Here is a 71928-nt window from a genome sequence, read left to right as displayed (position 1 = left end):
TCTCTTATATGAATTGTAGAAGGAATTTTTCTTGGTTAGTTTAGTGCTAGGATTAGACCATGTTTCCTCATTATACCTATCTTATACAGGAGCAAGAAAAGGGTTGGACTTCACACACACACTCGCTTGAAACTTGATTGTTAGGTAGAATAAAGATTTCAAGAAATACTTGAGTTTGTGATTAGTGTACATTTTGGGATTAAAGCCCTTGAGGAGACATGTGCTTTAATTAACTGTCATTTGATTTAACTATTGATGCTACTATGTTTATGCCTTTTGCTTGAGGACAAGCAAAGATTCAAGTATGGGGGAGTTTGATGAGTCATTTATATGTTATTTTAATATGCTTTTTAGTTTAGATTTTATATAATTTTATATTAGTATTATTTCCTTTTTAGGATAGTTTACTTTAAAATGCAATTTATTATATTTCAGGGAAGAATATTGGATGGAGAGTGTCTTGGAGCAAAAGAAAGGGATTTGGAGCAGATTGGACACAAAAACATGAAGATTGGGAAACAAAATATATCTCCCACAAGTCAGAAGCTTGGCACGGCCCGTGCTAGCCTTGGCACGGCCGTGCCACCCTCCAGATGCCTTTTGCTGCTTTTTCTTTGACTCCAAGCAATTCTATTTTGGCGCACAATCTACCGAGGAATATTCTAGGAATATACTTGCTTAGATTTTAAGTCAATTGTGTACTATAAATAGAATAGCTAGCCATCACTAATATTCATCTCTTCTTGGAATACAATATGTGACAATTGTCTTTCTAATAAAAGTTCATTTTACTTTCTTTGTTATTTACTTTTATGTTTTCTCTCTTCTTCTCCTTGTCTACAATGAACGTCAGTGAGTAGACTTCTCTTGTCTTGGGATTGTTGGATAAGTCTAATGACATAATCCTAATCAAACCAAGCTTTAAACCTTAATCTTATGTAACCCTAATTCCTTATCTAAATTCACCGCTTTAACATGGATCAACCATTATCAAACTGTGGAAACGAAAGTGGAGGGTTTGATAATTGTTTATCCATCATCTCAAATATCAATTCATAAAACGAAAGTGGAGCTTTGATATTCGAACAAGTGAATTTAGACAAGGATTGCAAAGTCAGCGAAATAGGCTTTGCAATCTTTGAGACACATAGTTTCAATCTTCAAGGGAACTAATAACAATCAAGTCAGTGAAATAGGCTTGGTTGTTAGAGGAACCAAAATCTAATAGTAATCAAGTCAGCGAAATAGGCTTGGTTGCTAGAGGAACAAAAGAGAAACTGTCTTGAGAAATTAGGTCTAACATAAGGTTATAAGTTTAATAGTTTGGTTTGTGAAGGACTTGTCATTAGGATGAACCAATAATTCCAAGGCTTTTATCTTTTCTTTTGTTATTTTATTTTAATTAAGAATACAAACCTTTCTACCTTCTAAATCTTCAGTCTAATCATTATCTAAAGTTTATTGAATTCATAACTCCCTGTCGGAACGATACTCATCTTTTTACTACTTCGGTAAGACCGTGCACTTGCGGTTTTATCCCATCACCATCCACTGATCAAGATAGTGAATAGGAGGTACAGGAACTGTTCTGCAAAGAATCAGTGCATGAATCTCATCACTAAGCCTGATTAGCTGTTCATCTATATACTCAGATTCAAGGATGGTATCAGGTATGGGTGAAGGTTCAGAATGAGTTGTTTGAGATGTGGAGGGTTGGTCAGAGGCTGTTTGTTGTTGAGAAGAGGTTAGGTCTATTGTTGGTGATTCTGGTTGTTGTTGTTCTGTTGTTGTTTGTTGTTGGTCAGAGACATGGTGTTCATGAACAGATTGTTCAGAAGCACCTTGTTCTTGGTCAGAAGCAACCTGTTCAGGAACAGTTTGCTCAGGGATTGTTGTTTGAGTTTCTGTTTGGGTTTCTGTTGGGGTTTCCAAAACAATCTTTTCAAGGACTGTCTTAGAGGCCTTTTTAGGTGTAGGTTGCATTTCACCACCTAAATGCTTTTCTAGGTTGTGAAGGGTTGAGGATTCTTGTTGTTGGGGGTTTTCTGAAGTAGTTGCTTCTGAAACTACTTCAGAGGCTCTTTGTGGAGTTTGGTTATTTTGTGGGTTTGGTTGGTTAGGTTCTTGGTTGGGTTCCGGGTGTTGTACACTAACAGCTTCTGGAATTTCTGGATAGAAAAAGTGATCAGCAGGCAAATTGAATTTTTCACAGATTTTAATCCTATTCTTAGAAAATTCAATTTGGGTCTGCTCAGAATCAATAGTTCCAGAGGTTGTTAGTTTGGTTGGTTTGAGATTTAGTAGATTTTCTATGTGCTGGCTCAATGGTTTGTCATCTGATTCGGTGGATGATGATGAGGGTGAAGAGGGTGGAATAGGTATCTGAGTATAGATATCAGCTTTGGATGAAATACCTAAAGAGTGAGCTTCTGGATGAGCTGCTTCTGGAGCCTTAGATGCAGGTTCTGAGGTAGCTCTTGATGCATGCTTGTTCTTCAAGGCTTGTGATAGCAATGCTGCACCTTGATGGACAGTTTCTTGCTCTAACTCAGCAGCTAGGGCAACAATTTCAGGAGCAGCCTTATACCCTGCAGCCTTGAGACGCTCATCCCTTTCCTTCTCATACTGCTTCTTCATCTGTTTCTTCTCTGCTATCTTGGATGCAGAATACTCCCTAGCATATTGTAGTTGATTCTCAGAAGCTTCAAAGCTAGGCATGACTATAGGCCTAGTATGAATAGTCCTTTTGGCTTTCTTTGGACTTGACTCTTCTTCCCAATTTTCTAGCAATTGCTCAGTATATTCCTCCTTGCGTCCTTCAGCAGTCTTTAGATTTCTTGATCTCTTCCTTCTGATGGTTTGAAGAGCAGCTTCCCTATCAGTAGTTTTCTTGTTCTTCTGCTTCTGAACATCCACTTCAGAAGCAGGAACTCCTTCAAAAGCAGCAACTTCTTCAGAAGCAGCAACTTCAGCTTTTGATTTCTTTGGCTGTGGAGCTGCAACCTCAACCTTGACTTCTTTCCTTGTCCTCTTTGAAAGTTTCTTTTCAGCCTCTTATACTTCCAAATATTCTTCCTTTGAAAGAGACTTGCTCTTTGATTTCCTGCTCTTGGCAACAGGAAGAGCACCACCATACATCTGTTCAGGAACATCTTTCAGACTGATCTTCTACTTTGTCCTTTCAAAGTGTCCCTTGATGTAGTTCATCTGAACATCTAGAGGATCTTGCTTACAGTTGGGGGGAAAGTTTGGGATAAGTGTTGATTTGGCATCTGATGGCTTCAAATCAGTGGGTAGCTTCTTAAGATCTTTTGCAGCAATCAGACGCATGGACCTTAGAGTCTCACCATTGATAATCTTCCCTCTGACAGTTCCCAACTGTTCATCTGTGAAGATTTGAGCTTCCTTCAGCAAGTCTAGAATGCCTCCCTGATGAAAAATCGCAGAGAGTAGCCTCCCATAGGGTACCCAACACCTTTTATTTTGTTGGCTCTCTCTGAGTTGTTGAACCATATGCCTGAAGATGTATCTGGGAACATTTGCCTTTTCACCCTTTATGACAAAGTGTAAAAGGATTTTATGTTCCAGAGAAGGTTGATCACTACCACCACCTTTTGGTAGTAGGTTGTCGTTCTGAATCTTCAACATGATTTTTGTCTTTGCATCCATATCAGCATAGGCAAAGTTCTTGACCTTGTTGAAGAGAGTTTTGTTAACAATAGCATTCCAGGGGCTGTCCTTAGGCTTTGCAATCACAGCCACATGTTCTCCTTCTGCTGGTCTTCTGAGGACGAAAGCAACTACATCCTCAGTGATCCAAACAGGGATTCCAATTATGCTTGATCTTATCTGAGTTTTAGAGAAGGTTTCCAAGCCCATTTCCTTTCTGGACTTCCCTTTGAGTTCAGGATTGAGAAGAACTTTTTCATCTTCTTCAATCATAGCAGCTTGCCTGTCGTAGATGCTGGCTCTAACCCAGAAATGTCGTACCAGCGTTTGATAGGTTGGTCCATTCAGAAAGTTGAAATAGCTTCCTAAGCATTGCGCTTCATAGAACTTGCCAACATCACAGTTGTGAGCGGCCAAAGAATCAAAGTCCACTGGACTTTCTGATTGAATCTTAAGATCCCATTCCTCCAAGGACATGGTTCTTCCCTTTATCTCATAGGCAGGAGCCTCTTCTTGTTGCATGTTTGATGATGAACCAGGTGCAGAACTTGAAGATGCCATTTGATTGATTGAAGATTGAAAAGGGTTCTAAGGTTTTTGAAGTTTCTTAGCAACGAAGGTTTGAAAAGAAATGAAAGTGTGAGTAGTGAAGTGAGTAGTGTGTGTTTGTTTAAGTGTTTTTATCAAAAACGTTTGCAATTCAAAAGAGACAAACAAACATAGCATTAATGACAAATTGGGGGCGCGTGTTAGTACGTTTAAAAGCAAATAAAACATCATTGCCCTTTTTGTTATACTCCAATACAAATAGACCACGTCAGAGACTTTTCAGAAAACTAACCCTTGGGTAATGGGACAGCTGTTACAAAAAGTAACTGCCAACGTTCCCACTAACCTTGCTATTCAGAAGCAAAGAATACCGCTTCTGAAGTTTTAGTGCTGACGTCATCTTCAGAAGCACATTTTCCTGAGAACCTCAGTTAAGAGCTTCTGATGGACCAGATGCTTCTGAATGGACTTCAGAACCAAACTTCTTATTCAGAGGCAAGCAATTTTTCAATCAGACACAAAGTGCATGTTCAAATTTTTCTTAATAAAATCAAATCTTTCAACAGATAAAGGTTTTGTAAATATATCAGCCCATTGATGTTCAGTATCAATGAATTGTATATCTAAAATTCCTTTTTGAACATAATCTCTGATAAAATGGTGTTTGATCTCAATATGCTTGGCTCTAGAATGTAGAATTGGATTCTTTGACAAACAAATAGCAGCAGTATTATCACAAAAGATGGGAATACTGTTAGCATTAATCTGATAATCTTCCAACTGATGTTTCATCCAAAGTAGTTGTGTACAACAACTTGCAGCTGAAATGTATTCTGCTTCTGCTGTAGACATAGCAATAGTTGCTTGTCTTTTGCTTGCCCAGGATATCAGATTCTCTCCCAAGAATTGACAATTTCCACTGGTTAATTTTCTTTCAATCCTGTCACCAGCATAATCAGCATCACAGAATCCAATCAACTTATAATCTAGGGATTTCCTATACAGGAGTCCAAGATTAGTTGTTCCTTTAAGATACCTGAAGATTCTCTTAACTACAGTTAAATGAGATTCTCTAGGATCTGATTGAAATCTTGCACACAAGCATACACTGAATAAAATATCAGGTCTAGATGCAGTGAGGTATAACAGAGAACCAATCATACCTCTGTATAGCTTCTGGTCTACTACAGTTCCAGTATCTTCTTTGCTTAAGGTGCAGGTTGGATGCATTGGAGTGTTCATCACTTTACAATCTTCTAGCTTGAACTTCTTCAGAAGCTCCTTTGAATATTTTGTTTGATGAACATACACTCATTCTTTACTCTGGTTGATTTGAATTCCAAGAAAGAATTTCAATTCTCCCATCATGCTCATTTCAAATTCATCCTGCATTAACTTAGAAAATTCTTTGCAAAGAGATGCATTAGTAGAACCAAATATTATATCATAAAAATATATTTGCACAATCAAAATGTCTTTCTTAAGAGTCCTTCTGAAGAGTGTTGTGTCAACTTGTCCTCTTTCAAAATCATTTTTAATTAAGAAATTACTTAGTCTATCATACCAAGCTCTGGGAGCTTGTTTCAAGCCATATAGTGATTTCTTAAGTTTATAAACATGGTCAGGATGCTTAAGATCCTCAAACCCAGGAGGTTGTTTAACATACACTTCTTCTTCAATGACACCATTAAGAAAAGCACTTTTGACATCCATTTGATATACTATTATGCCATGATTAATTGCGTAGGATAAAAGTAACCTGATTGCTTCCAATCTTGCAACTGGAGCAAATGTTTCAGTGTAATCAATGCCTTCTTCTTGACTGTAACCTTGAGCAACAAGTCTGGCTTTGTTTCTGGTTACCTCTCCTTCTTCATTCAGCTTCTTTCTGAATACCCATTTTGTTCCAATAATGTTCTTCTGAAAAGGTTTGGGTACCAGATCCCACACATCATTCCTCTAAAACTGATTTAGCTCTTCTTGCATGGCTAATATCCAACCATCATCTGAGAGAGCTTCTTCAACAGTTTTAGGCTCAATTATTGAAATCAATCCTATCAAAGATTCTTCTTGTCTGAAATGTGATCTTGTTCTTCTAGGACTATCTTTGCTTCCAATGATTAGCTCCTCAGGATGTGAAGATTTGTGGTTGAATTTAGGTTGAATAACCTGCTGAGTGTTATCTTGAATATCCTCAGAAGCATTTTCATTCTGTACTACTGGACTAGGTTCTGCTTCTGAAATAGACTTAGCTTCTGGAGTAGTTTCAGCTTCTGGACTAGATTCAACTTCTGAATGCTTTTCAGAATCAGAAGGTTGATCAGATTCTGATGCTTCTTCAGAATCAGTTGTACCTGCATTACTTTCACTTTGCTCTGGGGTTTTACTTCCAGGCTCTCTATCATCAAATTTAACGTGAATAGATTCTTCAACACAATGTGTTTCTGAATTATACACTCTGTACGCCTTTGACCTTTCAGAGTAACCTAAAAGGATTCCTCTTTGAGCCTTGACATCAAATTTCTTCAGATAGTCTTTAGTGTTTAGAATGTAACATGTACATCCAAACTGATGAAAGTAAGAGATATTGGGTCTTCTTCCTTTAAAGAGTTCATATGCAGTTTTCTCCAACATAGGTCTGATATAGATCCTATTTTGAATATAACATGAAGTATTAACTGCTTCTGCCCAGAAATGTTTAGCTAAATTGTTTTCATGAATCATGGTTCTGGCCATTTCTTGTAAGGTTCTGTTCTTTCTCTCTACAACCCCATTTTGTTGTGGAGTTCTAAGAGAAGAGAATTCATGGAGAATCCCATGTTTTTCACAAAAAGATTCAAATGGCTCATTTTCAAATTCTTCACCATGATCACTTCTGACTTTCAAAATTTTCAATTCTTTTTCAGATTGTATTTGAGTGCAGAAGCTGCTAAACACTTCACAAGCATAATCTTTACTTTTAATGAATTTTACCCAAGTCCATCTACTGTAATCATCAACAATGACTAATCCATATTTACTTCCATATAAAGATGCAGTGTTAACTGGTCCAAAAAGATCAATATGGAGTAATTCTAAGGGTCTGGAGGTTGATACAATGTCTTTAGATTTGAAAGAACTTTTCACAATCTTTCCTTTCTGACATGCACCACACAGTGCATCTGAATGATAGTCAATGTTAGGCAATCCTTTGACAAGTTGTAACTTGCTAATTTTAGAAATTAATCTCCAATTAGCATGTCCCAACCTTCTATGTCATACCCATTTTTTATCATTCATTGAAAGAAGACAAACTACCTTCTGATCAGCCAGATCAGAGAAATTTATTTTATAGACATTCTCAACCCTCTTTCCCTTGAATGTAATGGATTTGTCATCCTTGTTGACTAGTGTGCAGTTGGTCTTACTGAACGTTACATCATACCCATTGTCACAAAATTGACTAATGCTCAATAGGTTATGCTTCAGACCATCTACAAGCCACACATTATTGATTGAAATGGAGGAATTACCAATAGTACCTGTACCAATGATTTTTCCAGTTTGGTTGCCACCAAACTTCACTTATCCTCCATCTTTCATGGTAAGGGTAAGGAACAAAGCTTTCTCTCCATTCATGTGCCTTGAACACCCGCTGTCTAGGTACCATGACCTTTGTTTCTCTCTTGCCCTTAGGCACACCTGCAGTTTTAACCAATTCAGATTTACGTACCCATATCTTCATGGGTCCTTTTGGGTTAGTTCTGGAGGTTTTACTTTTCCTCCCTTGTACCTTGGGGTGAATGCTGAGTGACTTCTGATCATTCAATACTTTAGGTTTAACACCTAAGGGTATTGTTTTCTCAGAAGCAGTAACTGCTTTGTTCTTCTGATCCTTTGGCTTTGGGATTTTAGATTCTGGTTTAATCAGACTTTGAGGAACAGATTCTGATCTTTTTAGAATTTTAATCTTTTGACTCTTAGGATCAGATTTAGTCATAACCTTGGACTTGAGGTTTTCTGGCTTTGATGTGATCTTAGCCTTTGAACCAGAAGCTTCAGGTTCTGACTGAACAGCAGTTACAACATTTGTACCTTCAGGCACAAAGGTGGATTTCAATCCATCCTTGATACAATCACAGTAGATCTTGAGACTGTATTCTTTGGATTTCTCCTCAGAATATCCAATCCCTTTGCCATTGTTTTTGTATGTGCTGTAGATCATAGAAGCAACTTTGCTTCTGTCTATTCCAGCCATAATGAAATCATCCAAGGCAATCTCATGTTTATTGCCTGAACCTTTATCACATTTTTCTTGTAGCTTCTGACAAAGAATCTTGAGTCTATCTTCATATATTGTTGATATGAGGTTAAACCCTTTGAGTTCTTCTTCAGAAGCTTTCAGTTCCAATAGAGTTGTCTTTTGTTGTTTCATTAAATCAACATATTTTTCTTTTAAATCTGTCAACTCATTGGTTCTGTGTTCAAATAGTGATAAAAGTTCTTTTAGAGAATCAACAAGTTCTTGTCTAAGAATTTTGGAATATACCTCATTTTCATCTTCTGAATCTGATTCAGCTTCTGATACTGCTTCTGATGATACTGTTGCCACTAACCCCATGGCTGCTTTTGCATCATCATCTGCTTCTTCTTTATCAGAACCGGATTCACTGTCTAAATCTGTAACGCCCTAGTTGTTATTTTATTATTTTTAGAATTGTTTAGAGTCCTTTGGGTGTTTTTAATTAATTTATGTGATTTATGTAGTGTGTAGTATTTATTTATATAATTTATTTAATATAAATAGAATAATATAAATAATGGAATTATTTAGGAGGTTAGGGATTAATTAGAAATTAATAATAATAAGGGAGGTTTTAATGAAAAAGGAGAAGTTATAGTTTTGAGAAGTTAAGGAAAGAAAAGTCAGAAACAGTTTTAACGTGAAAACAAGTGGGAGAGGAAAAAGCTAGGCAAGGGAGAAGACCAAGAGAGAAGAGCTTAGGAATTGATTTGCTGTACTTTATCTTTGCAATTCTAAGGTAAGGGTGGGATTATCTTTCAATAATTATAATATATGATTTCTGAAAATTAATCAATTTAACTGTTCTTAAGGTAAAATTGGGAAATTTAGGGTTAATGATGATTTTGAAGAAAATGTGTAAGAATCAGGTTTATAATGTTGTATTTGATGATTATTATGATTTCCTACTCTATATTGTTGATGTTGATCATAATTGGATGAAAGTAGAATATAATGGATGAAGTTTTGGAAGTTCTGAATGAATGTTTGATTGGAGTTAATTGTTGTTGTTGATGTTGAATTGTTGTTTCTTTTGATGTCTGGTTGTATATAGGACTTGTAAACATTTCAGGAAAATGTTTTGGGTAATCAGGGGATTAAAATTGGGTTTTTGGAGTGAGGAGAAGTCTGAAAATCGTAACTGTACCCTGCCCAAATGAGTGGTCGCTTAAGCGAACACCCCATCGCTTAAGCGAGCGATCACGATCGCTACCCAGATTTTGCTGAAGCCAGGTCGCTTAACCGACCAGTGAGCGAACTGTAAGCGTAGAATTAATTTAGATACGACATTGTGTTCGCTTAAGCGAACTGCGAGCGAACCGTGAGCGAGCGAGGACCTCAACCTTGTGTGAGCTGGTCGCTTAAGCGAGCTACCCGTCGCTTAAGCGAACTAAGTGTTAGTCAGCCTTTTTCTGAATTTTGCTTCGTGCACAAGGTAACTTTGTGAGTACTTCTAGGTGTTTCCTCTAGCTTGTATAACCTTTGTATAAACATAAATTCCTACTTAATTCATGATGATATTTAGTTGGTTAACTTTGTAAATTTTGAAGATGTTGGAATACTTGAATCAAGTGAATGAACATGTTGCATTAAGGAGTGGTGAGTCATATTAGTACATATGCATTAGTTGTTGAGTTGTATGTAGATATACACAAGTGGAGTCAGTTGCATAAGCATAAAAATGATGTTATGATGCGGACTTTGGTCCTGGAACGCTTTGTCGTTCAAAATGATGGAATACTATGTGTTCAAAACGATGTTATGATGAGGACTCATGTCCTGATAAAAGAATGCTTTAACCATTCTATAAAGATGAGAGCTTCGGCTTTGTTATGGTACCACATGCATAGTTGCATTTGTTCAGAAGTCTTAGTAGAGTTGTCATGTCTTGCATGAGTCTTAGAAGTGAAGTCGAGTGGTCGCATGAGTCAGTGTTATTGTTGCCATTATTGTTGGATGATGAAGTTGTTAATGATGCTATATTATGACTGCTGAATGATTATGATGATAGGGTGTTAGATTCATTTATGTTATTATATATTATCATTATTGTTTGAGAATCTCACCCCTTCTGCTTGAAAATGTTGCCCTTCCTATGGGTAACTTGCAGGTGATCTTGAGTAGTAGGTGGTGGCTCACAGTGTCTAGGGCTCTGATACGTGGGATGGGATTTTATTACTTGAATTCTTTCCTATGTATCAATTTTGAATTATTACTGATGTAGCCCTTTGGTGATTGACTTTTATGTTGAAATGGCTTTTATGCCAAGAATAATTATTGTAGACCGAATGATGTTGCAAATAATCTGCTGCGAGTTTAATGACAATTTTATGAACGACGTTTGATTAAATAGATTTTTATATACCCTCTATTTAGTAAAGTTTAAATGAAGAAATTTAGCATGCCTGTTATGATTACTCTGATTATTGATGTATTATTACTATTTAAGTAATTTCGGGAAACGGGGTGTTACAATTGGTATCAGAGCAGGTTGGTCCGTCCGACCGTATAGAAGAGTCGTGTTGAGCCACCTAGGATAGAGTGTTAACTCTAATGTTGTCTTTGCTGTTTTTTGATTTCTATTTCTTATGTTGAACCTCGAAATGGTTGGTCGTAACGATGCTGCTATTGCTGCTGCACTTGAGGATGTTGCTCAAGGTGTAGGACAGCAACAAGCTGCTGCTAATGGTGAAGTGAGGATGCTGGAGACTTTTATGAGAAACCATCCACCAGCATTCAAGGGAAGGTATGACCCCGATGGAGCTCAGACCTGGTTGAAGGAAGTAGAGAGGATCTTCAGAGTCATGCAATGCTCTGAGGTGCAAAAGGTGCGATTCGGGACGCACATGCTGGCTGAAGAAGCAGACGATTGGTGGGTAGGTCTTTTACCTGTGTTGGAACAAGACGGAGCGGTGGTGACATGGACTGTGTTCAGGAGAGAATTCCTGAATAGATACTTTCCGGAAGATGTCCGAGGGAAGAAAGAAATAGAATTTCTAGAGTTGAAACAGGGTGACATGTCGGTCACGGAGTATGCAGCTAAGTTCACGGAACTTGCAAAGTTTTACCCTCACTACACTGCGGAGACAGCTGAGTTCTCCAAATGCATCAAGTTCGAAAATGGTTTGAGGGCTGATATCAAAAGATCCATAGGATATCAGAAGATCAGAATTTTCTCGGAATTGTTGAGCAGCTGTAGAATTTATGAGGAGGATACAAAGGCTCACTATAAGGTGATGAGCGAGAAGAGGAATAAGGGACAGAGTAGCCGCCCGAAGCCCTACAGTGCCCCTGCTAACAAAGGCAAACAAAGATTGAATGATGAGAGGCCACAAAAAGGGAAAAATGCTCATGTTGATGTTGTTTGTTACAAATGTGGTGTGAAGGGCCACAAGAGTAATGCTTGCACCCAAGATGAGAAGAAATGTTTCAGATGCGGTCAGAAGGGTCATGTGTTGGCTGAATGCAAGCGTGGAGACAACGTTTGTTTTAGTTGTGGTGAGGAGGGCCACAATGGTGCGCAGTGCACTCAACCTAAGAAGGTCAGAACCGGAGGAAAGGTATTCGCTTTGACTGGTAATCAGACTACTAATGAGGATCGACTTATCAGAGGTACTTGTTTCTTTAATAGTACTCCTTTAATTGCTATTATAGACACTGGTGCTACACATTGTTTCATTGCTTTAGAATGTGCATATAAGTTGGGCCTAATTGTATCTGATATGAAAGGAGAAATGGTTGTTGAAACTCCAGCCAAGGGTTCAGTGACTACTTCTCTTGTGTGTTTAAGGTGTCCGTTGTCTATGTTTGGTAGAGATTTTGAGGTCGACTTAGTGTGTCTACCGTTGTTGGGGATGGATGTTATTTTCGGGATGAATTGGTTAGAGTATAACCGAGTCTGTATTAATTGTTTTAACAAGACGGTGCACTTTTCTTCTGCGGAAGAAGAGAGTGGAGCACAGTTTCTAACTACTAAACAGTTGAAGCAGTTGGAACGAGATGGAATTCTTATGTTTTCGTTGATGGCATCATTGTCGTTAGAGAATCAAGTTGTAATTGACAGACTACCAGTGGTGAATGAATTTCACGAAGTTTTTCCAGATGAGATTCCTGATGTGCCACCAGAAAGAGAAGTTGAGTTCTCGATTGATCTTGTTCCGGGAGCGAAACTAGTGTCGATGGCGCCGTATCGCATGTCAGCTTCTGAATTGGCTGAGTTAAAGAAACAGTTGGAGGACTTGCTTGATAAGAAGTTTGTGAGACCTAGTGTTTCGCCGTGGGGAGCGCCCGTGTTATTGGTAAAGAAGAAAGATGGAAGTATGAGGTTGTGCATTGACTATCGTCAGTTGAACAAGGTTACAATAAAGAATAGGTATCCACTCCCGCGGATTGACGACTTGATGGACCAGTTGGTAGGTGCTAAAGTTTTTAGTAAGATTGACTTGAGGTCGGGTTACCATCAAATTAAAGTGAAGGATGAGGATATGCAGAAGACGGCCTTTAGAACACGATATGGACATTACGAATACAAAGTGATGCCTTTCGGTGTTACTAACGCGCCTGGTGTATTCATGGAGTATATGAACCGAATTTTCCATGCTTTTCTGGATAAATTTGTGGTGGTGTTTATAGATGATATTTTGATCTATTCTAAAATTGAAGAGGAACACGCCAAACACTTGAAGATTGTGTTGCAGATTTTGAAAGAGAGAAAGTTGTATGCCAAGTTGTCGAAGTGCGAGTTCTGGTTAAGTGAAGTGAGTTTCCTAGGCCACGTTACTTCTGGTAATGGTATCGCGGTTGATCCTTCGAAAGTTGATGCAGTATCTCAGTGGGAAACTCCGAAGTCGGTGACCGAAATCAGAAGTTTCTTGAGTTTGGCTGGTTATTACCGTAGATTCGTAGAAGGATTTTCAAAGTTGGCACTTCCATTGACTCAGTTGACTTATAAAGGGAAATCTTTCGTATGGGATGCCCAGTGTGAGAGTAGTTTCAATGAGTTGAAGCAAAGATTGACAACTGCTCCTATTCTGATTTTACCGAAACCGGAAGAACCTTTTGTAGTTTATTGTGATGCTTCCAAGTTTGGTTTGGGAGGTGTGTTGATGCAAGATGGTAAGGTGGTAGCTTATGCTTCTAGGCAGCTGAGAGTTCATGAAAAGAATTATCCTACGCATGATTTGGAGTTGGCTGCAGTGGTATTTGTTTTGAAGATTTGGAGACACTATTTGTATGGTTCAAGATTTGAAGTGTTTAGTGACCACAAAAGTTTGAAATATCTGTTTGACCAAAAAGAATTGAACATGAGGCAGAGGAGATGGCTTGAGTTATTAAAGGATTATGATTTTGGCTTGAACTACCATCCAGATAAAGCTAAAGTAGTTGCAGATGCGTTGATTAGGAAGACATTGCACATGTCGGCCTTGATGGTAAAGGAATTCTAGTTGCTTGAACAGTTTAGGGACTTGAGTCTCGTGTGTGAATTATCATCTCAAAGTGTGCAGTTGGGTATGTTGAAGATCAATAGTGATTTCTTGGGTAGTATCAGAGAAGCACAACAAGTTGATGTTAAGTTTGTGGATTTAATGGTTGTGAGTAATCAAGCCGAGGAGAGTGATTTCAAGGTTGATGAGCAAGGTGTGTTGAGATTTAGAGGCAGAATTTGTATCCCTGACAATGAGGAATTGAAGAAGTTGATTTTAGAAGAAGGTCATAAGAGCAACTTGAGTATTCACCTGGGAGCTACAAAAATGTATCAAGACTTGAAGAAGTTGTTTTGGTGGTCTGGTTTGAAGAAGGATGTCGCTCGGTTTGTGTATGCATGTTTGACTTGCCAGAAGTCTAAAGTTGAACATCAGAGGCCCGCAGGTTTGTTGACACCGTTGGATGTACCGGAGTGGAAATGGGATAGCATTTCTATGGATTTTGTGTCAAGTTTACCTAATACTTCGAGAGGACATGATTCGATATGGGTTGTGGTAGACAGGTTGACGAAGTCGGCGCACTTCATTCCGATTAATATCAGTTATCCAGTAGCTCAGTTGGCGGAGATCTACATTCAGAATATTGTGAAATTGCATGGGGTTCCGTCGAGTATAGTGTCAGACAGAGACCCAAGGTTTACTTCGAGATTTTGGAGAAGTTTACAAGATGCGTTGGGTTCGAAATTGAAATTGAGTTCAGCTTATCATCCGCAGACTGATGGTCAGTCGGAGAGGACAATCCAATCTTTAGAGGATTTGCTAAGGGTATGTGTACTTGAGCAGGGTGGAGCTTGGGATAGTCATCTACCATTGATAGAATTCACATACAACAACAGTTACCATTCGAGTATTGGTATGGCACCATTCGAAGCTTTATATGGTCGGAAGTGTAAGACTCCTTTATGTTGGTTCGAGTCGGGAGAAAATGTTGTTTTGGAACCGGAATTGGTTCATGAGACTACAGAGAAAGTCAAGATGATTAGAGAGAAGATGAAAGCGTCGCAGAGTCGACAAAAGAGCTATCATGACAAGCGTCGGAAAGACCTTGAGTTTTAGGAAGGGGGCCATGTTTTTCTGAGGGTTACTCCTATGACGGGCGTAGGACGTGCATTGAAGTCGAGAAAGTTGACTCCAAAGTTCATCGGTCCTTATCAGATTTCAGAAAGAGTTGGAACTGTGGCGTATAGAGTTGGATTACCACCTCATCTTTCGAATTTGCATGACGTGTTTCATGTGTCACAGTTGCGGAAGTATGTACCAGATCCTTCGCATGTTATTCCGAGAGATGATGTGCAAGTTAGAGATAACCTGACGGTGGAGACCTTACCTTTGAGGATTGATGATCGAAAGGTGAAGTCTTTGAGGGGTAAAGAGATACCGCTTGTAAGAGTTGTTTGGGGTGGAGCAACTGGTGAAAGTTTAACTTGGGAACTGGAAAGTAAGATGCAAGAGTCTTACCCTGAGTTGTTTGTTTGAGGTAAGATTTCGAGGACGAAATTCTCTAAGTTGGGGAGAGTTGTAACGCCCTAGTTGTTATTTTATTATTTTTAGAATTGTTTAGAGTCTTTTGGGTGTTTTTAATTAATTTATGTGATTTATGTAGTGTGTACTATTTATTTATATAATTTATTTAATATAAATAGAATAATATAAATAATGGAATTATTTAGGAGGTTAGGGATTAATTAGAAATTAATAATAATAAGGGAGGTTTTAATGAAAAAGGAGAAGTTATAGTTTTGAGAAGTTAAGGAAAGAAAAGTCAGAAACAGTTTTAACGTGAAAACAAGTGGGAGAGGAAAAAGCTAGGCAAGGGAGAAGACCAAGAGAGAAGAGCTTAGGAATTGATTCGCTGTACTTTATCTTTGCAATTCTAAGGTAAGGGTGGGATTATCTTTCAATAGTTATAATATATGATTTCTGAAAATTAATCAATTTAATTGTTCTTAAGGTAAAATTGGGAAATTTAGGGTTAATGATGATTTTGAAGAAAATGTGTAAGAATCAGGTTTATAATGTTGTATTTGATGATTAGTATGATTTCCTACTCTATATTGTTGATGTTGATCATAATTGGATGAAAGTAGAATATAATGGATGAAGTTTTGGAAGTTCTGAATGAATGTTTGATTAGAGTTAATTGTTGTTGTTGATGTTGAATTGTTGTTTCTTTTGATGTCTGGTTGTATATAGGACTTGTAAACATTTCAGGAAAACGTTTTGGGTAATCAGGGGATTAAAATTGGGTTTTTGGAGTGAGGAGAAGTCTGAAAATCGTAACTGTACCCTGCCCAGATGAGTGGTCGCTTAAGCGAACACCCCATCGCTTAAGCGAGCGATCACGATCGCTACCCAGATTTTGCTGAAGCCAGGTCACTTAAGCGACCAGTGAGCGAACTGTAAGTGTAGAATTAATTTAGATACGACATTGTGTTCGCTTAAGCGAACTGCGAGCGAACCGTGAGCGAGCGAGGACCTCAACCTTGTGTGAGCTGGTCGCTTAAGCGAGCTACCCGTCGCTTAAGCGAACTGAGTGTTAGTCAGCCCTTTTCTGAATTTTGCTTCGTGCACAAGGTAACTTTGTGAGTACTTCTAGGTGTTTCCTCTAGCTTGTATAACCTTTGTATAGACATAAAATCGTACTTAATTCATGATGATATTTAGTTGGTTAACTTTGTAAATTTTGAAGATGTTGGAATACTTGAATCAAGTGAATGAACATGTTGCATTAAGGAGTGGTGAGTCATATTAGTACATATGCATTAGTCGTTGAGTTGTATGTAGATATACACAAGTGGAGTCAGTTGCATAAGCATAAAAATGATGTTATGATGCGGACTTTGGTCCTGGAACGCTTTGTCGTTCAAAATGATGGAATACTATGTGTTCAAAACGATGTTATGATGAGGACTCATGTCCTGATAAAAGAATGCTTTAACCATTCTATAAAGATGAGAGCTTCGGCTTTGTTATGGTACCACATGCATAGTTGCATTTGTTCAGAAGTCTTAGTAGAGTTGTCATGTCTTGCATGAGTCTTAGAAGTGAAGTCGAGTGGTCGCATGAGTCAGTGTTACTGTTGCCATTATTGTTGGATGATGAAGTTGTTAATGATGCTATATTATGACTGCTGAATGATTATGATGATAGGGTGTTAGATTCATTTATGTTATTATATATTATCATTATTGTTTGAGAATCTCACCCCTTCTGCTTGAAAATGTTGCCCTTCCTATGGGTAACTTGCAGGTGATCTTGAGTAGTAGGTGGTGGCTCACAGTGTCTAGGGCTCTGATACGTGGGATGGGATTTTATTACTTGAATTCTTTCCTATGTATCAATTTTGAATTATTACTGATGTAGCCCTTTGGTGATTGACTTTTATGTTGAAATGGCTTTTATGCCAAGAATAATTATTGTAGACCGAATGATGTTGCAAATAATCTGCTGCGAGTTTAATGACAATTTTATGAACGACGTTTGATTAAATAGATTTTTATATACCCTCTATTTAGTAAAGTTTAAATGAAGAAATTTAGCATGCCTGTTATGATTACTCTGATTATTGATGTATTATTACTATTTAAGTAATTTCGGGAAACGGGGTGTTACAATTGGTATCAGAGCAGGTTGGTCCGTCCGACCGTATAGAAGAGTCGTGTTGAGCCACCTAGGATAGAGTGTTAACTCTAATGTTGTCTTTGCTGTTTTTTGATTTCAATTTCTTATGTAGAACCTCGAAATGGTTGGTCGTAACGATGCTGCTATTGCTGCTGCACTTGAGGATGTTGCTCAAGCTGTAGGACAGCAACAAGCTGCTGCTAATGGTGAAGTGAGGATGCTGGAGACTTTTCTGAGAAACCATCCACCAGCATTCAAGGGAAGGTATGACCCCGATGGAGCTCAGACCTGGTTGAAGGAAGTAGAGAGGATCTTCAGAGTCATGCAATGCTCTGAGGTGCAAAAGGTGCGATTCGGGACGCACATGCTGGCTGAAGAAGCAGACGATTGGTGGGTAGGTCTTTTACCTGTGTTGGAACAAGACGGAGCGGTGGTGACATGGACTGTGTTCAGGAGAGAATTCCTGAATAGATACTTTCCGGAAGATGTCCGAGGGAAGAAAGAAATAGAATTTCTAGAGTTGAAACAGGGTGACATGTCGGTCACGGAGTATGCAGCTAAGTTCACGGAACTTGCAAAGTTTTACCCTCACTACACTGCGGAGACAGCTGAGTTCTCCAAATGCATCAAGTTCGAAAATGGTTTGAGGGCTGATATCAAAAGATCCATAGGATATCAGAAGATCAGAATTTTCTCGGAATTGGTGAGCAGCTGTAGAATTTATGAGGAGGATACAAAGGCTCACTATAAGGTGATGAGCGAGAAGAGGAATAAGGGACAGAGTAGCCGCCCGAAGCCCTACAGTGCCCCTGCTAACAAAGGCAAACAAAGATTGAATGATGAGAGGCCACAAAAAGGGAAAAATGCTCCTGTTGATGTTGTTTGTTACAAATGTGGTGTGAAGGGCCACAAGAGTAATGCTTGCACCCAAGATGAGAAGAAATGTTTCAGATGCGGTCAGAAGGGTCATGTGTTGGCTGAATGCAAGCGTGGAGACATCGTTTGTTTTAGTTGTGGTGAGGAGGGCCACAATGGTGCGCAGTGCACTCAACCTAAGAAGGTCAGAACCGGAGGAAAGGTATTCGCTTTGACTGGTAATCAGACTACTAATGAGGATCGACATATCAGAGGTACTTGTTTCTTTAATAGTACTCCTTTAATTGCTATTATAGACACTGGTGCTACACATTGTTTCATTGTTTTAGAATGTGCATATAAGTTGGGCCTAATTGTATCTGATATGAAAGGAGAAATGGTTGTTGAAACTCCAGCCAAGGGTTCAGTGACTACTTCTCTTGTGTGTTTAAGGTGTCCGTTGTCTATGTTTGGTAGAGATTTTGAGGTCGACTTAGTGTGTCTACCGTTGTTGGGGATGGATGTTATTTTCGGGATGAATTGGTTAGAGTATAACCGAGTCTGTATTAATTGTTTTAACAAGACGGTGCACTTTTCTTCTGCGGAAGAAGAGAGTGGAGCACAGTTTCTAACTACTAAACAGTTGAAGCAGTTGGAACGAGATGGAATTCTTATGTTTTCGTTGATGGCATCATTGTCGTTAGAGAATCAAGTTGTAATTGACAGACTACCAGTGGTGAATGAATTTCACGAAGTTTTTCCAGATGAGATTCCTGATGTGCCACCAGAAAGAGAAGTTGAGTTCTCGATTGATCTTGTTCCGGGAGCGAAACTAGTGTCGATGGCGCCGTATCACATGTCAGCTTCTGAATTGGCTGAGTTAAAGAAACAGTTGGAGGACTTGCTTGATAAGAAGTTTGTGAGACCTAGTGTTTCGCCGTGGGGAGCGCCCGTGTTATTGGTAAAGAAGAAAGATGGAAGTATGAGGTTGTGCATTGACTATCGTCAGTTGAACAAGGTTACAATAAAGAATAGGTATCCACTCCCGCGGATTGACGACTTGATGGACCAGTTGGTAGGTGCTAAAGTTTTTAGTAAGATTGACTTGAGGTCGGGTTACCATCAAATTAAAGTGAAGGATGAGGATATGCAGAAGACGGCCTTTAGAACACGATATGGACATTACGAATACAAAGTGATGCCTTTCGGTGTTACTAACGCGCCTGGTGTATTCATGGAGTATATGAACCGAATTTTCCATGCTTTTCTGGATAAATTTGTGGTGGTGTTTATAGATGATATTTTGATCTATTCTAAAATTGAAGAGGAACACGCCAAACACCTAAAGATTGTGTTGCAGATTTTGAAAGAGAGAAAGTTGTATGCCAAGTTGTCGAAGTGCGAGTTCTGGTTAAGTGAAGTGAGTTTCCTAGGCCATGTTACTTCTGGTAATGGTATCGCGGTTGATCCTTCGAAAGTTGATGCAGTATCTCAGTGGGAAACTCCGAAGTCGGTGACCGAAATCAGAAGTTTCTTGGGTTTGGCTGGTTATTACCGTAGATTCATAGAAGGATTTTCAAAGTTGGCACTTCCATTGACTCAGTTGACTTATAAAGGGAAATCTTTCGTATGGGATGCCCAGTGTGAGAGTAGTTTCAATGAGTTGAAGCAAAGATTGACAACTGCTCCTATTCTGATTTTACCGAAACCGGAAGAACCTTTTGTAGTTTATTGTGATGCTTCCAAGTTTGGTTTGGGAGGTGTGTTGATGCAAGATGGTAAGGTGGTAGCTTATGCTTCTAGGCAGCTGAGAGTTCATGAAAAGAATTCTCCTACGCATGATTTGGAGTTGGCTGCAGTGGTATTTGTTTTGAAGATTTGGAGACACTATTTGTATGGTTCAAGATTTGAAGTGTTTAGTGACCACAAAAGTTTGAAATATTTGTTTGACCAAAAAGAATTGAACATGAGGCAGAGGAGATGGCTTGAGTTATTAAAGGATTATGATTTTTGTAACGCCCACTTTCGTTTAATCGTTATTTAATCGAGTTTTGGCAATTATATTATAATTATATAATGTGTGCAAGATTTTGATATGTTTTGATGATTTGTGGTGATTTTGATGATTTGATTGATGACGTGAAAAGTTATGAGTTTTGGAGGATTTGATAAGATTAGAGAATTTATTTTATTGTTAAATAAAATAAAGATTTGAAAAATATTTAGTTGAGGGCTGTTTTGATATTTTAGATAGTTTTGGGGGAGAAAGTGAAATAAGATAAGTTATTAAGGAGAGATATAAAAAGGCTAGACCTAGTTTTAGAAAAACTGATTGTACGTGAAAACATTTGGAAAAAAAGGGAGAAAAGCTTAGAGAGGAGCAAGAGACCAAGAGGGCTGCGATTTTCTTCATAACCAGGTAAGGGTGGGACTAATAACTCAGTAACATTAATCTCTGTAATTCTGATGATTAGTTAACAAAGTTAGGATCGATTTAGAGGAGTTTTGGAATTAGGTCAAAACCCTAAAATTTGAGAATAAACGGTAAAACTTGTTTAGATTGATGAAAGAACCGTCCTTTAACCTTAGAGTATGTTTAGAATGAATTCTGGAATCAAAACCAAGCTTTGAAACATGTTGAATGATGGATTTTTGAGAAAAACCCTAGTCTGCCTGAGCTTCTGTTCATCGCTCGCCTTGGCGAGTGATGATCCTCGCCTCGCGAGTGATGATCTTCATCGCTCGCCACGCGAGCCCTTCCTTCTCGCCTCGCGAGTTGTCTGGTTCAACTCGCCATGGCGAGTAACCCTTCCTCGCCTCGCGAGCTTAGGCAGAGTGCATGTCATATTTTGTATCTTCGACTTTTTAGTTGGACCTTGAGTGTCTTTAAGTGCCTAAAACATACCTAGAGATGATTAGGAATGATTTTAGGACAGGATTGAACCCAGAACAACATCAGTTGGGAGTTTGAGTGGTACTCGCCATGGCGAGTAAGAACTCTCGCCTCGCGAGCAAGTCCAGAATGTAGCTTTTTGTGTGTTTGTGCGATCTGTGTCGCACCTTTTGATCAAGAGTGAACCCCTAATTGGTAATGCAACCTAATGATAACGTTTAATGCAGTTTGTAAAGCTACTAAGATATATTGATATTAATTGAGCATGATTAATGTATTATGCAATATGTGAGATATAATGAAATGATTATGATTCTATTGAATTAATGTTGATATATTGATATCTCCCTGCTGTTATGTGACTTGATTATGCTGCTGCTGTTATTTAACTGAGTATGCAATGTTTATTTATGAATATAAAGAAAATGATGACGTTTCGCTTCAAGTTATTGAATGCACATGATTACGATGATTACGATGTTTTGTTGTTAAGAGTCCATGCATAGCATATCATTGAGCTTAGTCCTCACCACGTTTTATTAGGAGCTTTGTCCTCCGCACGAATATTAGGAGCTTTGTCCTCCGCACGATTAAAGTATATTAATACTTATGATGACGATTGGTACCACATGCATATAAGGAGTCTAAGAGCATTGCCACATTGTCATGATTAAGATGCCTTGTTGATAATGATTGAATATGTGATTACGTGATATGTGTTTATTGATTATGCTATGTTACTCCTAATTATTGGATACATGATTACGTAATAACTGCTTAGCATTTATGCAAAGTTAATAATGGAATGATTATAATGTTAATTTATGATTCTTAATTGCATTGATTAATGTTAATCTGTTATGAAATCTCACCCCTTCTGTTTGAATGTTACCTCGACCGTGGGTAACGTGCAGGTGATCGAGCTTAGTGTGCTGTTTCCGTCGTGAGTGGCCTTGCCTTCACTGTGTCGTCTAGGTCGCTCTGATACGTAACGGGATGGGGCTTTATGATTATGCATGCTTCATTCTATTACGTGACTTTTATGCTATTTATGATTATGAACTGATTTCTTTTAAGAATTATGATGAGGCCTGCGTGCCAAAACGTTTTATGATTATGACATAATTTCCGCTGCAATGTTTAAGATATTTGGTTAAATCATTATTTAACTGTTTTGGATTACGTTTATGTGATATCCCGTTGTTTACGATGCTTACTCTGATAAATGTTTTAAGAAATTTTGATAATGGGAAAACGGGGTGTTACAATTTTGGCTTGAACTACCATCCAGATAAAGCTAAAGTAGTTGCAGATGCGTTGAGTAGGAAGACATTGCACATGTCGGCCTTGATGGTAAAGGAATTCGAGTTGCTTGAACAGTTTAGGGACTTGAGTCTCGTGTGTGAATTATCATCTCAAAGTGTGCAGTTGGGTATGTTGAAGATCAATAGTGATTTCTTGGGTAGTATCAGAGAAGCACAACAAGTTGATGTTAAGTTTGTGGATTTAATGGTTGTGAGTAATCAAGCCGAGGAGAGTGATTTCAAGGTTGATGAGCAAGGTGTGTTGAGATTTAGAGGCAGAATTTGTATCCCTGACAATGAGGAATTGAAGAAGTTGATTTTAGAAGAAGGTCATAAGAGCAACTTGAGTATTCACCTGGGAGCTACAAAAATGTATCAAGACTTGAAGAAGTTGTTTTGGTGGTCTGGTTTGAAGAAGGATGTCGCTCGGTTTGTGTATGCATGTTTGACTTGCCAGAAGTCTAAAGTGGAACATCAGAGGCCCGCAGGTTTGTTGACACCGTTGGATGTACCGGAGTGGAAATGGGATAGCATTTCTATGGATTTTGTGTCAAGTTTACCTAATACTTCGAGAGGACATGATTCGATATGGGTTGTGGTAGACAGGTTGACGAAGTCGGCGCACTTCATTCCGATTAATATCAGTTATCCAGTAGCTCAGTTGGCGGAGATCTACATTCAGAATATTGTGAAATTGCATGGGGTTCCGTCGAGTATAGTGTCAGACAGAGACCCAAGGTTTACTTCGAGATTTTGGAGAAGTTTACAAGATGCGTTAGGTTCGAAATTGAAATTGAGTTCAGCTTATCATCCGCATACTGATGGTCAGTCGGAGAGGACAATCCAATCTTTAGAGGATTTGCTAAGGGTATGTGTACTTGAGCAGGGTGGAGCTTGGGATAGTCATCTACCATTGATAGAATTCACATACAACAACAGTTACCATTCGAGTATTGGTATGGCACCATTCGAAGCTTTATATGGTCGGAAGTGTAAGACTCCTTTATGTTGGTTCGAGTCGGGAGAAAGTGTTGTTTTGGGACCGGAATTGGTTCATGAGACTACAGAGAAAGTCAAGATGATTAGAGAGAAGATGAAAGCGTCGCAGAGTCGACAAAAGAGCTATCATGACAAGCGTCGGAAAGACCTTGAGTTTCAGGAAGGGGGCCATGTTTTTCTGAGGGTTACTCCTATGACGGGCATAGGACGTGCATTGAAGTCGAGAAAGTTGACTCCAAAGTTCATCGGTCCTTATCAGATTTCAGAAAGAGTTGGAACTGTGGCGTATAGAGTTGGATTACCACCTCATCTTTCGAATTTGCATGACGTGTTTCATGTGTCACAGTTGCGGAAGTATGTACCAGATCCTTCGCATGTTATTCCGAGAGATGATGTGCAAGTTAGAGATAACCTGACGGTGGAGACCTTACCTTTGAGGATTGATGATCGAAAGGTGAAGTCTTTGAGGGGTAAAGAGATACCGCTTGTAAGAGTTGTTTGGGGTGGAGCAACTGGTGAAAGTTTAACTTGGGAACTGGAAAGTAAGATGCAAGAGTCTTACCCTGAGTTGTTTGTTTGAGGTAAGATTTCGAGGACGAAATTCTCTAAGTTGGGGAGAGTTGTAACGCCCTAGTTGTTATTTTATTATTTTTAGAATTGTTTAGAGTCTTTTGGGTGTTTTTAATTAATTTATGTGATTTATGTAGTGTGTACTATTTATTTATATAATTTATTTAATATAAATAGAATAATATAAATAATGGAATTATTTAGGAGGTTAGGGATTAATTAGAAATTAATAATAATAAGGGAGGTTTTAATGAAAAAGGAGAAGTTATAGTTTTGAGAAGTTAAGGAAAGAAAAGTCAGAAACAGTTTTAACGTGAAAACAAGTGGGAGAGGAAAAAGCTAGGCAAGGGAGAAGACCAAGAGAGAAGAGCTTAGGAATTGATTTGCTGTACTTTATCTTTGCAATTCTAAGGTAAGGGTGGGATTATCTTTCAATAAATATAATATATGATTTCTGAAAATTAATCAATTTAACTGTTCTTAAGGTAATATTGGGAAATTTAGGGTTAATGATGATTTTGAAGAAAATGTGTAAGAATCAGTTTTATAATGTTGTATTTGATGATTAGTATGATTTCCTACTCTATATTGTTGATGTTGATCATAATTGGATGAAAGTAGAATATAATGGATGAAGTTTTGGAAGTTCTGAATGAATGTTTGATTGGAGTTAATTGTTGTTGTTGATGTTGAATTGCTGTTTCTTTTGATGTCTGGTTGTATATAGGACTTGTAAACATTTCAGGAAAACGTTTTGGGTAATCAGGGGATTAAAATTGGGTTTTTGGAGTGAGGAGAAGTCTGAAAATCGTAACTGTACCCTGCCCAGATGAGTGGTCGCTTAAGCGAACACCCCATCGCTTAAGCGAGCGATCACGATCGCTACCCAGATTTTGCTGAAGCCAGGTCGCTTAAGCAACTAGTGAGCGAACTGTAAGCGTAGAATTAATTTAGATACGACATTGTGTTCGCTTAAGCGAACTACGAGCGAACCGTGAGCGAGCGAGGACCTCAACCTTGTGTGAGCTGGTCGCTTAAGCGAGCTACCCGTCGCTTAAGCGAACTGAGTGTTAGTCAGCCCTTTTCTGAAATTTGCTTCGTGCACAAGGTAACTTTGTGAGTACTTCTAGGTGTTTCCTCTAGCTTGTATAACCTTTGTATAGACATAAAATCCTACTTAATTCATGATGATATTTAGTTGGTTAACTTTGTAAATTTTGAAGATGTTGGAATACTTGAATCAAGTGAATGAACATGTTGCATTAAGGAGTGGTGAGTCATATTAGTACATATGCATTAGTCGTTGAGTTGTATGTAGATATACACAAGTGGAGTCAGTCGCATAAGCATAAAAATGATGTTATGATGTGGACTTTGGTCCTGGAACGCTTTGTCGTTCAAAATGATGGAATACTATGTGTTCAAAACGATGTTATGATGAGGACTCATGTCCTGATAAAAGAATGCTTTAACCATTCTATAAATATGAGAGCTTCGGCTTTGTTATGATACCACATGCATAGTTGCATTTGTTCAGAAGTCTTAGTAGAGTTGTCATGTCTTGCATGAGTCTTAGAAGTGAAGTCGAGTAGTCGCATGAGTCAGTGTTACTGTTGCCATTATTGTTGGATGATGAAGTTGTTAATGATGCTATATTATGACTGCTGAATGATTATGATGATAGGGTGTTAGATTCATTTATGTTATTATATATTATCATTATTGTTTGAGAATCTCACCCATTCTGCTTGAAAATGTTGCCCTTCCTATGGGTAAGTTGCAGGTGATCTTGAGTAGTAGGTGGTGGCTCACAGTGTCTAGGGCTCTGATACGTGGGATGGGATTTTATTACTTGAATTCTTTCCTATGTATCAATTTTGAATTATTACTGATGTAGCCCTTTGGTGATTGACTTTTATGTTGAAATGGCTTTTATGCCAAGAATAATTATTGTAGACCGAATGATGTTGCAAATAATCTGCTGCGAGTTTAATGACAATTTTATGAACGACGTTTGATTAAATAGATTTTTATATACCCTCTATTTAGTAAAGTTTAAATGAAGAAATTTAGCATGCCTGTTATGATTACTCTGATTATTGATGTATTATTACTATTTAAGTAATTTCGGGAAACGGGGTGTTACAATTGGTATCAGAGCAGGTTGGTCCGTCCGACCGTATAGAAGAGTCGTGTTGAGCCACCTAGGATAGAGTGTTAACTCTAATGTTGTCTTTGCTGTTTTTTGATTTCTATTTCTTATGTAGAACCTCGAAATGGCTGGTCGTAACGATGCTGCTATTGCTGCTGCACTTGAGGATGTTGCTCAAGCTGTAGGACAGCAACAACCTGCTGCTAATGGTGAAGTGAGGATGCTGGAGACTTTTCTAAGAAACCATCCACCAGCATTCAAGGGAAGGTATGACCCCGATGGAGCTCAGACCTGGTTGAAGGAAGTAGAGAGGATCTTCAGAGTCATGCAATGCTCTGAGGTGCAAAAGGTGCGGTTCGGGACGCACATGCTGGCTGAAGAAGCAGACGATTGGTGGGTAGGTCTTTTACCTGTGTTGGAACAAGACGGAGCGGTGGTGACATGGACTGTGTTCAGGAGAGAATTCCTGAATAGATACTTTCCGGAAGATGTCCGAGGGAAGAAAGAAATAGAATTTCTAGAGTTGAAACAGGGTGACATGTCGGTCACGGAGTATGCAGCTAAGTTCACGGAACTTGCAAAGTTTTACCCTCACTACACTGCGGAGACAGCTGAGTTCTCCAAATGCATCAAGTTCGAAAATGGTTTGAGGGCTGATATCAAAAGATCCATAGGATATCAGAAGATCAGAATTTTCTCGGAATTGGTGAGGAGCTGTAGAATTTATGAGGAGGATACAAAGGCTCACTATAAGGTGATGAGCGAGAAGAGGAATAAGGGACAGAGTAGCTGCCCGAAGCCCTACAGTGCCCCTGCTAACAAAGGCAAACAAAGATTGAATGATGAGAGGCCACAAAAAGGGAAAAATGATCCTGTTGATGTTGTTTGTTACAAATGTGGTGTGAAGGGCCACAAGAGTAATGCTTGCACCCAAGATGAGAAGAAATGTTTCAGATGCGGTCAGAAGGGTCATGTGTTGGCTGAATGCAAGCGTGGAGACATCGTTTGTTTTAGTTGTGGTGAGGAGGGCCACAATGGTGCGCAGTGCACTCAACCTAAGAAGGTCAGAACCGGAGGAAAGGTATTCGCTTTGACTGGTAATCAGACTACTAATGAGGATCGACTTATCAGAGGTACTTGTTTCTTTAATAGTACTCCTTTAATTGCTATTATAGACACTGGTGCTACACATTGTTTCATTGCTTTAGAATGTGCATATAAGTTGGGCCTAATTGTATCTGATATGAAAGGAGAAATGGTTGTTGAAACTCCAGCCAAGGGTTCAGTGACTACTTCTCTTGTGTGTTTAAGGTGTCCGTTGTCTATGTTTGGTAGAGATTTTGAGGTCGACTTAGTGTGTCTACCGTTGTTGGGGATGGATGTTATTTTCGGGATGAATTGGTTAGAGTATAACCGAGTCTGTATTAATTGTTTTAACAAGACGGTGCACTTTTCTTCTGCGGAAGAAGAGAGTGGAGCAGAGTTTCTAACTACTAAACAGTTGAAGCAGTTGGAACGAGATGGAATTCTTATGTTTTCGTTGATGGCATCATTGTCGTTAGAGAATCAAGTTGTAATTGACAGACTACCAGTGGTGAATGAATTTCCCGAAGTTTTTCCAGATGAGATTCCTGATGTGCCACCAGAAAGAGAAGTTGAGTTCTCGATTGATCTTGTTCCGGGAGCGAAACTAGTGTCGATGGCGCCGTATCGCATGTCAGCTTCTGAATTGGCTGAGTTAAAGAAACAGTTGGAGGACTTACTTGATAAGAAGTTTGTGAGACCTAGTGTTTCGCCGTGGGGAGCGCCCGTGTTATTGGTAAAGAAGAAAGATGGAAGTATGAGGTTGTGCATTGACTATCGTCAGTTGAACAAGGTTACAATAAAGAATAGGTATCCACTCCCGCGGATTGACGACTTGATGGACCAGTTGGTAGGTGCTAAAGTTTTTAGTAAGATTCACTTGAGGTCGGGTTACCATCAAATTAAAGTGAAGGATGAGGATATGCAGAAGACGGCCTTTAGAACACGATATGGACATTACGAATACAAAGTGATGCCTTTCGGTGTTACTAACGCGCCTGGTGTATTCATGGAGTATATGAACCGAATTTTCCATGCTTTTCTGGATAAATTTGTGGTGGTGTTTATAGATGATATTTTGATCTATTCTAAAATTGAAGAGGAACACGCCAAACACCTGAAGATTGTGTTGCAGATTTTGAAAGAGAGAAAGTTGTATGCCAAGTTGTCGAAGTGCGAGTTCTGGTTAAGTGAAGTGAGTTTCCTAGGCCACGTTACTTCTGGTAATGGTATCGCGGTTGATCCTTCGAAAGTTGATGCAGTATCTCAGTGGGAAACTCCGAAGTCGGTGACCGAAATCAGAAGTTTCTTGAGTTTGGCTGGTTATTACCGTAGATTCGTAGAAGGATTTTCAAAGTTGGCACTTCCATTGACTCAGTTGACTTATAAAGGGAAATCTTTCGTATGGGATGCCCAGTGTGAGAGTAGTTTCAATGAGTTGAAGCAAAGATTGACAACTGCTCCTATTCTGATTTTACCGAAACCGGAAGAACCTTTTGTAGTTTATTGTGATGCTTCCAAGTTTGGTTTGGGAGGTGTGTTGATGCAAGATGGTAAGGTGGTAGCTTATGCTTCTAGGCAGCTGAGAGTTCATGAAAAGAATTATCCTACGCATGATTTGGAGTTGGCTGCAGTGGTATTTGTTTTGAAGATTTGGAGACACTATTTGTATGGTTCAAGATTTGAAGTGTTTAGTGACCACAAAAGTTTGAAATATCTGTTTGACCAAAAAGAATTGAACATGAGGCAGAGGAGATGGCTTGAGTTATTAAAGGATTATGATTTTGGCTTGAACTACCATCCAGATAAAGCTAAAGTAGTTGCAGATGCGTTGAGTAGGAAGACATTGCACATGTCGGCCTTGATGGTAAAGGAATTCGAGTTGCTTGAACAGTTTAGGGACTTGAGTCTCGTGTGTGAATTATCATCTCAAAGTGTGCAGTTGGGTATGTTGAAGATCAATAGTGATTTCTTGGGTAGTATCAGAGAAGCACAACAAGTTGATGTTAAGTTTGTGGATTTAATGGTTGTGAGTAATCAAGCCGAGGAGAGTGATTTCAAGGTTGATGAGCAAGGTGTGTTGAGATTTAGAGGCAGAATTTGTATCCCTGACAATGAGGAATTGAAGAAGTTGATTTTAGAAGAAGGTCATAAGAGCAACTTGAGTATTCACCTGGGAGCTACAAAAATGTATCAAGACTTGAAGAAGTTGTTTTGGTGGTCTGGTTTGAAGAAGGATGTCGCTCGGTTTGTGTATGCATGTTTGACTTGCCAGAAGTCTAAAGTTGAACATCAGAGGCCCGCAGGTTTGTTGACACCGTTGGATGTACCGGAGTGGAAATGGGATAGCATTTCTATGGATTTTGTGTCAAGTTTACCTAATACTTCGAGAGGACATGATTCGATATGGGTTGTGGTAGACAGGTTGACGAAGTCGGCGCACTTCATTCCGATTAATATCAGTTATCCAGTAGCTCAGTTGGCGGAGATCTACATTCAGAATATTGTGAAATTGCATGGGGTTCCGTCGAGTATAGTGTCAGACAGAGACCCAAGGTTTACTTCGAGATTTTGGAGAAGTTTACAAGATGCGTTGGGTTCGAAATTGAAATTGAGTTCAGCTTATCATCCGCAGACTGATGGTCAGTCGGAGAGGACAATCCAATCTTTAGAGGATTTGCTAAGGGTATGTGTACTTGAGCAGGGTGGAGCTTGGGATAGTCATCTACCATTGATAGAATTCACATACAACAACAGTTACCATTCGAGTATTGGTATGGCACCATTCGAAGCTTTATATGGTCGGAAGTGTAAGACTCCTTTATGTTGGTTCGAGTCGGGAGAAAGTGTTGTTTTGGGACCGGAATTGGTTCATGAGACTACAGAGAAAGTCAAGATGATTAGAGAGAAGATGAAAGCGTCGCAGAGTCGACAAAAGAGCTATCATGACAAGCGTCGGAAAGACCTTGAGTTTCAGGAAGGGGGCCATGTTTTTCTGAGGGTTACTCCTATGACGGGCGTAGGACGTGCATTGAAGTCGAGAAAGTTGACTCCAAAGTTCATCGGTCCTTATCAGATTTCAGAAAGAGTTGGAACTGTGGCGTATAGAGTTGGATTACCACCTCATCTTTCGAATTTGCATGACGTGTTTCATGTGTCACAGTTGCGGAAGTATGTACCAGATCCTTCGCATGTTATTCCGAGAGATGATGTGCAAGTTAGAGATAACCTGACGGTGGAGACCTTACCTTTGAGGATTGATGATCGAAAGGTGAAGTCTTTGAGGGGTAAAGAGATACCGCTTGTAAGAGTTGTTTGGGGTGGAGCAACTGGTGAAAGTTTAACTTGGGAACTGGAAAGTAAGATGCAAGAGTCTTACCCTGAGTTGTTTGTTTGAGGTAAGATTTCGAGGACGAAATTCTCTAAGTTGGGGAGAGTTGTAACGCCCTAGTTGTTATTTTATTATTTTTAGAATTGTTTAGAGTCTTTTGGGTGTTTTTAATTAATTTATGTGATTTATGTAGTGTGTACTATTTATTTATATAATTTATTTAATATAAATAGAATAATATAAATAATGGAATTATTTAGGAGGTTAGGGATTAATTAGAAATTAATAATAATAAGGGAGGTTTTAATGAAAAAGGAGAAGTTATAGTTTTGAGAAGTTAAGGAAAGAAAAGTCAGAAACAGTTTTAACGTGAAAACAAGTGGGAGAGGAAAAAGCTAGGCAAGGGAGAAGACCAAGAGAGAAGAGCTTAGGAATTGATTTGCTGTACTTTATCTTTGCAATTCTAAGGTAAGGGTGGGATTATCTTTCAATAGTTATAATATATGATTTCTGAAAATTAATCAATTTAACTGTTCTTAAGGTAAAATTGGGAAATTTAGGGTTAATGATGATTTTGAAGAAAATGTGTAAGAATCAGTTTTATAATGTTGTATTTGATGATTAGTATGATTTCCTACTCTATATTGTTGATGTTGATCATAATTGGATGAAAGTAGAATATAATGGATGAAGTTTTGGAAGTTCTGAATGAATGTTTGATTGGAGTTAATTGTTGTTGTTGATGTTGAATTGCTGTTTCTTTTGATGTCTGGTTGTATATAGGACTTGTAAACATTTCAGGAAAACGTTTTGGGTAATCAGGGGATTAAAATTGGGTTTTTGGAGTGAGGAGAAGTCTGAAAATCGTAACTGTACCCTGCCCAGATGAGTGGTCGCTTAAGCGAACACCCCATCGCTTAAGCGAGCGATCACGATCGCTACCCAGATTTTGCTGAAGCCAGGTCGCTTAAGCGACCAGTGAGCGAACTGTAAGCGTAGAATTAATTTAGATACGACATTGTGTTCGCTTAAGCGAACTGCGAGCGAACCGTGAGCGAGCGAGGACCTCAACCTTGTGTGAGCTGGTCGCTTAAGCGAGCTACCCGTCGCTTAAGCGAACTGAGTGTTAGTCAGCCCTTTTCTGAATTTTGCTTCGTGCACAAGGTAACTTTGTGAGTACTTCTAGGTGTTTCCTCTAGCTTGTATAACCTTTGTATAGACATAAAATCCTACTTAATTCATGATGATATTTAGTTGGTTAACTTTGTAAATTTTGAAGATGTTGGAATACTTGTATCAAGTGAATGAACATGTTGCATTAAGCAGTGGTGAGTCATATTAGTACATATGCATTAGTCGTTGAGTTGTATGTAGATATACATAAGTGGAGTCAGTTGCATAAGCATAAAAATGATGTTATGATGAGGACTCCGGTCCTGGAACGCTTTGTCGTTAAAAATGATGGAATACTATGTGTTCAAAACGATGTTATGATGAGGACTCATGTCCTGATAAAAGAATGCTTTAACCATTCTATAAAGATGAGAGCTTCGGCTCTGTTATGGTACCACATGCATAGTTGCATTTGTTGAGAAGTTTTAGTAGAGTTGTCATGTCTTGCATGAGTCTTAGAAGTGAAGTCGAGTGGTCGCATGAGTCAGTGTTACTGTTGCCATTATTGTTGGATGATGAAGTTGTTAATGATGCTATATTATGACTGCTGAATGATTATGATGATAGGTTGTTAGATTCATTTATGTTATTATATATTATCATTATTGTTTGAGAATCTCACCCCTTCTGCTTGAAAATGTTGCCCTTCCTATGGGTAACTTGCAGGTGATCTTGAGTAGTAGGTGGTGGCTCACAGTGTCTAGGGCTCTGATACGTGGGATGGGATTTTATTACTTGAATTCTTTCCTATGTATCAATTTTGAATTATTATTGATGTAGCCCTTTGGTGATTGACTTTTATGTTGAAATGGCTTTTATGCCAAGAATAATTATTGTAGACCGAATGATGTTGCAAATAATCCGTTGCGAGTTTAATGACAATTTTATGAACGACGTTTGATTAAATAGATTTTTATATACCCTCTATTTAGTAAAGTTTAAATGAAGAAATGTAGCATGCCTGTTATGATTACTCTGATTATTGATGTATTATTACTATTTAAGTAATTTCGGGAAACGGGGTGTTACAAAACTTTCCCAGGTTGCCATCAAGCTCTTTTTGATTTGCTTTCTGAATTTACTGGAGCTGAAGCTTGTTTTCTTGGATTTGCTTTTAGACTTCTCCTTCTGAAGATCAGGGCAATCAGCAATGAAATGACCAGGCTTCTTACAGTTGAAGCACCCCTTCTGATCTTCTTTCTTAGAGTTCTTGTAGCCACCTCTTTTGCTAAAAAAATTCTTTTGCTTCCTTGCCAGATACTCAAGTTTGTTGGACAACATAGCCATCTTTACAGATTGATCTTCATCAGAATCTCCATCAGGTGATTCTTCTTCAGATTCACTGGCTTTGTAGGCTTTGGAAGATTTTGAAATCTTTCCTTTAGATGGTAAAGCAATGGATTTACTCTTCTTAGAGGATTCATGCTCATTTAAACTCATTTCATGCAATTTGAGTAAGCTAACAAGATCTTCAACACTTAAAGTGTTTAGATCCTTAGCTTCCTCAATAGCAGTTACTTTGGGTCTCCATCTTGAAGGCAAGCTTCTCAAAATCTTACTAACATGATCAGAAGCAACGTAGCTTTTCTTCAGTATTTGCAATCCAGAAACCAAAGTTTGAAATCTTGAGTACATTTCTTCAATACTCTCATCATCCTTCACTCTGAATAGTTCATACTGATGAACTAGCATCAAAGCTTTAGCCTCTTTCACCTTCTTGCTGCCTTCAAAGTTGGCACATAGTGACACAAACATAGCCTTCGCAGTAGATTTGTCACTCATCTTCATATATTCGGTGCGAGGTATAGAAGCCACAATGATTCCTCTGATTTTGTGGAGCTTCTTGTACAGCTTTTTCTGAGCAGGAGTATGTATTCTTCTGTCTACAGCAGCTCCTTCTTCATCTAAATCCAAGTCATCAACTCCATCTTCCAATATGTCCCATAGCTCTTCATCCAATCCCATGATAAAGCTATAGATATTTGTTTTCCACCATGAAAACTCTTCTGGATCTCCATTAAACTTTGGAGCTTTTCCAGAGTCAGTTTTCTTGTCAGAAATATCATAGTCATATTTGACACTTGTGTATTTTGTAGAAGTAGTTGATTCCTCTCCTCCAGACATGTTTTTCTAATGGATCTTGAACTGTAACACGGTTAAGTGCTATGATAACAGAGCAAGCTCAGATACCAATTGAAGGTGAGAAAAACACAAGAAGGGGGGGTTGAATTGTGTTTTCTTTTTCTTTCTAAAAATTCTTCTTCTGATAGTACTTCAGAAGCAGTTTGAGAGTGCTTCTGGTGTAATGATCAGAATCAGATATGCTGCGGAAAAGAACAGAGCAGAGAAAAGAAAAGCAAGACACAAGCAGTTATCCTGGTTCCTTCCACAAATCGGAAGTAGTCCAGTCCCACTTGCACTTCCAAGGAGATTTCACTATAATCACAAAGATTACAAATGCTCAATACTCTCTAAGTATGAGACTTCACAAAAATGCTCAAGCACACACGCAAGAGTCTTCCAATGCTCAAGCACTAAGTAAGAGACTTCTAATGCTCAAGCACGCAGGCAAGAGGCTTCTGATCAAACAAAAATACAAAGAATTAAGTTTGACTTGAACACTTGATATACAATCAGTGGTGTTCACAATACAATACAATAAAGACTCTAGACTTTTGAATTTCTAAGATGTATCAAATCAGTGCAGAAATTTAGTGTGCTTTGTAGAATCAAATTGACAGAGTTTTGGCGCTTTTGAACTTGTGTATCTCTATATGCAATCTTCAAGTCTTCACTCCTTTATATAGAGGCGTGAAAGAGACGTTGAGATAATTAGCACGTCTAAAGAGTCGTTTGAAATCCTTTGATCATTCACCAGTAATCCTTTGCCTGATTTGGGTGTAGTCCTTTGAAGAATTAGCTTCAAATTCATTCCCATCTTGAAGGCACAAATTCTGCAGGCATAGCTGTTGTCTTGTCTTGTAGCGTGGACAAAAACAGAGTAGTGGAGGTAGTGGTTGTACACTTGTACTTTGTCAACTCTGTTAACGAAGGACAAATGCTCACTGCTATCCAAATGACCGTTGATACCTCCCTTTCAATTCTTCGTTCTTCTTAGATAAGGTTGAAATGAGAAACAGCTACTTTGGATCTTCAGTTTGAATATATGGATTAAATGTAGCTTCTGGTGATGATTTCGCTTCTGATGAAAATCTTGCTTCTGATGACCTTCTGCTTCTGATGACGTCATCACTTCAGGAGCACTTCAGCTTCAGAAGCACTTTAAGCTTCAGACGCAATTTTCTTCAGATGCTTAGAATTCTTTTTCTTTCCAATGTTCTTCCAAGACCTATTGAAATTACTTGACTAGCCTTTGGTCCTGTACACTTGAACAATTATTAGTAATAACCAATTGACAATTTTTAATACCTTGTTATCATCAAAACTTATTAAAGTTCATTGTGAAACACATTTTGTTCCAACATATGTTTCGGATCCATCTCATGTGATCCAGAGTGATGATGTACAAGTTAGAGACAACCTTACGGTAGAGACTTTACGGGTGAGGATTGATGATCGGAAAGTGAAGACGTTAAGAGGCAAGGAAATACCCCTTGTTAGAGTCGTTTGGGACGGAGCGAGTTTAGACGAGTTATATTATATTTATATAATATATGTGTGAATTTTGATGATTTATGACGATTTAGATGATTTGGAAGATTTTTAGATGAGTTATGTGTTTTGATGATTTTATGAGATATGAGACTTATTTTATTGTTTAATAAAATAAGATTTGAAAATAAAATAAAATATTTAGTTAAGGGTTGTTTTGGAGATTTTAGAGAGTTTTGGGGGAGAAAGTGAGATAAGATAAGATTTTAGGAGGAGATATAAAAAGGAAAACCTAGTCTTAGAAAAATTAGTACGTACGACTGTTTTTGAAAAAAGGAGGAAAAAGCCAAGAGAAGGGAGAATCACCATAGAGGCTGCGATTTCTTCACTTTAAGGTAAGGGTGAGACTAACTCTACAATTTTATTAATCATGTAATCCATCCGGTTGTAATTAGCAAGAATTAGGATTGAATTGGAGAAATCGAAAATTAGGTCAAATCCCTAGAATTGATGATTAAACAGTGAAAATTGATTAAATTGGTAGTAATGTGACCTATTTAAGATGTTAACTGAAATCTGTGAGGCTGTTTGAACTACTAAGTTGTTGGTAATGTGATTTAATGATTAAATGCATTACTTGAAATGTTATTGAATGATCTAGATGTTGTTGAATGAATTGATATTATGAACTTATGTTGTTGTTGTGATTTGCCTATGCTGCTATTGTTATTTAACTAAGTTGCATGAGTCATTATAAGATGAATAAGATGATGTTGAACATCCAAATTATTGGATATGTATATGAGATGATGATTAAGATGTTTTAAATGATTGAGTCCATGCATTAGCATACATATGTTGGGGGTTCATGCCCTATAGCTTTGTACTCACCATGATGGAGCATTTGCTCAAAATAATTGTTGAGGGCTTATGCCCTGAAATTATATTAATACTATAATGCTGGGGGCTCATGCCCTGAATTGGTACCACATGCATATAAGAGGTTTAGGTTGCATTGTCGCATTGTCGAGTTAAATGATTGAATGAAATGAGTACTTGATATTTGATTATCCAAGATGTATGATGTTTAAGATGATTATGTTGAAGATGTTTATGTTGTTAATTGCAATTGTTGAATTATATTGATTAATATTATTGTTTTGTGAAATCTCACCCCTTCTGCTTGGAAATGTTGCTCTTCGTATGAGTAACTTGCAGGTGATCGAGCTTAGTGTGCAGTGTTGCTGTCGTGAATGGCCTTACCTCACTGAGTCGTCTAGGTTGCTCTGATACGTAACGGGATGGGGTTTATGTTATGCATGCTTCATTCTTTTACGTGTTCATTTATTGAAGTTTAACTGAAATTTTTATGAGATGTTTTAATGAGGTCTGCGTGCCAAGACTTTATGATGATTTGAATTTAACTCCGCTGCTATTTGGTTGATGAAGGATAAATTATTATTTATCTATGTTTTTGAGATTTTTAAGAATGTGATATCCCATTAATTGATGATTACTATGATTTATGTTAAGAAATTTTTATATTGGGAAAACGGGGTGTTACAAACACAACAGTATACAAAACAGCATGACATAATAATATCAAATGCAAGTCAACAACATCTCAAATATACATTCATAATTCAAGTAATAAGTACGACATCATAATCAACATCAACACATCCTAAAACAGCTTCACAGATTATCATTAATATTGTAAACAACTACCATTCCAACCCCAAAGACCAACTCATGAACTCATTAGACCCTTTATACAAGGTTATCTCCTTCCTAAAAACATCTCTAGATGGTTAGGATAAAATTCTTACACTTAAGAAGAAATCTGGAAACATTTGGAGTGAAGAAAATTGCATTTTTAAGGTTTCTGGTAAGACAGCATCAGACATACTAAAATTACAGATTTTTCTGTCAAAATCGCATCATGATCACTAGAATCGCCTCATGATTTCGACAGCATCAAACATACTAAAATTACAGATTTTCTGTCGAAATCGCCTCATGATCACTAGAATCGCCTCATAATTTCGACAGCATCAGATTTTCACTCTTCACGTTTTCACGCCTAAAAATCAAACCGTTAACCCCTTTTCGATGCCGTTTTCGCCTACGCGCTCCTGACACTTAGCTCTATCACAATCTACAGAAAAATTCCAGTTTCAACCACCCAAAAATAGGTTTCCAAAACCTCACATAATCACTCATTTGCAAAACATTTAGACACCGACTCTTCAAGCGAAAATCTCAATTTTCATTAATCCAAACTCAAAAAAAAAATTGATTAGGAATTTAACCTATGATTATTCTACATCATGAACACCACTTATTACTTTAATTCATCAGATTATCTACTCTTTCTACATCAATCTAACAATTTTTCATCATTCCTCACTTTAACCCTAATTCTCAAATCCTCCAAAACTAATCCCACCCTTGTTAAATTTAATCATCAGAATTACAGACTTAATAAGATTGAATTTTAGTCTCACCCTTACCTTATAACTCAAAATCACCGCTATCTAGGTCTTTTTCCCTTCTCTTGGCTTTTTCTCCCTTTTCTTCAAAATTGTTGATCGTACGTTATGTTTGTTCTAAACTAGGTTTCTCCTATTTATAACCTTTTATTCTATTTTATCTTATTTCTCTTTCTCCCCAAAACTCTCTCAAATCTCATAACAACCGTTAAACTCAATATTATTTTATTTTCAAATCTTATTCTATTAAATAATATAATAAGCCACTTAATAAATTACATAATCATATAAATATATTCTAAACTCTTCTTAATAAATTCTAGATTCAATTAAATAATTAAATAAAACAAATAATTCAAATAGGGCGTTACAAAAAGAGTCTTCAATGATGATCAATTCAAATTGCAAGAGCTTCAAACAATTTATGTTGTTTTCTTGTATGCTTTGCAATGGTGCAAGTAATGATGAGCCTTTGATCTCTATTTATAGAGTTTTTGGGCTCATATAGTCATTGTAAGGTGATCAATGGTGTTATGCCACGTGTCCTGGGTCCCACAAGCTTTTACTTGAAAATCTGGGTGAACTTTCTGAACATCATAATGTTGTTGTGTTCCCAGGATGAAAATCAGAATGTTGCTGTGTTCTGCATTGGAATGTTTGGTATTCATGATGTTCTTCATCTGGGTTCATCAATGATGAATGTCTGATGAGTTTCTAGGTTTATCCAATACGTGACATGAGATTTGTTCAGGTTTTATCCTTAAAAAGTTACTTCTCCATATGCATCAAAAGTTGCTTGAAAAAGTAGGATAAAGTTACCAAATCTGTCTTGGACTTTGTGCAGGAGAGAGAGGATAGTGGATCTGCATCTTCAGGCCCATGCTTCAAGTAGATTTGCTTGATTCAAACCAAAGGACACGTTATCTCTGATGCAAGATTTCATTTTGCTAGCTTTTTCATCTTTCCACCAACTACGTTCATGGCTGGAAGCATATGCAGAAATGAACATTTTGACCTTCAAAATGTTTCTTTTGTTCTTACTTTAGGTTGATTTGTAAGACTTAACTTTTAATGTAATTAACTCTAATAGTAAAACACAACTGAAGTGCAGTGAATGCAACATCTTGGATAATATTATCATTGGAATATTCCTAGTACTTTAATGTTCATGTCTTAGATGAACATTAAAGATCCTTTTGACATAGTTCCTTGTCCATGCCTTTATTTGTTGATAGATCCATGCATATGTACTTTTCTGGACCTTTTATTCATGTCAAGTATACTTGCATGTTCTTCACGTTCTTGATGAATCTGGGTTGCTTATGAACAACCTTCTGAACTCTCATCAGAACGTTCTGATCAACTCTCTGATCAACATTCTGAACTAACTTTCTGAACTTCAGAATTAGTTCATGGATTCAATGTCCTTTGATTTCATGCATCTTGGTATGATTCAAACCTTGTTCATGTCTTAGTAAAAACACTCAAGAGCACAAGTTAAATACCAAGAAATTAATCAAAGTCCATTTATTCCTTAATCATTAAAGTTTATTATCTTTAAAATTAATTAGGGATTTTGCCTTAACAACTGTCTCAAGCACAGGCAACCTTCAAAGAAGGTGTAGAAATTTGTTTGGAATTTTGGGAGTGTTGAGATGAATAATTACATTAAGCTACACAAGATATGAAGTGAATGGGTGACGAAAAATTTCAAATACTATTAATAAGATCAAAGTAAGATTTGAACCAAGGATTTAGTGCGTGAAAAAACTAGTCATTTGCAGTACAACATATTCATTTGATTAGTTATCATCTTTGTTGCACCGACACTTGTGATTACGTTGAATTATGTAACTTTTTTTAAAAAAATTATCGGTGTCAATGTGTTTGTGTCAGTGTCGTGACCGATACCATATTTATGTCCGTGCTTCAAACTTCTTCTGACCGGTCCAGAACACTTATGTAACACAGCTCTAACAATTATGGGCATCTTTAGGAGTTTGAGGAGTTCGGGGACTTTGACACTTGTGGTGGTAGTTGTCTAAAGATTCAAATGATGTGATAAAAACAACGACTCAAACTTCAAATTCAAGTCTTTTCTGCCATGACTTGGTCCAATTTATGTGAAATGTTATTGGAAACTTTGAAAAGTAACAACCATCCAATTACATCACACTAGACTTTAAGCTAGTAATTTTGTTTTTATTTGAATGACTTTTGAAATGTTCAATTCATCGCATCACATAAAAGCATCCCACAATAAATGTTTTCTAATTCATTTTCAAATATAATACATTCTTAACGCTGATTGGCATGGTAGTGAATGTTTGAGATTTTAAAATGTGCTCCCTTCAAATTTTGGATTCGAATTCTCATATAATGCTAACGATTCATGTGGTAGATCAGTTCAAACATTTTTTTACTCTAACTTCAAGTGGGTTTTTATTAATAAATGATGAGATTGACCCTCTAAATTAATCAGTCTTTTAGTTGGATATTGAGTTTTCAAAAAATTATACAATATTACCTTCCTTTCTTTCATAATTGTCGAAAAACAAAAATCTCAAAAATTATCACTTTTAGTTTTTAATTTTTTTTTTCATCTAATTGTACCATATGATTAGTATTATGTGCATCACTCTCAAGTTATTATTCTTCAATTTGCTAATAGCTAATAAGATTAAATTTTTGTCTTAATTATTTGATTCTCAGGAACATTATCTTAATCTTGGCTAGAACGTAAGTAAAGTTAGACCATTCGCTTGAGCCTAACCACCTGTTTTAATGATAAGATTAATTTAAAAATATTATTATTTATATTTATCTTTCTAAAAATGTAACTATCCCTTTTTTTTTGTTAGGTAGTCTAGTGACTAGAATTCACCTTATAAGGTGAATAAGTGGGGTGTCCAGGGTTCGAACCCCAACCGTTATATATAATAATGCATTGTTCTACCAACTGAGCTATACTCACGTGACGTAACTATCCCTTTAATTGGTATGTAGTACTAGAGATACATCAAAAAACAATAGAATTGGTACTATAAATACTGCCGTGTTATTACATTTAAGATATTCATATAGTAAAACAATAGAATGGGAAATTATATTCTCAAACTATGTTATGCTTTGTTTTTCATTTTCTTGCATTCTGCAAGTTCAATCCATGGACATTTCAACTCAACAAGTAGTACTAAAGAAGTAAAATGCAAAGAGAGGGAGAGAGAAGCACTCTTAAGGTTCAAACAAGGCCTCCAAGATGATTATGGCATGCTTTCCACATGGAGGGATGATGAGAAAAATAGAGATTGTTGCAAGTGGAATGGAATTGGTTGCAGCAATGAAACAGGTCATGTCCACATGCTTGATCTTCATGGTTCTGGTACACATCTTTTGATCGGTGCAATCAATCTTAGTTTATTGATTGAGTTGAAAAATATCAAATATTTGGACTTAAGCAGGAATTATTTTCTTGGTAGTTACATACCAGAACTTATTGATTCCTTCACCAAATTACGATATCTCAATATTTCAAGTTGTGAATTTATTGGAAGGATACCTAACCAACTTGGGAAGCTTAAGAATTTACAATATCTAGATCTCAAATACAATGAATTTCTTGAAGGACAAATCCCTCATGAACTTGGAAATCTCTCACAGCTCAAGTATCTTAACATTGAAGGAAACAATCTTGTTGGAGAAATCCCTTGTGAACTTGGAAATCTAGCAAAACTAGAGTATCTTAACCTTGGAGGAAATTCTCTTTCAGGAGCAATCCCTTATCAACTTGGAAATCTTGCACAACTGCAGTTTCTTGATCTCGGAGACAATTTACTTGATGGAACAATCCCTTTCAAGATTGGGGAGCTTTTGATGGTGCAATCACACTAAGCTTAGGTAGAAATTCTAATCTCAAAATTAATAAGGAAAAATATGTTGATGCAAAGTGGCTATCTAGTCTCTCTTATTTGAAAAATCTTAACTTGAGTTCATTTAATATTGGTCATTCTAATCACTGGTTGAAAATGGTGAGTAAGATTCTTCCAAATTTAAGAGAATTGAGGGTAAGTGAGTGTGATCTTTTAGATATAAATATTTCTCCTTTGTTTGACTCATTTTGCAACACTTCCTCTTCTCTTACCATCCTTGATATCTCTTCTAATATGCTAACATCATCAACCTTTAAGTGGCTATTCAACTTCACCTCTAACTTAAAGGAGCTTTATCTTTCAAATAATAAGTTTGTTTTGTCATCTTTGAGTTTGATGAACTTTCATTCTCTCTTGATCCTTGACCTCTCTCATAATAAGTTGACACCAATTGAAGCTCAAGATAATTTCATTTTCAACTTCACCACCAAATATCAAAAGCTTTATCTTCGAAACTGCAGTCTTTCAGATAGAAACATTCCCTTACCATATGCATCCAATTCAAAGTTGTTATCTGCTCTCGTCTCCCTCGATATCTCATTTAATATGTCGAAATCATCAGTTATATTCTATTGGCTTTTTAATTTCACAACCAATCTTCATAGGCTTCACCTGTCAAATAATTTGTTGCAAGGTCACATTCCAGATAACTTTGGTAACATAATGAACTCTCTTTCATATCTCAACCTTTCTAACAACGAACTGCAGGGCGAGATTCCAACATCCTTCGGGAACATAAGCACATTGCAAACCTTATTACTTTCCAATAACCAATTATGTGGGAAAATACCTAAAAGTATAGGCTTGCTATCTATGTTGGAGTATCTCATCTTAAATAAGAACTCGTTGGAGGGTAAAGTCATTGAATCACATTTTGCTAGCTTGTCCAATTTGATAAGGTTAGAACTGTCATACAATTCTTTATCTCTAAAATTCAACACTGATTGGGTTCCACCGTTCCAATTAAGTAGATTGGAATTAGCATCTTGTAGTTTGGGTCCAAGTTTTCCAAGATGGCTTCAGACACAAAGTTACTTGTTGAGTCTGAATATCTCTAATGCAAGAATTGATGACACTGTTCCATCATGGTTCTGGCATATGTCACAAAATATGTATGCATTGAATCTCTCCTACAACAACTTGAAAGGAACCATTCCAGATTTACCACTTTCATTTACTTACTTTCCAATATTGATTTTGACTTCAAACCAATTTGAAAATTCAATTCCACCATTCATGTTGAAAGCAGCAGCATTGCATCTTTCTCATAACAAATTCTCAAATTTGGATTCACTTTTATGTCACAAAAATGATACAACTAATTCCTTGGGAATTTTAGATGTATCAAACAATCAACTGAAAGGCGAGATACCCGACTGTTGGAATAGTCTGAAGTCATTACAGTATCTTGATCTTAGCAATAATAAATTGTGGGGAAAGATTCCACTATCCATAGGCACCCTTGTGAATTTGAAGGCTTTGGTTCTACACAACAATACTTTAACTGAAGACCTACCTTCTTCCATGAAGAATTTGACCGATTTAACAATGTTGGATGTTGGTGAAAATAAATTGTCTGGTTCAATTCCTTCATGGATTGGCGAAAACCTACACCAATTGGCGGTCTTGAGTTTACGCTTGAATCGCTAACATTGGAAGTTTCCAAAATGTTTGCACAACTTCAGTGTTATGGCTGCAATAAGTATGAGCATGACTATGAGTGATAATGTAAGTCACATCTATCATAACAATATTACTGGCAGTAGATATGACTACTACATTTCACTCATGTGGAAAGGACAAGAAGACGTGTTCAAGAATCCTGAGTTGCTTCTGAAGAGCATTGATCTGTCAGGAAATAATTTAACCGGAGAAGTACCAAAAGAAATCGGATCTCTATTCGGATTGGTGTCTTTGAATTTATCAAGGAACAATTTGAGTGGAGAAATAATGTATGACATTGGGAATTTGAAATCACTAGAGTTTCTTGATTTGTCTAGGAATCGTTTCTGCGGTGAAATTCCTAACAGTCTGGCTCATATTGATCGTTTAAGTGTGATGGATTTGTCATACAATAATCTCATCGGTGAAATACCAATTGGAACACAGTTACAAAGCTTTGGTGCATATAGTTATGAAGGAAATCTCGATCTTTGTGGAAAACCACTGGAAAAAACCTGCTCAAAAGATGATGTTCCAGTGTCATTGGTGTTTGATAATGAGTTCGAGGACGAGGAGTCAAGTTTTTATGAAACATTTTACATGAGTTTGGGACTTGGATTTGCTGTAGGATTTTGGGGATTCATTGGACCATTATTACTTAGTCGGTCTTGGAGATATTCCTATATCAGATTCTTAAACAGATTCAATTGGTGACACAGTAGCTAGGAAGGTAAAGTGTATCATAGTGTAGGTTAATTTGATGCATGCACTACTTTTCTCTGTAAATTAGTTATAAACCCGTGCTTCGCACGGGTTCAATAACGTATTCGATAAAAAAAAAAAATTGAAAGAAGAGATGTTAAAACGACGGAACATTGTGATTCATCATAAAATATGTATGTGCTGATTAAGAGAGCATATAATTAGTTTATGAGATTAGAAATTAACATAATATTTATGATGAAAACAGTTGGAACCAATAAAGGAACCAATGATGTGTGAATTTACATATAATCCAAAATTATAAAAAAGAGTGTTGTTGTTATAGAGTTACTAAAAAATGATTGATACCCATATTCACATCAAATGAAATCAAACAAAGAAGTAACATCGGTGAGTGAAGATAATCTAGTTTAGGATTATAGTTAAGATGATCTGTTGAAAATGCGAATCATGAACACCAAATCTTTACTTGGAAACGACTTGAACATGCATATTTTTAGGTGGCTTCTCTAGATCAAAAATTAACTTATCACATACCTTTGACATATGTTCACGACAAAATTTGAACAATTGGCTGCCTAAGTATTTTTTGTAATCTGCTCTCTTTGCCGTTATCAAGTGAAACTTATACCTTTTTTGAGCTTGTTTGTCGATGAGTATGATTGTTTCCGTATTCCTTTTAGAAATGTCATTGATATCTCATTTGAGAAGTGTTAGGTACAAAACAAATTGCAGTGTCAATTAGAAGTTATATATATGTACATTTCTAAAACAATTACCAAAGCATTATAAAGATTTACTGTAGGAAAAGAGCATGTTTTATTTTGTTCAAGAGATTAGGAAAACAACATTACAATTAACATGATACTAATTGGAACCAATGTGCAGATTAACGTTACATAATAGTTAGGTTTATAAAAGAGATTGCAAGTTTCATTGACTAACCAAAAAGCGATTTTTGCCAATATTTACATTAGACAAAATGAAAAGAACAAATGACATCCCAAAGTTAAGATAGTTTGCGACTACAGTCCAAAGCAGTACGCCAAAATAGTAGAAGTTCAAATAGTTCAACAACAAAGATCTACTTTGGAACAACTCGAATTTGCAAGTTCTTATGTGACTTTTCGAGATCAAATATGATCTTACCACCTTCTTTCATCACTCGTTATTTGAAGAGAGATGCTTGTGAAATAAATTGTCGAGAAATAGTTTTTTGAAGTAGCATTCAACAACTTTTGGCCAAAGCTCATTCCATTCAATTTTATGCATTAAAAAAAATACCTTTTTTAGTAAGTACTTAATTGATATTGTACTTGACCTAACTTCTCCTTAAAAATGTAGAGAAATTGAAAGAAAAAAAAAAAAAAAAAAAACGGGTTAAACGGTATCTTAATCTCCTAGAACGGCAGTGTAGAAGCAACTGAATTTGGGAGAAAATAAAATTAGAAAATAGTTAAAAATAAAAAAAATTGGAAAATAGTCAAAAGTTTTAAAAAATATGAAAATTGGAAAATAGTTAAAAAAAATCGGAGAGGTAGCACTCAACCAAACAATACTCTAAAAAAAATATGCATTAGGATAACAAAATCAGACAGACGGACATAAAATATTACTGTAAACGTTAATGTGCGTGTGTGTATATTCACGAGGTTGAAGAAAGGAAATAAAAATATTTAGTATCATTGAATAACAGCGTGAATAAAAATATTTGTGAGATTGTGATGATTAAACAATATTGAAATTAAATTAATTGATAGTGTGTTTGTCCTAACTTTTCCTTAAAAATGTAGAGAAGTTGGAAAAAAAGCCGGGTCAAATGATACATTAATCTCCCACAACGACAATGTAGAAGCAACTGAATTTGGGTGAAAAAATTGAAAAATAGTTAAAAGTTATTAAAAATATAATAATTCACTACGCCAAAAAAGATGTTTAATAGCACTTTTTTTTACCTTTAATAGCATTTAAAAGTGCTATTAAACGCGCCGCTATTGTAAATGCATCCTCTTTAATAGCACTTTTAAAGTGCTATTAATAGCCTGGTTTTTAATAGCATTTTTTGAAAGTGCTATTGTAGTATCATTATAGTACTATCAAAGAGGTCTATAGAATAGGACTCAAGTTGTGTTTAATAGCTTTTTCTTTAAAAGTGCTATCATAATATGTGTATTTTTAATAGCTTTTCCTTTACAAAGTGCTATTAAAAGGCCTTTTTTTTTTTTTTTTAAAGCTAGGTGCAAAATTATTATAATGATTGGTTTGTAACCCAAATGCAGCCATATTCTTTTCAAATTGAGAATTTCAAAACAATGGTTAAAAACCTATATTCAATTTCTAATACCAAATAACATTTCAATAACTCATTGCATATGAAATATGATCAATCAATCTGCATTAATCGAAAAATCTTGTCTACAAATATCATAACAAAGAGGGCATTACAGAGTCAAAATTGTGGATAAAACCACAATGCTAAAAACAATATTTCAAACAAATATTCTACTCATATTTCCTTAACTAAAGAATTACCACCTAAATTAAAAAACAAGGACAAAAGAACAGCAACAACTAATAACAGCTTCATTCAACCAATTGCACTTTCCAACCTGCACGCAACAACAGCTGAACCAAAAAAATCCAAATTGTCCATCTTTCAAAGCCGCAAATTAACCCCAACACTTTCAACTTTCTAATTCAATATGAATTATATATACAATGACCTAGTTAGGAAGAATAACAGCTTCTTGGTTTCCTGTTTCATGGAAGAAATATTAATTATGTCAAACTGAATTGATAAAACAGTTTGGTAAAAACCAAAAAGGTCAACTAAATAGTTATTTTGAACAACCCTGTACTCTTTTCTCTTATTGATAGTTACGAAGCAAAATATTAACTAAAACCAGTTCAAAATCTCAAGGTAACAAACTACTTATAACATAAACAATAAAATCATCAGCTTTCGAAAGCCAAACATTTAAGTCATATGTTTATATGAAATTATTATACATGTCTTTATTTTCTTGAGTTGTGTATCATTATAACTGATAGATTACTTTTTTATGCTTACCAAATTTGTTTTTATTTATCATAAATAAGGGTACACCCATATTGAGGAAAAATAAAAAATAAAAACAAAGAAAAAGACAACAAAAACTCACCAAAAACATCATCCACCAGATAGGTAGCCCAATCCTCCTTGACATTAGTTAATTTATCTGTAGAGTAGGTGCGGCATTTGTGGTCAGGAAAGTACTTCAAATATAAATAAATAAATAAAATTGAGTTAGAATTAAATTACATTAATATGATTACAAATTAATAATAATTAAAATCACGTACATTTATGGGGATCATATTTTCATTTTCCATGATGACCTCTTTCATATATCGCATTACAAAATATCCACAATCAATAACATTAATTTGACGAGGACACTGCAAAAAAAAAAAATATTACATCGATTACTTTTACTCTACATAATTATATAAAAACTACTTTAATTTCAACATACCTTTATTTTTGGCCATGTGATTTTCTTTGACTTGGACACTTTAGAATTAATATGGGCACGATAAATTTGCAAAGCACTGTCAAGATTAAATTAACTTCAAATGAGTAATTATTATAAATAATCATACTTATATAAATTTGAAATTAAAAGAGTCGGTACTCACTTATCAAACTTTGTTTTTAAATTTTGATATTTTGTTGGCTCACCATTCAACGGGTCCATGTAATATATCATCTCAGCATCAGGATTGATTACAAGCAACACCCAATGTTTACTGCACCAAACATTTAGATATTACAATAAAATATTTGCATTCAATATATTTTGTTTTCGTAAATAAAAATTTGAATAGAATTATCACCCTATATTGCAAGGTGCAAGAATTAGCCTATCCTTGAACTCCTTATCTTTCAAGAGTATTTTTGCTATAGCATTTCCTTGATTATCGTCCCGTGATACATGTGGGGATACGAAGGAGAACTTGGTTATTAATCCATTTGGACTAATGAACTTGTCAAACAAGTACCTTCAAATTTAAAACAATTAAAGATATTAATATTACCTCACAATATAAATAACATTAATATTAATTGATTGGTCAGATTAGAGAACATTGATAATAATAGAGGTACCTGGAAAATACAGTGATAATAGAGGCACTTAACCAGTTATGATCAATAATCTCTTTTATATTATCTACTCGTAGACGCTCTAAAAACTCTTCACCAAATATACTCTCCTCCATATTTATATGAATTGAGGATCCAGCCTTCATCATCTTTGTCGTATACATTTCTAGGAACGGTAAATTTGCAAGACTAGATGAACCACCAACTTTAGGGGACTCTTGAATTTTGAATTTTTTGTTGTTTTTGTTTGGTGATGAAACTGATTCAGCACTTCGCTGGATACTCTTATCTTTGTTTTGGAATTGATTAGGAATCTACATAGTTACATTAATGAAGGTTAGTGATAAAATAATAAAACAAGTATATATTACCCTGCGATCAAGCAAGTAGATAATAAGTAATTTACCTTTTCACATTCACCAACAAATTGAAGAAGTTTAAGTGGCCATGGCACAATTGTTCCTATTGCCTGACCAACCATGGATACATCTCCATATTCAACAGATATAGGCAATGGAGCATTTGGCACAATAGAAACTTCGATCTTAACCTTGACATAGCCAGGTGGTAATGTAATGCCGTGCACTATATTACCTTCAGTGTTATATAGTTTACCACGAGCAACCAAACACCGACTTGGGGATGATAAATAGATATCAACAGACAAAAGACCCTAAAACATTGCGATATGAATGTAAACATTATTATAATTATTGAGCAAAATAAATATTAGAATTTATGAGTTAATAAACAAAGTAAGTACCTCCTGAATGTTACCAAATGATACAACGTTGGAAGACCTTTTATCACTAGGTTTTTGCCTCTCTGCCACTTCTTTTGGTTGTCGTCTCTCTACTACTTCTTCAGCTACTTCTTCAGGTTGTTTCCACTCGGCCACTTTCTCGGTTTGTTGCCTCTCAGACACTTTTGCAAGACCAGATGAACCACCAACTTTAGGGGACTCTTGAATTTTGAATGTTTTGTTGTCTTTGTTAGGTGATGAAACTGATTTAGCACTTCGCTGGATATTCTTATCTTTGTTTTGGAATTGATTAGGAATCTAAATAGTTACATTAATGAAGGTTAGTTATAAAATAATAAAACATGTATATATTACCCTGCGATCAAGCAAGTAGATAATAAGTAATTTACCTTTTCACATTCACCAACAAATTGAAGAAGTTTAAGTGGCCATGGCACAATTGTTCCTATTTCCTGACCAACCATGGATACATCTCCATATTCAACAGATATAGGCAACGGAGCATTTGGCACAATAGAAACTTCGATCTTAACCTTGACATAGCCAGGTGGTAATGTAATGTCGTGCACTATATTACCTTCAGTGTTATATAGTTTACCACGAGCAACCAAACACCAACTTGGGGATGATAAATAGATATCAACAGACAAAAGACCCTAAACCATTGCGATATAAATATAAACATTATTATGAATATTGAGCAAAATAAATATTGAAATTTATGAGTTAATAAACAAAGTAATTACCTTAGGAATGTTGCCAAATGATACAGCGTTGCAAGACCTTTTATCACTAGGTTTTTTCCTATCTACCACTTCTTTTGGTTGTCGTCTCTCTTCTACTTCTTCAGCTACTTCTTCAGGTTGTTTCCTCTCAGCCACTTTCTCAGTTTGTTGCCTCTCAAACACTTTTTGAGTATGTTGCCTTTCTACCACTCTTTCAGGTTGATGTGTCTCTATTACTTCATTGGTTTGTTGCGTCTCCAACTTCTCTCTCTCCAACTTCTCTCTCTCTAACACCTCAACTCTATTCTTCAGTTTATTGCAAATGCCATAAAGTTTTTCAAGGTCCATTTGTGTGGGGCGAATTTGACGTGGAAATATGTCTCTAGAACATACCCCAAAACCATAACTCCTAACACTGCCAGAGTAGTTTCGGGGATTATTTAGAGCCTTAAATAATAAATCTGTAGGACCAAGGTCTTCTCTCTGTTCTTCAGTTAAAGATTGTGTTAACTTTTCTTGACATTGATAAGTAGAAAAAAAATTGTTAACCATCATCATAATTAACAAGAGAATATGACATACATACAAAATATTAAGCTTTGACTTACACATTCATCCACAACTTCTTGAACATTGTCATTATCAATCACTCCATCCTTATTGACACGGGCAGCCTTCCACACTTGACATCGGGTTACCGAATCATTTTCAGACTCTTCTATCTATATATACATTTTGACCAATTAACACAACTACAAAACATTTTTAACATCTTGTACAACACTTTTATACATAAACTTACCATATCCTCTTCAAGACGAGCACAACCCAAACGTGATTTTCTATATGGATGTTGAGGATTCAACGCTCTTTCTCGATTTTGAATACTAAGTTTCTGCAATAATTATAAAGTTATTTGGCTAATAAAAGGGTATCCCCCAACAATATCACTAATAATAAGAATTTTAAATTGTAATATATGAGGTAAAACTATTAGCATGTAAAACATTAAGGACCCGTAACTAAGTAATAAAAATAATACCTGAAAATGTGTACTCTTACGCTGAGCTACAAAGTTATCCCAATGCTCTTGCTTTATACAGTAAGAATATTTCGCAGGACGTTGTTTATTAAAATCGCCATTACTATCTTTCAGAAAAAACTTGGCAATTTTGGTTCTGAATGCCCGATGCAACTTTCCAGCTTCTCTCAATACATATTCACGATGTTCATCGCCAATTACAAAAGCTTTCTGCAAGACAAAATATCATGACCAATTATAACAAAAATATAAATAGATTAACTTTAACATAGCTCAATTTCTTAAAAGGGAGATTAGTTAAAATCAAGGTTCAGTTTAGTTTTAAACTTTTATTTGAATAGCCCCGCTAATAGATTAACTTAAAGAAAATTTTACAACTAGATTGAGTTAGTGTGTTACTTGAATTTCATCCCAAATGTTTTCTTTATAGACATCCACAACGGATTTGTTTCTTTTTGCACTCCAATTGTCCAAGCTAATTGGAACTAACCGGCGAACTGTGACACCAACGAAACTAGCAAAACTCTTACTATTATGCTTAACTGGCTGACCTCTTGCATTCCATTGAACCTAAAACAAAATTAAAGTGCAAAAAATAAAATATCAGCAGTCTCACTAATATCTATTAACATTCAAAGAGTTTCATAAACAAAAAATCAACAAAATCATGTCCAATTCCATCTTTGAAGTCTCGCTAATATTTATTAACATCAAACTGCAGATTGCATGGTGTTGCCACATCTTTAACATCAAATTTTACCTCTATCCTGTTTCCATTGCTTTTAGCTTTGTGAATTTTTGGCAACCGAGTCACACCACGTTTAGCAATTGTTTTCTTACTAGATGAACCACATTCATCATTAGTAGAACCCATTCACCTGAAAAGTGTAAACAAGTTAATATACCATACAAGAATAACATTAAGAATCAATAACAATAAAAGAAAAAAAAATTAATATCCATACAAGATCAAGTTGGCCTTTTCCTCTTCCTTGTAATTCGAGTCCTAGTTTTCTGTTTTTTTCTTACCCAGAATGATGGATTGATCCAAATCCCATCATTGTGATCGTTTCTCATATAGAGAATATCATCTGTAATCGGTTCATCCTCAAGTGAATGTGATGTGTTGAAGAAAGGATCATCCTCAACATCTCTATTTTCACATTCTTGATCATGGTGGTCATTTATTTTGTTGCTTAGAAGCACAATAGACCACTTTTCATCGGCAGGATCAGTTACATAGAACACTTGGTGAGCTTGTGATGCTAAAATAAAAGGCTCATCTCTATACCCCTCTCTGTTAAGATCAACCTTCATGAACCCATGATCAAATTGAACACCATTGTTGTTATCAACCCACTTGCAACCAAACACAAGCACTTGGAAAGATGAGTAATCCAACTCCCAGATATGTTCAATGACCCCAAAATATGACAATTTGGCAAATGCTGGATTTCTGTCTTTGGCACTTGAGATATGCAGAGATTGGGCTACGAGCGTGACACCGCTATTTTGCATAGTGCTTTGTTGATCATGTTCTTTCGTATAAAATGTATACTTATTAATCACATAACTAGAGTAAGAGAGAACATTTGCATTTGGGCCATTTGCTAGCCATCTCAATCTTTCAGAAATTGAATCTGGATTTTTAGCAATCTCTGAAAAAATGTGTTCTTTTAGCCATGATATAAACCTCCGATTGTGTTCTCTTGTTAACCAATTTTCACTTCTATTAGGGTTCAAACTCTGAAGAATTTCCTTGTGCTTTTTAACATATGGCTCAACCTCATCGGCATTGTGTAGAACATACAAGTGGGCTTGCTCCAATTCTATGTCTGAGATGGTCACTAGTTTACTTGCACCAATCCCTTCCCCTGTTGTCCTTCCTGAGTGTCGTGACATTGGAAGCCCTATGGACTCAACATTAGAGAGGAAGTCAGTAAAAAACTCAACAGCTTCTTCAACTATATACCGTTCAACAATACAACCCTCTGGTCGGCTTTGATTTTTTACATACCCTTTTAATATCTTCATGTAACGCTCAATCGGGTACATCCACCTCATATAAGCTGGTCCACAATATTGTGTTTCCATGATAAGGTGGACAGTTAGATGAACCATTATGTCAAAAAAAGAGGGGGGAAATACATCTCAAGCTCACATAAGGTGACAACAATTTCATTTTGTAGTGTCGGCAACTTCTCAGGGTCAATAACTTTGCTAGAAATAGCTTTGAAGAAGAAACAAAGTTTAGTTATGGTCCATCGCACATTTTCAGGCAAAATGGAACGTATAGCAATTGGAAGAAAATTCCCCATTAAAACATGACCATCGTGAGACTTTAAACCCTTTAATTTGAGATCCTTCATAGATACCAAGCTCTTAATGTTTGAAGAGTAACCCTCTGGAACTTTAACATTGTGAAGAAACTTACAAAAGATCTTTTTCTCTTTTCTTGACAAAGTATGAGCTGCTGGAGGTAGAAATGTACGCTTCCCATCCTTCTTAACCGGCCTCAGTTCATTCCTTAATCCCATACTTTGCATGTCTAACCTTGCATTGATGCCATCCTTAGACTTTCCTGGTATATTGAGTAATGTACCAACGACACTATCAAAAACATTTTTTTCAATATGCATCACATCAAGGAAATGTCGTACATACAATGACTTCCAATATGGCAATTCAAAGAAAATTGACTTTTTTTTCCATCCACCAGTGACAAGTTCCCCTGAAAAAGGCTTTCCAAATTTACTGCTCAAAAGCTTGACTTTTTCGTATAATTGATCGCCAGTCAAAGGCGACGGAGCTCTGTCTTCTTCTGATTCACCATTAAATGCTTTTTTCCATTTCCGATAATGATGTTTGGTATTTAAGAATCTACGGTGCCCAAGAAATACATTCTTCTGACAATGTTCCAACCGTATCCAATTCGTATGATCTTCACATACGGGGCATGCACACTTTCCTTTGACACTATAGCCTGATAGATTCCCATAGGCTGGAAAATCGTTAATTGTTCCAAATAACATAGCCCTCAATATGAAGGATTCTTTTTTGTACTCATCATATACCTCTACACCTGTCTCCCACATATGCTTTAAATCTTCAATTAATGGAGCCAAGTATATGTCTATATCATTTCCTGGTTGTGTGGGCCCAGAAATTAACATAGTCAACATCATGAACTTGCGCTTCATGCATAGCCATGGAGGTAGGTTATAAATCAGCAAAATCACTGGCCAAGTAGTGTGCTTACCACTTTGAAGACCATGAGGGTTTATTCCGTCAGTAGACAATGCAAGACGTAGGTTTCTTGTTTCTTTCCCAAAATCTGAGTAGTCATTATCAATTTTGGCCCATTGAGGAGAATCTGCAGGATGTCGAAGCATTCCATCATTAACCCTTTCATTTGCATGCCATGTTAAGTTCTTTGCATCTTCCGCATTACGATACATGCGCCTAAATCTTGGTATTATTGGAAAATACCATAGCACTTTGGATGGACCTGTTTCTTTCTTCTTATATCGTGAAGCGCTACATTTAGGACACATATTTAATGATGCATACTCATTTTGAAATAAAATGCAATCATTTGGACAAGCATGTATCTTCTCATAACTCATGCCAATAGAACATAACAATCGTTTAGCCTCATAGGTTCGACTAGGGAGCACGTTATTCTTAGGCAAAATATCTTTTAACAAAGTTAGCAAGTCTGTGAAGCTCCTATCAGACCATCCATTGCCTGCTTTTAACTTATACAATTTTAAGATCGTAGACAATCTTGTGAATTTAGTACATCCTTCATACAATGGTGTCTCTGCATCAATTACTACCCTCTCAAACATTTTAGGACAATCACGGAGATCATCTTCAATTACATTCAGAATTTCTTCAACTTGATCAAACTCATAATTTGTATCTTTTTCGAAATCAGTTGATGGATCTCTTTCATTTCTCCTCTTAGCGGACTTAGTTTTCTTTTCCCCGTGCATTGTCCAACATGTATAGCTTTTATCAATTCCATTACATATTAAGTGATCTTGCAAATCATTGGCACTAACATTTGTATAACAACATTCCAAACAAGGGCATATGATTTTACTAGTGTCTTCTGCATTAGCAATAGCAAACCTAACAAACTCTTGCACCCCATCTTCGTATTCTTTTGACGCTCGATTGGCCGACATCCATTTCCGATCCATAGTTCCTAACAAGTAACAAATATAACTAGTTAGCAATTGGTTCTAACAACCAAATTGCTTTATATCTACGAATCATATGCCCAATTTTAGGGTCTTAGTCCTATAATGGCATATATATAGGATCCATACCAAGAGTGTTATTGAAGTTCAAATTTTGGATCGAACAATTTTTATTATCAAACTCTACTTATCTTTCCATAAAATTTCAGACAACCAGAAATCTTTTCTAACACTAGACATTAAAAAAATATAAATTTCAATATGGTTAACTAGTCAGGCCTAAGTTAGTGAAAGACATATACTCCTAATGGAGCCAAAGAGCAACATTCTGTACCTCAAGGTCTTAAGCATAGCTGATGAGAGCCTAGCTAAGAAACCAAAACCACCCTTAAAATTTAATTATCTGAAACCCAACTTGCTTGCTTCAACAATGAAACTTCACAACGTGCTTTTTGATAAAAGGACCCAGCTGACAATTATTGTGGAGAAGGTAATGCATGTAGAAGAATTTAATGAGTGTTTTTTTAACTATAATCTGCATGCATTGAATTCAAATCAGAGTTTTTTTTCCTTCATTTGAATTGAAATTTGAAAAAACTTCTTTGTTGGGAAAGTATTGATTGAATGAATGATGGCTGTGTTCATATATGAAAATAGGTCCAAATTACAATTTTGTTACTATAGTGAGGCTAGTTGTTACCTATTCTCCACTAGGTTACCTATAGTTCACTATTGATCTTATGAATTTCACCAATGATTATGCATTGAGCAAGCGACAATAGAACAGAGAAAATATGACAAAATGCAAGCCATGTTCAATGTTTTCAATACAAAATAATAAACAATATATCAAACATGTAGAGGAAATACTTACTTTTATATAAACAACTTTGTAGTCAATTTCAAAATGAACTCCCTAAATCTGGCAACCAACACGATTTTGCAAAAGCTGCAGCAATGAAAGAAAATCCCAAGACCAGTTAGTAAATATAAGGATAACAAATAGAGAAGACTGCACATAATTTTCACCAACATAAGTAAATAATATAAACATAACTATTATTAATTTTTTTTTGGTAAAATGAACCCAGAAAAACTAATCTAATAAAAACTAGTAACTACTAAAAATTATGTAGCAACAACTAACACAATTAAATAAACTATATTAAAAAGAAATGATGTAAGCTAAATAAGGTAAAATTTGATGTAAATAAATGAAAATGGTAAGCTATTACAACCCAAAAAGATCACCCCTACGTACTGATGAAATCACAGCAACAAAAAATGGTGACAGCAGGAAAATAATAGCCCAGCATACAAGAGGGAAAAACAACAAGAAAGCCTAAAAACTGCTATACACAGACCCCCCGTAACACCGAACTGCATGGACAAAAAAAAACCTGTTAGAAAACAGCTGAAGGAAGCGAAAGGCAAACCCCAAGCCGATTCAAAAATTCAATTGAAAACAATCCAGCACAAAAATTCACAAGAAATTGTTTTCAATTAAATAGAGAACAAAACCGTATTACAAGAAATTGAAAAACAGCTCAGATTTTGGGATTAATAAAATCAATGAGATAAATAAATCAAAGAAATTAAGAAATTGCATTATACCTGTGTGGGTGCATGCGTGGGATTAGATGAGAGATGGGGTTCAATGGGTTGTGAGAAGTGGAGTTCAATGAGATATGGGGTTCTAAAAATTGGGGTTTGATGGTGGTGGCGGTGGTTATTTTGTTAAATGGTGGTGAGATGAGAGAAGAAGGATGTGGGTACTGGGTTGAATAGAGAGAAAGGTGAAAGAAAGATATTGATCGTGTGAAAGAAGAGGGAATGAAAAAAATCTGATTAGCGCCAATTGAAAAAAATTGATCCGCATTTTTTTTTTTTTTTTGAAAACACCCTTTTTGTTAGGATATAAGATAGCGTTCAACACACAAAGTGCTAACAATAAGTATCCACTTTCTGAATACTCTCTCAAAACCGCCATCATCATTTTTCTTTTATTTTATTTATTTTTTTTAAATTGCCAATATTAGCACTTTCGGAGAAAGTGCTATTTTAGATGTACCCTTATATTAGCACTTGCAACAAAACGCTATTATACTTATCAAAGCCAGTTTTTTGTTAGCACTTTTTCTAAAAGTGCTATTAAATGAGTGCTACTAAATGTCAAAATTGGCGTAGTGATTATAAAATAATTAAAAAAATGGTGAGGGGCAAAATGGGAAATCCACCCTAAAAATGATGAGGTGGCACTAACCACACCTCATCAATAGGAAATTACAAAAATGCCCTTCTTAGGGGCAAAATGGTAAAATCATAGGCATTTAATTTTATAATATAGTAAGTAGATATTAATATGTTTTCAATACACATGTTGATATATGGTAAAATGTATCAATTGAGTGGCCCTAGTATTCTCCTTTCTTTACTTTAGTGCAAATGTATCCAACAGTCTCTTGAGTCTTGTACTACAGTTTCAGGGGACGATTTGTTTGGGGTATTTTCCTTCTTATCCTGCTCTTATGCTATTGTCCAAGAGGTGGTGTCATTAGTGGGTAAACTAGAAAGATGAATAGAAGGTAGAGGAACTGAGTGCTTAGTTTAAGATGTTGCTAACTCGTCTTCTTGAAATTCACTTGAGTCGATACTTTGTAACTTGTTACTTTGTATCCCTTCAAGGCATTCTCGAAGACACGAGTCTTACAAACCTCGTCAGTCGCACGATTGAATTCCTCCAAGTATTTCTTTCCTTCTTCCCTAATGATGTTTCCGAACTCCTCAATTTGTTGATTGACTTCAGCAAATATAGTTGGTATTGCTTTTGTCATCAACTCGTATCTGGCTTGTTCGTACTCCACTAAGTCAGAATCAGGCATATTATACTCTATGGGGTAGATTTCGTTCTAATGATTGAACTGGTATGTTGAAGAATGGTCCATTATTCTTTCCCTGAAATAACCACAAACAAAAATACTCAAGTAGAACTGTTCTAGAAGTAACTGTAAATAATAATAATTATAGTTACTATCCTTACTCTACCTTCTTTTATTATAAATAAAAACGAATAAGTAATTTGAATTATTTAGTCGAAAATATCACAATCCCCGACAACTGCGCTAAAAGCTTGATGGTCGGATATGGCAAGTGTACCAAATCATTTACCAAGTAATAAAGTGATATGTAGACTATGTATCCAGAGAGTTCCTCCATGTATTTCTTTCCTCCTTCCCTAATGATGTTTCCGAACTCCTCAATTTGTTGATTGACTTCAGCAAATATAGTTGGTATCGCTTTTGTCATCAACTCGTATATGGCTTGTTCGTACTCCACTAAGTCAGAATCAGGCACATTGTTTCGTCCAAACATTTCACGTTACTTATTTTTGTAAGTTTGACGATATAAAAGTTAAGGGTTAGAGAGTTGCAATTTTTATCTGTTTGCAACATAGCAAGTTTACCTGTTTTGGTTGTAGAAAAGTAAGCAGCGGTTAGGATTCTTCGAATCCCACCTGTTTATATTGTTTGATATTAAATAACATATTGTCGCTTTTATTTATCTTAGGTAGATTATACAAGTGATGAGGCCGTTGGGACACTTCTAACCTAGTATGTCGTCAAGTTGCACCTTCTGATCGCACGATGATCCTGATGTGCGGGGGCCTTACTCTCTCAGTTGATTATAGGTCCATCCCTCCGATGGCTAACTACACCTTCTGATCGCACGGTGATCGTTACGTGTGGGGTCTTGTTAATTCAAAGGTAATTGAAACATAAACTTAAATTGACGTTCCAGTTTTTCCCAAGGCAATGAAGGCCAAGTGATGAGCCCAATATTCCAAAAATTGTTAGTTTTCCTCCAAATTCATGAAATTGCTTTGATAATGTGATTCAAAATGCATTAAACAGAATGGAAAATGGATATTTGGGTTAAAATAGGCAGAGAATTGATGTTCACACATTTGGTTTGGCTAAGAAATGCCCCTCGGCAGTTAACTGCCGAAGTTTTAAAGAATCGGCTGCAGTTAACTGCCGAGGAATTTCAAACATGAAATTAAATAAGGAAATGCACATAAATTTTCCTTAATTAAATTTAATTCTTTAATCCTTTTAAGGAATTAAATTTAATTCTTTAATCCTTTTAAGGAATTAAACATAATTATTTTTACGATTTCATTCATATGATTTTGTTGCCATAAATGAAGAAATATGAGAGATGAATAATATCTGCAATCGGTAGTTAATGGGACCTAAAATGATGATTCAATAAAAAAAAATGCAACAACAAAAACGTTACAAATGATAGAATAATTATATTTGTAATTATTATTAATTAATTTCATTGATGTCTTCATTATTCATAGGTTTGACTGACCTATTATTACTTTATACTAATATTTCAATATTATTACTTTAATTTACATGAAAAACGCAACAACAAAAAATAAAAATGTTTGTCATCGGTAATTAATGTACCTAAAATGGTGATTCAATAAAAAAATGCAACAACAAAAAACATTTTAAATGATAGAATAATTATATTTGTAATTAATTTCATTGATGTCTGTCATTATTAATAGGTTTGACTAACCTATTATTACTTTATAATATTTTAGATACTATTCATCTCTCTTTCAAATGATTATATTTGTAATTATTCTATTAATAAAACCTCTTTTTTTTTTTATAGAAATAAAACGTCTTTTCTATTACTAGTAAGAAACGTGATCGAATAGTGCAATTGTTTGAAACGTACAAAATAATGATTGAAACATTCAAAATCAATAAATATTATTAATGACAATTTATGGTTTTTGTCAAAAAAAAAAAAGTACTTGTCTGTTCGGCCATCGTGAAGAACACTTCTATCAAACTGCCAAGGTCTCTCTAACAACAAATGACTAGCCTCCATTGGTACTACATCACACAAAACAACATCTTCATACTTACCTAATTTAAAACAAACCTCTACTTGTTTTTCTACATTTTCATTAAGTCATTGAAGTTTGTAAGGCTTTGGGTGATGTTTTGTTTCTAATTCCAATTTAGACACCAAGCGTGTACTAGCAACATTAGTACAACTACCTCCATCAATAATTAAAGAGCATACCTTCCCTTGAACAAGGCATCTTGTGTGGAAAATAGTTTCCCTTTGATTTGATTCCTCCTCTATAGCTTGATTTCCCAAAAACCTCCTAATCATGAAAAGTTCTCCACTTGGTATTTCTTCAGCCTCCTCTACAACATACACATCATGATTCTCTACCTCAATGTGTTCATTCTCCTCAATCATCATAGTTCGCTTTGTTGGACATTGAGAAGCTATGTGATCTTGACCTTGACATTTGAAACACTTAACACTTTTGTTAGTAGAAGTACTTTGATAAGGGTTTATTTGTATACCTTTAGGATCAGTCGTGAACTCCTTTGGAATTGATAACGAGGCTCCCTCATTCTCTGTTTTATCCTTCTAACTTGGCCTATTCTTTTGAGTTGTTTTTCCACTTTGATATAGCTTGATGTACCAAGTCATCCATTTCAACATAGTGATGAAATTCAACAATGTCACTAATGTCATGATTTAGACCATGAAGAAATCTAGCCATGGTTGCTTCATTGTCTTCCTCCACATTAGCTCTAATTTTTGCAATCTCCATCTCCTTGAAATATTGTTCAACATTTTTCGAACCTTGAGTAAGTCTTTGCAATTTGTTGTGCAAGTCTCTATGGTAATAGGAAGGCACAAACCTTCTCCTCATGATTCTCTTCATCTCATCCCAAGTATCAATCGGTTGTTCTCCATACCTCTTTCTTTCTTTGATCAATTGATACCACCATACTAAAGTATACTCTTTGAACTCAATGGAAGCAACCTGCACTTTTTCAACATTAGAGTAATAATGGCAATTAAAAATTTGTTCAATTTTAGTCTCCCATTCTAGGTATGCTTTCGGGTCACTCTTTCCAACAAAAGATGGGACTTTAATTTTTATGCCTCTTAAATTATTTTCCCTTGGTCTCCTTCTACGCCTCCTCTCATCCTCATCACCACTACCATCATTAGAATTTTGAGACCTTCTTTCTAATGAGCTTGAAATTGATCCTTCATAGGACAATAATCATAGTTCATCCACCTTCATGTTACTAATGTCTTGGGCTTCCTCAATGGCCGTGATTTTCATGTCAAATCTCTTTGGTAAAGATCTGAGGATTTTTCTAATGAGCTTTTCATCAGAAATTTTCTCTCCAAGTGAGTCAAACGAGTTAGCAATGTCAAGAATGTTCATGTAATAATCTTGTATGTTCTCATCCTCCATCATTTTTATATTTTCAAGCTTTGTAATGAGAAGTTGAAGTCTTGAACTTTTCAGTTTAGATGCACCTTCGTGAGTAGTTTTGAGAATTTCCCAAGCAACCTTGGCAACAGTGCATTGCTTGATCATTCTAAACATTTCTTGTCTACTCCATTGAAAATGGCATTCAAGGCTCTAGAGTTTTCAAGAGATGACTCGTCTTCAGTTGTAGTCCATTCTTCTTCTGATTTCAGAACAGCTGTCTTGTTTCCATCTTTATCAAGAGCCACAAGATGCTCCCAACCTTTCAGCACTGCCTTCCATGTCTTGCTATCAATGGATTTGAGAAAATTAATCATGCGTGATTTCCAATAATCATAGTTGGAGTCATCCAACAAAGGTGGTATGTTAATAAATCCTCATGCCTTGACCATTATGCTAGAAAGTATCTTCTCTGGATCTCACCCTAAAACAGGAAGGGTGCCTGCTCTGATGCTAATTGAAATTTTGGCTGGCTAGCAACAAAATGTTCTACGAGATGTTCCAACACTCGGAACAGATTACAGATGTTGAATGAGGTGTTTAGAACATCGTGCTAGCAGTGGACATAAATAAAACAACAAAATAAAAGACAAGAAAGTCAATGGCACAGTGAGTCTGTTAACCCAATTCGGTTCAACGTCACCTACTCTGGGGGCTACCAAGCGAGGAGGGAAATCCACTAGTGTAGTCCTTATTCTCTAGCTCTCAGCAAACTCCTCGTTTACACTAAAGACCTAGGACCTATCCGTCTTGACTTCAACCTAGGAACTCCTAGATCTGAGATCTCATCTCACTCCCTACAACCAATCACAGCTCTTGTGATTATCAAGTTATCAACACAACAAAAGATGAAGTAACCTTCAAACAAAACTACCTAACTTCGTGCTTCACAGCTTTGGAGTAGTACACAACTTACAACTCAATAAAAAAAACAGTATTTAACATGTATCAAGGTGATACATGAAAGGCTCACAATGAACAATGACTCAAAACTCTAAAAATGCACTAATCTTCAATGACGGCTTCGGTGAATGAGTTAGGTCTTGTAGTCTTGTATATATACCGCAGTAATATGGGTTATAATATCTTGTTGGGGCTTCAGAACAAAAGTAGATCCAAAAGCTGATCCACGTAACAAATATGGAAACTCCTAAAAAGTAGGAACATCTTTAGGAACAATCCAAACACATCCAAAGTTTCCTAAATTATTGTGACAACAATTTAGGAAATAACAAACCAACGTAACTGATTCTGTACCAAAAAGCACGCAGCTTGGCCAACAAGAAATAAGGCGTGGTTTCCTTAAAAAGATAAAGCGTGCATAAATCTTGGCACAACTTCAGGGTACACTGAACTGTGCTAGGATGTTGGAACATTGTATCCAACATCACACATGAATATTTGTTTTAGCAAAAATGAAGTCAACACATAAATATCCAACAAACATGATTGGTGAGAGTGCTTTGAGAAAGATTGATATCTTGCTTCGATGTGATAGTAACATGTTTTCTTTAGGAGAGCTTTGTATTTTTGTGTAAGCAGGGAGAGAGTGTTGTGTTTGCATTGTTTGTGATTTTTCTTCGTTCTTTTTCCCTCTCTGGTGTGTATGTGTATGGGTCAACATAGTTGTGTAAGAGAGATATCATATATAATGAGTGGTAAGGGAAACTCTGAATTAACTGATTCATTTACTTTTAGAAACTATTGCATTCTTTGTATCTTTCTTTGGCATAACCATAATAACGATGAATAAGTAATTTTCAAATTTCCCTTGCCACTCTATATATGTTACACTCTCTCTTACACAAAACTTTGACCCATACACACTAGAGAGTGAAAAAAAAGAAGAAAAATCACAAACAAGACAAGTACTCTCATCCTGCTATCACAACAATACACAACTCTCCTAAAGAAAAACATATTACTATCATGTCGAAAGCAAGATGTCAAACTTTCTTCGTGTACTCTCAGCAATCATGTTTTTTTTTTCTTCCTAATATTCTTCATAGACTACACAATCAAAATTTAAACCTCAAAAACTACGTTGTATAAATCCACAACAAACCTTATGGACAACCTTCACTGCCAATCCCATCTTGGGAACATAAATTTCACTAAACAACCTTGCTACGATTTTATCTGGAGTGATGATACTAGTCTTTGACGTTTAATCCTTGCTTATTCACCATTTTCAACTATACTCTTTTCCTCTTAAATTTATGTGATTTCATTAATCTTGGAGTTTCTCTTCAGCTGCATCAAGGATTAAAACAAGTTTTATTTTTTATTTTGGAAATTCTGTTCTCTTTTTCTAACAGATGTATGAATCATGATTGTACTACATCTGTCACGCGAATCACATAAGCTGTGATGATTTACAAATAATGGTTCAATAACAAATAATTTGGACTAATTTTGCAACACGAATAACAGCTCAAACACAAATAATTGATATGAGCATTGAAAAAGTTTGTATTGTCTTATATTTATTTTTTCATAATAACCAAGATCTATTTCGTATTTTAGGAACTGCAACTTTTTGCCAATGACACTGGAACATCATCTTTTGAGCAGGTTTTTTCATTATTGATGAGTAAAACCGCAAGTGCACGGTTCTACCGAAGTAGTAAAAAGAGAGTATCGTTTCAATGGGAGTTGTTCAATTCAATTAATTTTTATTGATGATTAGAAGAAAGTTCAGTTGTAAAGATTGGATTTTTAACGGTTGAAAAAAAATAATAAAAAACGCCTTGAGATTATTGGTTCATCTTGGTGACAAATCCTTCACAAACCAAACCCTAAACCTAAACTTTATATTGGACCTAATTTCTAAAGACAAGTTTCTCTTAACCCTATCACATCACCTTTTGGTTTAAGTGAGTGTGTTCATCTAGCAACCATGCTTATTCTCATGATTGATTGCTATCAGAATCCTTGAAGAATGAAACTTTATTTGTCTCAAGGTTTGCTAGACTATTCTCATGTTTCGCAATCCTGGTCTAATTTCACTTGTTCCAATATTTCGATGCCTCGCTTTGATATTTATGATGATGAATTAACAAATACTAACCCTCCGCTATCGCTTTATGAGTTTGGTATTTGTTAATTCATTATAAAAACGGTGAAATTAGATTAGAAAGTAGATTTATGTAAAATTAGGGTTCGAGGCTTGGTTTGATTAGGATTAGGTCATTAGACTCATCCAACAATCCCAAGACAAGAAGAATCTACTCACTTATGTTCATCGTAGACATAGAAGAGAAGAAGAATAACATAAATAAAATAACAAGAAAATAAAGGAAGAACTTTTATTAAGAAAGACAATTGCCACTATTGAATTCCAAGAACAAAAGATGATTTTACAAACTAGATGGCTGCTTTATTTATAGTCTAACATTGACTTGAGCCCCAAGAATTAAATCACTAAAGTGTTGCACAAGAAACCATGTGCTCTAGGTCAGAAATACTAAAATAGGCAGCTTGTCGAAGAAGCAAAAGCAGCAAAAGGGCAAAAGGGGGTGCGTCTATGCTATATTCTTGTACAAGATCTTCAATTTCTTTGCACAAGATATTTTTGTATGAGATCTTTATATTTTTGGCACGAAATAAAATAAACTCAAAAAAGGAAATATTTGTTCCTGAAGTAAAATAACCTGCAATTGAAGTAAAATAGCTCTAAAAGGAAATGAAAACATATTAAATCAAAATAAAATAAACTCAAATATTATATTAAAATAGCTAATTATCGACTCATTATTGACTCATCAATTATCAAACATTTTGGTGTTCCACAAACTCATGTAAAATGTTTCATAAAAACTTGACTCTGACTCCTCATCCTCAAACTCATTATCAAACACCAATGACAATCATGATTCATACATCATCCTCAAACCCTGGTAGTCTATTTATTTTTTCATAACAACCAAGATCTATTTTGGTGTTCGTATTGTCTCATTATCAAACACCAATGACACTTCCGGCTTCATGTAGGCGAGTTGCAGCCTACAATCCGAACTGAGGACGGGTTTTTGAAGTTAGCTCACCCTCGCGGGGTCGCGATCCTTTGTCCCGTCCATTGTAGCACGTGTGTCACCCAGGGCATAAGGGGCATGATGGAACATCATCTTTTGAGCAGGTTTTTCCGGTGGTTTTCCACAAAGATCGAGATTTCCTTCATAACTATATGCACCAAAGCTTTGTAACTGTGTTCCAATTGGTATTTCACCAATGAGATTATTGTGTGACAAATCCATCACACTTAAACTATCAATATGAGCCAGACTGTTAGGAATTTCACCGCAGAAACGATTCCTAGACAAATCAAGAAACTCTAGTGATTTCAAATTCCCAATGTCATACATTATTTCTCCACTCAAATTGTTCCTTGATAAACTCAAAGACACCAATCCGAATAGAGATCCGATTTCTTTTGGTACTTCTCTGGTTAAATTATTTCCCGACAGATCAATGCTCTTCAGAAGCAACTCAGGATTCTTGAACACGTCTTCTACGTCTTTCCACATGAGTGAAATGTAGTAATCATATCTGCTGCTAGTAATATTGTTATGATAGTTGTGACTTACATTATCAATCATAGTCATGCTCATACTTATTGCAGCCATAACACTGAAGTTGTGCAAACATTTTGGAATGTGGTCTGATAAATGATTTTCTGCGAGATCCAAAAGTTTTATCTGAGTAAGATAAAAAATCTGTGATGGTAAACTCAAGACCACCAATTGGTGTAGGTTTGCAATGTGCTTATGTTACCGAAGGATGTTGGAATCTCGCCTTGCAGTTCGTTGTTAGAAAGGTTGAGATATTCAAGAGAGTTCATTGTGTTACCAAAGTTATCTGGAATGTGACCTTGCAACAAATTATTTGACAGGTGAAGCCTATGAAGATTGGTTATGAAATTAAAAAGCCAATGGAATATAACTGATGATTTCAACATATTAAATGAGATATCGAGGGAGACGAGATCAGATAACAACTTTGAATTGGATGCAGATGGTAAGGGAATGTTTCTATCTGAAAGACTGCAGTTTCGAAGATAAAGCTTTTGATATTTGGTGGTGAAGTTGAAAATGAAATTATCTTGAGCTTCAATTGGTGTCAACTTATTATGAGAGAGGTCAAGGATCAAGAGAGAATGAAAGTTCATCAAACTCAAAGATGACAAAACAAACTTATTATTTGAAAGATAAAGCTCCTTTAAGTTAGAGGTGAAGTTGAATAGCCACTTAAAGGTTGATGATGTTAGCATATTAGAAGAGATATCAAGGATGGTAAGAGAAGAGGAAGTGTTGCAAAATGAATCAAACAAAGGAGAAATATTTATATCTAAAAGATCACACTCACTTACCCTCAATTCTCTTAAATTTGGAAGAATCTTACTCACCATTTTCAACCAGTGATTAGAATGGCCAATATTAAATGAACTCAAGCCAATATTTTTTAAATAGGAGCTTGTTTGAAATAGTTTTTGTTTTCAATTTTTGAAAAATATAAGTCCTCCTTTCACAATAGTTATCATTTTACATGTTTTAGTTTTAGTCCCCAAAATTAAAAAATTCAAAACAGTTTCCAAAACTGTAATTTTAAAAAATAGTTTAGCAAAAATGTTTTTAAAAACTAAAAAAGAGTTTTTGGGAAGTGTTTCAAACAAGCTCCCCAATCTTAAAAGGGATTATTCCATATTTTTCCTTATTAATTTTGAGATTAGAATTTCTACCTAACCATAGTGATTGCAACATCAAAAGCTCCCCAATCTTGAAAGGGATTGTTCTATCAAGTAAATTGTCTCCAAGATCAAGAAACTGCAGTTGTGCAAGATTTCCAAGTTGATAAGGGATTGCTCCTGAAAGAGAATTTCCTCCAAGGTTAAGATACTGTAGTTTTGCTAGATTTCCAAGTTCACAAGGGATTACTCCAACAAGATTGTTGCAACCAATTCCTTTCCACTTGCAACAATCTCTATTTTTCTCATCATCCCTCCATGTGGAAAGCATGCCATAATCATCTTGGTGGCCTTGTTTGAACCTTAAGAGTGCTTCTTTCTCCCTCTCTTTGCATTTTACTTCTTTAGTACTACTTGTTGAGTTGAAATATCCATGGATTGAACTTGCAGAATGCAACAAAATGAAAAACAAAGCATAACATAGTTTGAGAATATAATTTCCCATTCTATTGTTTTACTGATATGAATATCTTAAATGTAATAACGATTGTATTTCCACATATCAGATTCTATTGTTTTTTGATGTATCTCTAGTACTACATACCAATTAAAGGAAGGGATAGTTACATTTTTAGAAAGATAAATATAAATAATAATATTTTTAAATTAATCTTATCATTAAAACAGGTAGTTAGGTTCAAGCGAATGGTCTAACTCTAGCCAAGATTTAAGATAACGTTCCTGAGAATTAAATAATTAGTCCCCGTGAACATAGCTCAGTTGGCAGGGACAATGCATTATTATATGTAGGGGCCGGGGTTCGAATCCCGGACACCCCACTTATTCACTTTAAAAGTGAATTTCTAGCCACTAGGCTACCTGACCAAAAATAATAATAATTAAGACAAAAACTTAATCTTAATAGCTATTAGCAAATTGAAGATTAATAACTTCAGAAAAAAAAAACTTGAGAGTGATGCACATGATACTAATCATATGGTACAATTAGATGAAAAAAATATATTAAAAATTAAAAGTGATAATTTTTGAGATTTTTGTTTTTCGACAATTATCAAAGAAAGGAAGGTAATATTATATATTTTTTTGAAAACTTAATATCCGACTAAAAGATCGACTAATTTAGAGGGTCAATCTCATCATTTGCTAATAGAAACCCAGTTGAAGTTAGAGGAAAAAAATGTTTGAACTGATCTACCACATGAGAATCATATAATTAAGACAAAATTAATCTTATTAGGTATTAGAAAATTGAAGAATAATAACTTAGGAGTACTGATGCATATAATACTAATTAATAGTTCAATTAGATGAAAAAAATATTAAAAATTAAACTTGACAATTTTTTATATTTTTTTGGTTTGCCAATTATTAAACAAAGGAAGAAGTATATTGTAATGCTGGTTTAAATATCGACTAATTTAGAAGACCAATCTTACCGTCTACTAATAGAAGTCCAATTGAAATCAGAGCAAAATTTTATATGATCTGACCCAACACATAAATTGTTACCATTACATGAGAATTTAAATCTGAAACTTAAGAATAACACACTTTAAAATCTCATAAACTTCACCACAATACCAACTCGGGATTTGTAAGTATATTATATTTAAACAGTTTGCTGCCTATTTCTTTCTGCACTCAAGGATGACTTGAACATAAAGTCATTAAAAAAAAATCGGAAAATGTTAATTAGTACTAAAAACACTAGTTAAGGAATTAAATATAACAACGTATGTTTTGAAACTTGTGGGTCAATGCATCAAAAGTTGAAAATGTATTATTTTCAATTTAAAATTTCATATCTTAGCTTCTTTTACCAGTACCCTAGTTAATATAAAATTACTGACTTAAAAGTGTAGTGTGATGCAATTTGATGGTAGTTGGTTTTCAAGTTTCCGATAAAATTTCACATAAATTGGACAAAGTCATGGCAGAAAAGACTTGAATTTGAAGTTTCAGTCGTTGTTTTTATCACATCATTAGAATCTTTAGAACTGCCGCAAGTGTCAAAATTCCCAAACTCCTCAAACTCTTAATTTTAAACACTATGTGACCGTATAATTTATCGATTCTTTATCACTCAATTACTTTTTTATCTCATGCAATTTTCACGGATTTCAAAAGTATATAAAAAAATTCTGTCAAAAAACAAAAAAATAACTTAATGACTTTCATGCATCGGTTGAGGATTATAATGAATGAACAACCATAGTATTTATTAACTTAAATCTGTACTGATGGCAAAAGATTGATGAAAATTGTATGGTACAATAATATAAAAATAAATTTTAGTCAGTACAAAAATTGAACTGTAGCATGCATGCTCACCATCCCATAACTTACCCGAACTGCATGGTACAATTAGACTTCATAAGACAAACTCATGAGCAACTACTCATTAACAACTATATCCACACCAAATATTGCATTTGAGGTAAAGAAACTGCAGAAAAAAAAAAGTAAAAAGATGAAGTAATAAAAATATTTTTCATCAAACTATTTTATTTGGTGTCTCCCCATATCGAACTAGTTGAAAGTTAATAAATGGTGTCGTATCTAATGTTGATGCCGCTTCTGGAGGGCTCTTTAGAGATGTGAATGGTACTTGTCATGGTTGTTCTCGGCAGTGCATCGGTATTGAATCGGCTCTTTATGCTGAACTGTTTTAGGCAATAGAGCTAGCTTACTCCAAAGTAGTTTTAACCTTTGGTTAGGGATTTGGCTCAAAATTCATCACATTAGCTTTCAATAAGGCTACACTTGTCCCCTGGCAGATTAGGAACATATGGTTTAACTGTATGAATTTGATTAACAACGTGCATTTAATTGTAACTCATATTTACGGGAAAATAATCGCTTGGTGGGATGGTATTCCAGATGCGAACATAAGAGATTTTATAAAAATAGATAGATTGTGACAACCAAAGCTATCATTACCTTTGGTTAGGGATATGAATCGAGAAACTTCTATGTCGATTACTATATATTGTGACAACCAATCCACCATCAAAATTTCTCAAAATCCACTAAGCTTATAGAAATAGATTGTCATCTAATCTAAGACAAAGTGCATAATGGAACCATTCATCTCGTGTCCATTGAATCCAAGAATCGGCTACAAAAGCATTTTATTTTCCTTTGTTTTCTTCCTTGTTGTCTAAGCTGAACATGACTGATATTAACATCACTTCATTTATTTTGGGCTTAAATGCTCTTTTAGCCCCCTATGTTTACCATCGTAGCAATTTTGGCCCCCTAACAAAAAAATGCAATTTTGACCCCCTAATTTTGCCATGTTTAGGGAAATATGCTCTTTTGGCCCTTATCTTTACCAAAAAGTTGCGATTTTGGCCCCTTTGTTGGGACACGTGGCGGCTTCTCAGCATAGTTGGGAAAATTGGAGGGTCAAAATTACATTATTTTTGTTAGAGGGTCAAAATTACTACGACGACAAACATAAAGGACCAAAAGTGTATTTAAGCCATTATTTTACATTAGTTGGTTTAATATACATTTGTCAAAGCCTATGCGTTAAAAGACTTCAACTTGTACATATACTTACTCAATTGATGAATACAAATCAAGAATTCACATTTACCAATTTATTCACTTTAACAGTTCAGATTCTAGAATGTATAACATCTTCTGGTTTGAATTCTAGAATTCGAACGGAGACAAAATATAAAATATAAAATACGATGGACCCACAAGATGAATAGGAAAGAATTTCATTTATGCAAGAATGAATACACTCAAAATGTAAAGTCATATAACTACCCCTTAATTGGGCCTTTTGATCTCATGTCAATTTCATTTGGATTAAAGTATTACTTTTTTCACCTCATAATATTATTATTATTATTATTATTATTATTATTATTATTATTATTAGCAAAAAGACGGGTATTCACATACCCGCCTTTCTGCTCTTTTTGTTGCACTAAAGTTTGAAAATTATGAACGATGTTTTTCTATTATATTTTGATTTTGATTAAAAATATAAATAGAAATGATTGTTTCTTTCAGATTATAACAAATCAAACCAACTATATTCATTTATTTCAATGACAAAAATAATATAACAAAAAAAATATATAATATAAACTTTTATCTTTTTAAAGATAGCAACAATCATTATTATGGAATAAGTTGTTTTATGGTATATATAGTATACATATATTCGATCTAATTTGTATACTTAAGGTCAAGGTACTTAGAACCGTACCGGACATTAAACTGATGTAGATATGGGTTTAAGGTTTAAAGGTCGGAGCGGGGTACAAACATTTCTTTTATATGTTTTAATTTTTAAAAAAATTAAGTAATAGTATTTTGATATATTATATTAAGTTTTGACATATTTTAAAATTTAAGGGGTTATAAATTTGGCACATATTTACATAATTATTATTATACAAAAAAAAAATTGGATTTATTTTCGTGTAAAACTAATGCAGTCACATCTTTTAGATGAAAAACTAATGCATGACATACATAATGAAGCACATAAATGACATATGATTGACATAACTAAGAATTACCAAAAAAAAATTTGACATCACATTTTGAGCATAATTCAGTTCAGCCAACAAATAAAGTTTGTCATAACGTGGATTGTTC

The 71928-nt window shown here is 35.7% G+C and overlaps 6 protein-coding genes across 14 annotated transcripts; 3 read left to right on the top strand and 3 right to left on the bottom strand.

Annotated features, from left to right (window-relative positions):
- Positions 1–41164: 41164 nt before the first annotated feature.
- On the top strand, positions 41165–41959 carry LOC11423459 (receptor-like protein 11). The gene has a single exon (XM_024784824.1). The coding sequence runs from the start codon at positions 41165–41167 to the stop codon at positions 41957–41959; it is 795 nt and encodes a 264-aa protein (XP_024640592.1).
- A 134-nt stretch (positions 41960–42093) lies between these two features.
- Positions 42094–43647, top strand: LOC112422082 (receptor-like protein EIX2). Its single transcript, XM_024784823.1, has one exon. The coding sequence runs from the start codon at positions 42094–42096 to the stop codon at positions 43645–43647; it is 1554 nt and encodes a 517-aa protein (XP_024640591.1).
- Positions 43648–43686: 39 nt separating this feature from the next.
- Positions 43687–44373, top strand: LOC112422081 (receptor-like protein EIX2). Its single transcript, XM_024784821.1, has one exon. It carries the CDS (start codon positions 43687–43689, stop codon positions 44371–44373), a length of 687 nt encoding a protein of 228 aa, XP_024640589.1.
- A 2380-nt stretch (positions 44374–46753) lies between these two features.
- Positions 46754–57152, bottom strand: LOC112421892 (uncharacterized). Of its 8 annotated transcripts, none has more exons than XM_039834380.1 (19): positions 56879–57152; positions 56526–56644; positions 56139–56213; positions 51817–51934; positions 51456–51626; positions 51057–51266; positions 50817–50909; positions 50623–50736; positions 50036–50530; positions 49679–49945; positions 49290–49586; positions 48933–49199; positions 48530–48840; positions 48259–48423; positions 48061–48171; positions 47898–47973; positions 47725–47820; positions 47544–47637; positions 46754–47137 (listed from the first exon to the last, which is right to left on the bottom strand). In XM_039834380.1, the coding sequence occupies exons 4-19, from the start codon at positions 51928–51930 to the stop codon at positions 47106–47108; spliced, it is 2913 nt and encodes a 970-aa protein (XP_039690314.1). In that variant the 5' UTR covers positions 51931–51934; positions 56139–56213; positions 56526–56644; positions 56879–57152; the 3' UTR covers positions 46754–47105. The 8 variants fall into 8 exon arrangements, with proteins under 8 accessions (XP_039690314.1, XP_039690316.1, XP_039690315.1 ...); XM_039834382.1 differs by having other exon boundaries at positions 51587–51626; positions 56879–57151; XM_039834381.1 differs by lacking the exon at positions 56526–56644.
- Positions 53166–55155, bottom strand: LOC120580561 (uncharacterized). 2 transcript variants are annotated; one of them, XM_039834385.1, is made up of 2 exons: positions 55023–55155; positions 53166–54222 (listed from the first exon to the last, which is right to left on the bottom strand). In XM_039834385.1, exons 1-2 carry the CDS (start codon positions 55084–55086, stop codon positions 53177–53179), a joined length of 1110 nt encoding a protein of 369 aa, XP_039690319.1. In that variant the 5' UTR covers positions 55087–55155; the 3' UTR covers positions 53166–53176. The 2 variants fall into 2 exon arrangements, with proteins under 2 accessions (XP_039690319.1, XP_039690318.1); XM_039834384.1 differs by having other exon boundaries at positions 53166–54225; positions 55026–55150.
- Positions 57153–65638: 8486 nt separating the features above from the next.
- On the bottom strand, positions 65639–67789 carry LOC11435345 (LRR receptor-like serine/threonine-protein kinase ERL1). The gene is made up of 3 exons (XM_003614225.3): positions 67344–67789; positions 66375–66499; positions 65639–66276 (listed from the first exon to the last, which is right to left on the bottom strand). The coding sequence occupies exons 1-3, from the start codon at positions 67787–67789 to the stop codon at positions 65639–65641; spliced, it is 1209 nt and encodes a 402-aa protein (XP_003614273.3).
- Positions 67790–71928: the final 4139 nt, after the last annotated feature.

Source organism: Medicago truncatula, chromosome 5 (genome assembly GCF_003473485.1).
Source record: "Medicago truncatula cultivar Jemalong A17 chromosome 5, MtrunA17r5.0-ANR, whole genome shotgun sequence".
In the NCBI taxonomy this organism is placed as follows: domain Eukaryota; kingdom Viridiplantae; phylum Streptophyta; class Magnoliopsida; order Fabales; family Fabaceae; genus Medicago; species Medicago truncatula.
This window is presented reverse-complemented; position numbering and strand designations above follow the sequence as displayed.

Coding starts and splice junctions, on each gene's coding strand:
- LOC11423459 (XM_024784824.1), top strand. CDS start 41,165: ATGGGAAATTATATTCTCAAACTATGTTATGCTTTGTTTTTCATTTTC.
- LOC112422082 (XM_024784823.1), top strand. CDS start 42,094: ATGGTGAGTAAGATTCTTCCAAATTTAAGAGAATTGAGGGTAAGTGAG.
- LOC112422081 (XM_024784821.1), top strand. CDS start 43,687: ATGGCTGCAATAAGTATGAGCATGACTATGAGTGATAATGTAAGTCAC.
- LOC112421892 (XM_039834380.1), bottom strand. CDS start 51,930: ATGGGTTCTACTAATGATGAATGTGGTTCATCTAGTAAGAAAACAATT. Junction 51,267..51,455: donor ACATTTGGGATGAAATTCAA/GTAACACACTAA, acceptor TTTGTCTTGCAG/AAAGCTTTTGTAATTGGCGA. Junction 49,587..49,678: donor TTGTTGGTGAATGTGAAAAG/GTAAATTACTTA, acceptor GTAACTATTTAG/ATTCCTAATCAATTCCAAAA.
- LOC120580561 (XM_039834385.1), bottom strand. CDS start 55,086: ATGGAATTGATAAAAGCTATACATGTTGGACAATGCACGGGGAAAAGA. Junction 54,223..55,022: donor AAGAAAACTAAGTCCGCTAA/GAGGAGAAATGA, acceptor TGACTATGTTAA/TTTCTGGGCCCACACAACCA.
- LOC11435345 (XM_003614225.3), bottom strand. CDS start 67,789: ATGGGAAATTATATTCTCAAACTATGTTATGCTTTGTTTTTCATTTTG. Junction 66,500..67,343: donor TTGATGTTGCAATCACTATG/GTTAGGTAGAAA, acceptor CAATCTTCATAG/GCTTCACCTGTCAAATAATT. Junction 66,277..66,374: donor CGAGATTCCAACATCCTTCG/GTAACATAAGCA, acceptor TGGATCTCGCAG/AAAATCATTTATCAGACCAC.